Consider the following 72,089-nt stretch of genomic DNA (forward strand, 5'->3'; position numbering starts at 1 on the left):
TTTTCACAGAACCCAATTCACATAGGCCCTCCATGCTCTCTAGTTCTTTCATTGTTTTTTTTTTTTTTTTGTGTGTGTGTGTGTGTGTGATATTCTTCCTGCATGGAATTCCCTCCCCATTCTTTGCCAGTAATCACAGAGGTTAGAAATGGGTCCAGGGAAATTTTCCTGGAGAGGAAACACACCTTTCTAACAAAAGAAGCATGAAATGGAATACCAGACACAAAGTCCTGGGCTCCCAGCCTATGTCAGCCTGAGCTAATAGCCCCTGAAGAATTATGGCTTCAACTGACCCTTTGCACTAACTATCTTGCTCTGAAAACCACCTTTTTATGTCCCCATTTTATTGCCACATTTCTAAATTCCCTGGGGGCAGACCATGTTTTAGGCCATTTCACATTCCTGCTGTCCACCACAGTACAGCACTTTATACATGGTAAATATCTAATAATTTCCCAGTGATGTAACTGGACAACATCTATTAGACATCATCGTTATGAGAAAAAATGTGCTTTTGGATTTGCATAGAAGGCAAGATTTGATGGTTAAGATTTCACATCCTGGCCTGACTTCACATACTTTAACTCATTGTGTCCCCACAGCAACCCTCTGAGATAGGTTTATCATTACCACCTCATGGACCAGGATGCTGATGCACAGAGTGGGCCTGAGGAAGCTCATCAAGAGAAAAGGTAGGCTGTGGAATCAAGTCACCTGACTCCAGAACCTCTGCACTACCCAGTGCTCAAGGGCCTGCCATGCAGGAACCAGGGTAACAGCTGCCACCTGCTAGACACTTGCAATATTACTTGACAGTTTTAGCCTAAATTCCACTAGTTATAAAGCCCTCTAACTCTACCCCCCTCCAAAATATACCTTCATCTCAAAAGAACAACATATATCACAAATGTGCACAATTAAAATTGTTTTATTTAAGTGTAGTTTCTGATGAAGGACTTAAGAATGTATTTATCCTCTTTCACATCTGACTGTCATAGTTACCAACTCTATCATGCAGGGAAGGATATAGAAACATTAAAAGAAAAACATTGATTGAACCCTTCAGTAGATTGTAGGAATAAGCTTTCATTACAGTGAGATTTAGAAGCAACAAAATATTTAATGTCCCATCAGGCTTATAAAAATGAATAGTTTCATATATATGGAAGGATAGTGATTTGAAGAATTTACAATACACAGCCTCCATCTCCTGCACACCCGTGTTCCCCAGGGTGCCTGCTACCAGCCCAGGCAGCTGGGATACTCCAGCTTCATGCCCTCAGAGTCAAGCTGTTACTGCAGAAATGCAAAATGTCACTACTCAGGTTGGTTTTCTTAAATATTTCACACATGGAATATTATACATATAAAATGTCTGTATGAGCCATAAAAGGGTTATAATAAAATAAAGTACAATATGCCCAACTCAAAACTGGTCCAAACTCAGTTTTGAGGTTCAAAATACAATTTTGAATCTTTGGAAGAAACAATGGCCTTGTGAGGAAGGCTTTCAAGCTGTGATTGCATTGTTTGGGTCCTAGCTTAAATAATAACAGAAGCAAGCAATATGGTTATAATAAGTTTGTTGGGAATCCTTCTCGCTCTTCCTTTCCAACTTAGGCCTGGCACCATGGCTCCCACAAAAAAAGGGTGGTGAGAAGAAGGGCTGTTCTGCCATCAAAAGATGGTGACCCAAGACTACACCATCAATGACATTCACAAGCGCATCAGTGAAGTGGGCTTCAAGAAGCATGCCCCTCGGGCACTCCAAGAGAACCAGAAATTTGCCATGAAGGAGATGGACACTCCAGATGTGTCCATTGATGCCAGGCTCAACAAAGCTGTCTGGGCCAAAGAAATAAGGAATATCTGATACCATATCTGTGTTATTGTCTGGAAAACATAATGAGAATGAAGATTCACTAAACAAGCTCTATACGTTGGTTATCTATGTACCTGTTACCACTTTCAAAAATCTACAGCCAATATGAATAAGAACCAGCTGCTGATCATCAAATACATCAAATAAAGTTTTAAAACTACCAAAAAAAAAAGGTTTTTGTCCAGACTCAATAAAAATTCCATAAGACAAAGGAATCCTTGGAGCAGAATTATCAGGGCAGCAAGAATAAGACATAATGACACCTTCTTAGACAGCAACTTTGTTGCTCTGTCCCCATGCCCTTTGCTCCAGTGAGTGCAGTTATAGAATGCCCCAATAAGTTTGCAGGCCCATGAGTTCCTGTGTGGAACCCTGGAAGATGGCACCATTGACTGGGACAAGAAAAAGAGATAGAAGGAAAGCCTCAAGTGTACTGGGTTGTAACCTAAAATTACCATGTTTGCCTGACATTTTCTAAGATTTTATTTTCTATGGTAATGTGGATGGCAAATGGAGATAAGATGAAGTCAGAAAAATAAAGACAGTTTTGAATGTGACTAAGACATTTGCACTTATAACATTTTGAGTAGAAAAAAGACACACTGTTTTTCCTCTGCTCTCACACCACAACAATCATCACAGACAACTTCTGTGACCAAATGTGTGTAGGTTTTTCCACACACACCAAGCAAGCAATCAGTTCTGCAATGGCCACAGCTGGGTATCCTCTAACTGTTCAATTCTGACACTATCTACCTAGAGATAGTGTCAGATCCCACAGGCTGAGGGCTCAGTCCCCAAGACTGCCGCCCGCTTTTTAGATGCCAATCACAAGAGGTTGTTTTATCTGTAATTCTGACCAATTGTCTATAAATTAGAGGTGGCACAACCCTCTCTTTGGATTTATTAATTTGCTAGAGCAGTTGACAGAACCCAGAGAGATACACTTACATTTACCAGTTTATTATAAAGGCTGTTACCAACAATGCTAATGAAGAAATGCATAGGATAAGGTATGGAGCAAGGGGCCTGGAGTTTCCATGTCCTCCTTCGGTGCACTGCCTTCCAGGAACCCCTACATGTTCAGCTGTCCTGGAAGCTCTCCAAAACCTGTCCTTTTGGGTTTTTATGGAGGCTTCATTGCATAGACATAATTGATTACATCACTGGCCATTGGTGATCACGTTAAATTTGAGCCCTTCTCCCCTCCCTGGAGGTTGGGTAGAGGGGCTGAAAGTCCCAAACCTCCATTCCTGCCTTCCTTTCTGTGACTAGAAGCCATCCTGAAGTTACCTAGAGACTGCCAACCATCAGTCAACTTACTAGTATACAAAAATACATCACTTTGGAGATTCTAAGGCTTTTTTAAGACTTGTATATCAGGAAATGGGGACTAAGACCAAATATACATTTTATATTACAAATATAGGTTGGAACATTTTTTTTGAATTTCACTATAGTGGCATATACAAACCACTAGGGAACAGTATATCAAGTAGTATATGTAATGGATCCAGCTAATGGAGCAAATCAATCTAAGTATCTCCACTTTTGTTAATGCAAAGCATTTTTCTGGAAAAGGAGTTAAGAGTTGGTTTGTTAATCGACTTGTGAGCACTATGAATATGGAAAGTTGGGATTATCTACTCTTCAACTTTTGCAAAAACAACTTCTGCAAATAAACTTTTGCAAATAAAAAAATTAGGATAATCTTTGAAGTGTTGCTATCCTCTGCTCAGGAGAGGAATTAAGCATATTGGGTAGATTCTCTGAGGCCAGTCAGTGGTATTTACCCCTGACAGCTATCAGAAGAAAGATGTGAAACCTTCCTCCGTTCCAAACATTGTGGGATCTTTGTTGCCCCTTTTGAACCAATATTATTCTTTCCACTTTGAAGACCATTTAAGATTCCCAACTTCTTACAAAACCATGAAAAACACAAAAGGGGAAGCACAGATGCTAAGCTTTCTAGCCAATCCTCCTCTACACAAAGATCATGCACACAATGTGAAGCTTCAGATACTGAATGGTCAACTATTACATGATTTTGCCCTCCAATAGATGGTTTCTAGAGCCCTCAGATACCAACCAGTTTCTCTTTAAAAAAAGGATGTTATTATGTGCAATTGTGTAGATACTATGTGCCTGTTTAAATGCATTGTCATTACAGATTTCTGAATCTCAGGCCCTCGTGGCTTCACTTTGTAATGCAAGTGTGGCAAAGTACAAAGAGTTTGTGGGTTTTGGAATCAGAGAAATTGGAGCTGAAATCTGAGGAAGCCACTAAATTTCTGTGTTGTCTGGCAGGGAGGTAGGGCTGAGAGTGTCTGTTAATGATTGCTTGTTTTAAGGATGAGAGGCAATGTTTGTAAAGCTCCTATAATGTATTACTATTTAAATTCTATGATTATTCAGTTATTACAGCCCTTGCTTTGAACAAAACACTCTTAATTTTGCTGGTACTTCTCAGTCTTTTCCACACAAAGACTGATAATGGGCGAGGAAAGTAAATATCATCCTCAAGAAACAGGAGAAAGTTTCCATAACAGATTTCTTTGTAATCTTATGGTTGACCTTATATATTTGCATTAATGTGATGATTAACTCCATTCCCTTCTGCTACTGAAGAACACTGAGGTCTACAGAGGCTTGTTAACTTGCTCAAGGTTACATACTACATGATAATCTGATAGGGAAGCCACCCTCACGTATCATCTTACATCTTTTTATTAATATCTGACTCATTTTAATTGAAATAAATTAAAATTTAACAGGAAATTATATATCACAACAATAAAGAAAAACCAGTATCACTTGCCATAAATAGAAGGTAGCCAAAAAATAAATAAACTCTATGAAAAACAAACAATATTATGACATTCTGGGTGGATACAGTTGTCTGTTAAAGACTCTAAGCCCCAAGATCAATTAAAATAAAGCCTTAGCAAAGTTAGGGACACATTAATAACATGTTAGAACCAAGTAAGAATTTCCTCTTGTCATTATCAGAAGAATTGGAAAAAAATTATAAAGAGGAATAACATTCTCATATGCAATTGAATGTAACTGAGTGCTGGGTCCATGTAATACTTAAAATCAATCCCTGCACCAGCTAAAGTTGTCTGCAAACTCTACAGTTTGAGAAAGATACTTCTTTGCTCTCCAATGCTTCAGGACAGGATATACATAGATGACTAAGACCTGGTCATTGCCCTAGAGAAGCTTACGCTTTAGAAAGGATGACAGATGTACAGCACAAATTTCAATACAGTGTTGTGAGTGCTTTGACAGACATAAACACATGATATTATGAGAGCAGAAGCAAAGTTGTTGGGGGTAGGGGGGAGGTGTCAAGAAATAACCCTTGCAGAGATGTCTGAGCCAAGTTTTAAAAGAGAAATAGAAGCCTGCCAGGCAAAGAAAAGCACTCATTAACTGCTCAAAAAGGAAGATCAGTTACTCCATCCACATGGCTACACAAGAAAAATACACATCATCAATCCCTGTGAAACCAGCATGAGAATCAATCCTGAAGGAGCGTGTCTCTGGCGCTTTTGATGAAAAGTGGAGTAGGGATCTCAGGGGGAAAGATGAAAGATCAGAGAGACCTCTAGGTATAAGAACCTTGTCTCTCCACACCATTCATCCACTCAAACTATTTTTATTGGACACAACTGAAAGAAACATTGTTGGCAAATAAAATATCTACCACAACGTTCTGGACTTCGTGCTGCATACATGCTCGATCTTTGACCTGTACAGCACAAATCCATATTTGAGTGGTTAAGGGGCTTTATAAGACGAGCGCTTGTTGTGAATGAAACTTTGGTGATTACATCAGCTGCACTAACCCAGAACAGCTGACAACCACTGCCAATATCATGTGTTCAGCAATCAGCAACATCTTTGGTACAGATGTCAGGGAAACCATAGTGCCAATTATGTTGTAATGAAGAGAGTAGAGAATCTGGCTAGGGAATACTCATTTCATGTCTTCTTTGAAAAAGCAAACCTTAAAAGAGGGCAATATACAATATATACTGTGCATCCTGTCACACTTTTTGGCTTCAGCTGTGCTCCTTTTGACTCCGTGGATTGTTGAACTTTCTGATCTTAGAGTTGGGATGGTATAAGCTAAAGGGTTTTGGCACACACAAAACTCACTACATTCTTGAATGCTCAAGACAGCTTTACAATGTCTTAAGCTACATCTGAGCAAACCTGTTTCTTACTAATACTGTCAGTGTTTTTCAACATTCTCTCTACAAAAGACAAAATTTTTAAAAATCTTTTGTTAAGGCTCAGTTAATCAGAACCCATCTAAACTTAACAGTTGAATGATCTTGTGTTCCACTTTTTACAAAATAATTTAGAAAATAAAGAGTAAAAGACAATCTTTTATAGAAAAATAGGCAATGTATCCCTGGGGTCAATGAAGACTTAAGTCCTTCTCTCTCATTTCTGGAATGGTAGTACTGTGCAATGCATTCATTGTTTTTCCAGTAAATATTTACTGAGCATCTATTGTATGCAAGGAACTATTCCCAATGACAGTCAATGTCCAAAACTGTAAGCCTCGGGCACAATAGCATTCTCAGTCATTAGAGAAAAGTTATATTATGCTTCCTATATTGAAATTAATAAGGTTAAAAAAAAAGTTCCAAAATTTTCATCAACAAGGTAGGAAATAAAATAGATTTATTATCAAGTCTTTATTATTCAGATAATTCCATTACAATCACCTCTCTCCTCCCCCAACTATACCATTTAGTAACCCTTTTGGTAGTTTCAAGGCTTTTTAAAATTTGAATAACTCTATGGATCAAAGGGCATTAGAGTAAGCAAAAAATTTGAGTTTCTGGCCAAAATATATAAGTGCAAAACTATAGAAGAATGAAGAAGAAAGGAATTGCTACCAGGGAGATCTTTGGATCATGAAGGTGATGCACCTTCAAGGGGCTGTGTAAATTTAGACGCCAAGTACACTATTGCTTCCAGAAACTGCTTCCAATAGAAAATTTTATAGGCATTTGAAAGCCTCATGGGTGAGTACCTGAAAATATCACAGTTGGTCAAAAAACATATGTGTTTCAACTTTTTCTAACTTGCTTTGGTGTTAGCTTATAAAAACTCATAGGTGTATATTGGACTCATTAAATTGAGGGACTTGTAAGCACCAGCTCGATCAAGGCAGGGTGCTGACAGGCATTATACATTATGCAAGCTTCCCCACATCACTCTGCCAATATGCTTCCATTTTAATCCGAAACATTCCCAGCTTGTCAAATACTAGGCATCCCTGGAACACATAAAACCAATCATGCCACCTCATGCAGAGGTTCTCTGATGTGGACAGATTTCCACTAGAGACTGTAAGGAACCTCAACCACATTTTCACATGTTACTTCAAATCGATCCAAACTTCTCTCTTCACAGTTAGTATAATCACCATAGTGACTGCAGGAAAAGTAGGTAGAAGAAGAGTCCAAAGCATGCTGGCTTAACAGTTGTCAAATACCAGATTTATCATTGAATAAAATTGTGAATATTCATGAATCGGCTAAAGACATTTCTTTTAAGAATGCATTGGGGGTGAATATATACACATATATACATATATATATACATACATATATACATATATACATATATATATACACATATACATATATACATATATATATATACACATATACACATATATATATACACATATACACTTTTCAAAATTAGAATCTTCTAGGACTGTTAAGATCAGATTTAAGATGAATACAAAAAGATACTTTCAAATATCCAAATTTTCTAAAGGGGCCACAGAGAGGGCTCATATAATATATTTTACAATTTCATATTGACAAATTGGTAAGTCAAGAAACTCGGCATCTTTGTAGCAAGATAGTGGACAGATGCATAGAAGAATCATGACTCTAATTGTTTTACAAAGTCAATAAGACTAAGCCTTTCTAACAGAGCTAATATGTCAAGGAAGAGAGAGATAAGAATTGGAAATCTTATGGAAAATAGCCAGGCAGGAAATACAAAGGGAAGCATGTTAAATTATAATTGAAAATCATATGAGTAAACTTTGTTCTAAAACATATGTGGTGCTGGAAGCAAGACACCCAGGAAGAGTGATTGTGAGCTATAAATAAAAGATTTATGACAACCTGAACTATAAAAGCCTCGTAGGGTGGTGAATTCCTCATGATGGAATGGGAGCTGTATCCAAACCTGGTGAGAAGAAGTCAGGGGAAGAGCTCTGAATTCAGCAGAGGACCCAAAAGAGTGATAAAGCAGAAAAAGTAATCATGTGCTTCCTTCAATAAAAATAAAAGAGAAAAATGCTACAAAAAATAAAATCAATTTGACTAATATCTAGAAGAAGTTCAGGGGGTATTTAATAGTCAAGCTATATCTGAAAATGTACTCATTTATGCCACTTTTTATAGGTGTTTAGTGTAGATGAGTCTTTGGGTTAGGGAGCCTAAGAGATAGATACATTAATGGAAAGTTAAGTAAAATGCTTGGGTTGTCCAGGGGAAGAATTATACAGGTCAGAATTAGTGATATAAGAATCTGAAATCCAAAATGCTCCAAAATCTGAAAGTTTTTAAGCACCAACATGATGCCACAGTGGAAAATTTTACACCTGATGTATAAGTCTGTTCTCACACTGCTAATAAAGACATACTGGAGACTGGGTAATTATAAAGGAAAGAGATTTAATGGACTCACTGTTCCCCATGGCTGGGGAGGCCTCACAATCATGGCAAAAGGCAAAGAAGAAGCAAAGGCACATCTTACATGGCAGCAGTTTACAAATGAAACAGCAACATTCAGAAGTTACCCAATATGCTCTAAAAAGGGGAGAAACCCTCAATTGCCCACCCCTTTCCCAGAAAATTCATAAATAACTCACCCCTTGTTTAACTTATAATCAAGAAATAACTACAAGTATAATCAGCTGAGCAGCCCACGCCACTGCTCTGCCTATAGAGTAACCATTGTTTCATTCCTTCACTTTCTGAATAAACTTGCTTTCAATTTACCCTAAGGACATGCCCAAAATTATTTCTTATGTGAGGTTTAAGAACTTTCTCTTGGGGTCTAGATTGGGACCCCTTTCCAGTAACAATATGATCCATCCATTCTACTTCTTACAGATTTACCCAAGAAAAAGAAAAGCATATGTTCATACAAAGATTTGTAAACAAATGTCTATAGCAACTTTATTCATAACAGCCAAAAACTGTAAACAACCCAACTATCCATTAACAGGTGAATGAATAAAGAAATTGTGGTATATACATACAATGGAACACTATTTAGCAATATAAAAGAGTGAACCATTGATACACAGTACAACTCTGATGAATTGCAAATAATTCTGCTAAGTGAAAGGAGACAGAAAAAAAGGAATTCATATTGAATAATTCCATTTACATAAAATTCTAGGAAATGTAAACTAATCCAAAAAATGACAGCGAGCATATCAGAAGTTGCCTGAGGATTTCACAGTTGGGGGAGTGGGGGCATGAGGAGGATAGGAAGAGGCAGCAGGAGAAAGAGATAAAAAAGGACATGAGGTCCCAGGCATGGTGGTGTCTCATGCCTATAATCCCAACAACTTGGGATGCCAAGGCTAGAGGATTACTTGAACTCAGGGGTTTAAGAAAAGCCTAGGCAACACAGTAAGACCTCATCTCTACAAAATATTAGCTGGGTATGCTAATTTTTGCATACCTGCAGTCTCAGCTACTCAGGAGAATGGCTTGAGCTCAAGGAGGTCGAGGCTGCAGTGAGCCATGATCATGCCACTGCCCTTCAGCCTGAGCAACAGAGCAAGACCCTGTCTCAAAAAAATAAAATAAAATAAAATAAGTAAATAAAAATAAAAGAACATGAGGACACTTTTGGGAGTGGTGGATATGTTCATTATCTTAATTGTGTTTATGGTTTCATTGTTTCATACATATGTTGAAACTTATAAAACACTACATATTAAATATATATAATCCATTATATGTTGATTATACCTCAATAAAACCATAAAAGCACTTGCACAAAATAGAACTTAGGGAGAAAATTACAAATAATGTAAAAAATGGGCATGATAATGGATAGCTTAGTGCATCTATACATCATCTTTATAAAGGCACTGTTAGAAAGGCAACATGATATTGTTGTGCAGGAGCTGGCAAGTATTCTTTCCATTATAACAGTCCTGGTCTTACCTTTATTCAAGTACAGAGGTTAGTCTAGGGTTCATATTTGAAAAATGATATAATGAAATTGAATAGAGAATCTATTCATTACATATGTTGGTATAAGAAGTATAAGCATGGAATCATTTTAATTTTCTAAATAATGGCTACTAATCTCCCCTTTCAAAATCCCTTTCTGCTGGGTAGCCACCTCCCTTAACAAAATCTCAATTTGAGTCCCATTATTTTTTTCATCTTTTTTGGTGATTAAAGCTATCTTATGCCCTGTGCAAAGCTTTCTTTTTCTTTTTTCTTCACCTTTAGCTGAGCTGTTGGTTCAAACTGCCTGGGTTGCAAAGGTGGGGCAAGGTCTGCTGTCCCACTCCGCCCTCTTACTCCCTCCTTTCATTCTTCTTTACCACCCCCGGACAAACACATGCTCCTCACAAATGTATCAGTGGTGAAGCAGTGGGTGCTTCAGTGGCCATAAGTCATGGGTGGCAAGTCCACTATCCCTTTGTCTGTTCTTTGTTGCTGTTCCTCTCCCTGTGGCAGGAACCCAAATACTGCCTGTCTCAAGGGGATACATTTGCTATCTTCCAGAGGATGCTCAGTGTATTAGTCCATTTTCACACTGCTGATAAAGACTTACCTGAGACTGGGCAATTTACAAAACAAAGAGGTTTAATGGACTTACAGTTCTATGTGGCTGGAGAGGCCTCACAATCACAGTGGAAGGTGAAAGGCATGTCTCACATGGCAGAGGACAAGAGAAGAGAGCTTGTGCAAGGAAACTCCCCTTTTTTTTTTTTCTTTTTACCTTTTTATTTTTATTTATTTGTTTATTTATTTATTTTTATTATACTTTAAGTTATAGGGTACATGTGCACAATGTGCAGATTTGTTACATATGTATACATGTGCCATGTTGGTTTCCTGTACCCATTAACTCATCATTTACATTAGATATATCTCCTAATGCTATCTCTCCCCCCTCCCCCAACCTCATGACAGGCCCCGGTGTGTGATGTTCCCCACCCTGTGTCCAAGTGTTCTCATTGTTCAATTCCCACCTATGAGTGAGAACATATGGTGTTTGGTTTTCTGTCCTTGCGATAGTTTGCTGAGAATGGTGGTTTCCAGCTTCATCCATATCCCTACAAAGGACATGAACTCATTCTCATCCTTTGTTATGGCTGCATAGTATTCCATGGTGTATATGTGCCACATTTTCTTAATCCAGTCTATTATTGATGGACATTTGGGTTGGTTCCAAGTCTTTGCTATTGTGAATAGTGCTGCAATAAACATACGTGTGCATGTGTCTTTAGAGCAGCATGATTTATAATCCTTTGGGTATATACCCAGTAATGGGATGGCTGGGTCAAATGGTATCTCTAGTTCTAGATCCTTGAGGAATCGCCACACTGTCTTCCACAATGGTTGAACTAGTTTACAGTCCCACCAGCAGTGTGAAAGTGTTCCTATTTCTCCACATCCTCTCCAGCACCTGTTGTTTCCGGATCCTTTTTAATGATTGCCATTCTAACTGGTGTGAGATGGTATCTCATTGTGGAAACTCCCCTTTTTAAAACCATCAGATCTTATGAGACTTAATATCATGAGAACAGCACGGGAAAGACCTGCCCCCCATGATTCAATTACCTCCCACCCAGTCCCTCCCACAACACGTGGGAATTCAAGATAAGATTTGGGTAGGGACACAGCCAAACCATATCACTCAGGGACCTCTTCCTGCATAGTACCTACCACATGGAAAGCCACTGAGGTTCAGAGGCTCTGCCTCTTCCTCCCCACCCTTATCCACTAAAAACCCTTATCCACTAAAACGATGGCCCATCCACACCTTTTTATGGCTTAGGTCCCCTCACCCAAATAGACATCACACTTGGAGGCTCCTAGCAAGATAACTTAAGCCCTGCCCCCATTGGCAGTCTTCCCTTGACCACAGGGAACACCCTATCCCTTGGTCAAGTCAGACAATGGGAAAGCAGACTGCCTCCTGCCCCACACCAGCACCCTCTTTCTTCCGCCATCTCTCTCTAGCTCCTTCCCCTCATGGGCAGTGCTGCACATTCTGATGGTTTCAGGTTTAGGAGCATAGTAACTTTCAGAGAATAAACTGTGTTTCTAACTATGGAGAGAAAAGACTAAACCCCTCAATCTTGTAGAAAGTAGAAGGAACAAAACAAATACCTTCTCTTCCCCAAGGCAAAAAGAGGAAGAAGATACCATTGCCACTTGACAAACTGCATTTCCCCCAAAGTCAGCTTCTTCCCCCACTCACCCTGGTAGACCTTTTCTTAATAAAGGCCTTAAATTGTTGTGCCACTCTCAATGGGGTAGGGTGGGGGACACACATTGAGAGATAAGTCCTCTTTGGATTTGGCTCTAGAGAATTCCACAGTTGTTCTCAACAGGGTGGGTTCTCCTATAACCCCTGAGCTACAGCAAGACGGCCTCCAGGGTAGATCACCAAAAGGCCCTACACACATCCTGCATGAACCTATTCCTTCCATAGCCCCCTGTGGCATGCTCCAAAGAATTCCTGTGTGGATGGGTGTGCAGTCTGACAGGGAATACCAGACAAGTCACTGAATAACCATAATAGAAAAAAATAGAACAAATTCCATAAGGAAGCCAGAGACAAAGGTCAAAGTTAGATTGCCCTGTACCAAGTGCTGCTCAGTCACCACTTTCTCAAACTCAAAATAGAGGATGAGATTTCCCCAGCTGTGGGATCATGAAAACACTGGCATTTGTTCTGAGCCTTGGAAAGAATGAAGTTTAAACTTGTAGACATAGGTGGGGAGGCAATTAGAAGTGACACATTTTTTTGGAGACAGTAAATCACAAGGGGTAACTTGTTAACTATTGTTAAATACAGTCTTTCTCAACTTCCCTGATTATATAAATCGCTAGGGGTGCTTGTTAAAAATACGGATTCCCAGCTCCACCCTAGATCTCTGGATCAGATCCAGAGTAGACAGGGAATCTGAATTTTTAACACACACCTCCTATCGGATTCTTATAATGAGGTAAGTTCATTAGTAAGAAATACTAATAAAAGATCTAAAGTCTTAGAGTAAGAAATAAAATTGTTACCTATCTCACTGGACAAAAAAAAAAGAAAGAAAAATGGACTATCATTTCTGTAAAAGTTTGGTGTGGAATAAGAAAGACTCTAATTAAAGGTTTCTAAACACTGGAATAGGGTTTTATGAGAGTTGGAATCCCCATCCCTGAAAAGCTTTTAAAATGGAGATCACCATTTGCCCTGGAGGGGCTGGCACTAGGTGGTGAGCAGAGAACTGAACTATTTGGGGATCACTTTGGGAGTGTGAGAAACTGAAACCCACTCAAGCCAGCATGAATAAAACGAGTTCATCATGAAGACACGCACAAGGGAATCTCAAAGAGGCCAAACAGAGGAACCAGAGCTGGCCTTAGGGAACCCAGAAAGTCACCAGGCACCTTTGCCCTTCCTTTCCCCCTCTCTCTGGGACCAAGTGTTCTCTTATGACTGCTTCTCTCTGCACATATATTTCATTCTCTTCTCTCCATAGACCAGCTTCTCAACTTAGTCATTCATATAGTAAGGGCAGCATGATGCCTTAGATACTCAGAGTGAACTGATACAGTCTCCATGCCCTGGTTCTATATTCCTCCAGGTGACAAGATCTGATTGGTCCATCTTGAGTCTCTTGCCCACCCCAATCTAATCACCTGTGGATAGGAGGACTCCTTCCTGGCTGTGTGTGTCTCAGGCACTAAGAAGAGGGTATCACTGGGAGAAAATGAAGAACATCTCATATAAGAATAGATCAAATGATTCTTCTGTTGTCTTAATTTTATATTTTACTTCAAAAACAATGTTTTTTGTTCCAAAATTTATTCTCTTAAGAATTGCCCATCTTGGCTTTGTTTTGAAACTCTTATGAAAGGACCACTTTTTTAATGCCACTGAGAAGGGCTTGTAAACAATGAATGATCAGATGCAGAGTCTTCTGAGTCATCTGAACTCTTACCTAAAGAATTTCTATGCCTACAAACTCAACCCCAGGAGCATTTGCTGAACTTCCTCAAACTTATGATAACTAATCTCTGTCATCTTAAAACCCATGAACTTCAAGATAAATTCAATGTGTGTTTTTGATTAACTATCACTTAGCTTATCTGAATATTGACTAGTTATCTGAAGTCCAGAGAGCTGTTAAAAAGCTATTGCAGTCCTTTATCCTTGAACAAGAAGATTGATTTTTACCCTTGGTACATGGAACTTGATTCTGGTAGCTCCTCCACTTAAGCTTGTCTTGTCAATCTGGGTCCCCCAAGGATTCAACACTAAGTTTATTCATAAAGTCAGTTCTTCTTGGTTTAAGTAGGAAAACTGCTGTCCTTGTTTCCTGAGGATAAGAGACACGAACAAAGAACCAGATTACCAAACTAAAGTACAATCATATCTAGAGATTCTTGTAGCATCATCGATGGAAGCAGGGGAGCAGTGATCCTAAGTATGTCTTGCCTCACCATGCATGCAAATCTCCAGGCTCTAAACACCCATCATCATTCCTTTTCCTCTGCTTCTAATGGGCCTACTTGACTCCCTTCCTGATCATTCTCTCCAACCTCATCTGCTGCCTCCTCTCAGTCATGGGTCTCTTCCTAGTCAGGGGCTCCCACTCCCAGAATATGAATTACAATTGCCCAATGACTACTGGATTTATAGGGTTATCTACTTTTACCAATAGGATCATTTTAGCATCTTCCAATACTTTGAGGCTTTAATTAAACAGAAATAGGCAGGAAGAAAATACTTTCCTTTATTAGAACATTCCACAGAGAAAAATCAGCCAAGGAAATCGCATAAAAGACCAGAAGCAAAGGAGGTATTTAGTTTGTTTGTTTTGGTTTATGTTTTGTTTTGTTTTTGTTTTTGAGACAGAGTCTCACTCTGTTGCCCAGAGTGGAGTGCAGTGGCGCGATCTCGGCTCACTGCAAGCTCCGCCTCCCGGGTTCACGCCATTCTCCCGCCTCAGCCTCCTGAGTAGCTGGGACTACAGGCGTGAGCCACCGCGCCCGGCCAGTTTGTTTGTTTTTTAAAGCTCCACTTGTTGCACTCTGACCTCCAAAGCTTTGAAAAGCTAACAAATTATTCATCTGGAGCTGCCAGTTCCAGAGATTATATCAGTTTTCCAGAGTTCTTCTCACCTGCAATCAGGGTTAGTCTTGAGCATAGATGTACAGATTCTGAAAAGGGTATATTTGTCACTAAGAAAAAAAGGCAAATTGAGAGATGCTGTGGATGTATAAATTTCTGGGGGAGAATATACGAAGATAGGCTAAGTATCAACTGTACCCAGTTCAAGGGCCTGAAACGGATCATTTAGATAGAATGTGAAGAATAAGCCTCTCTGGGCTGGCTTCTAACAGAAGGAAAGGCACGAACCCAAACAAAAATAGGACACCTCTAAAAATCAAACAACATACCTCTTTAAAAAAAAAAAGTTTTTAGATTAAAGTCATGTAACATACAATTAACCATTTTAAAGTACACAATTCAGTGGTATTTAGTGCACTTGTAATGTTATACAACCACTCCCCCTCTCTAGTTTGAGAACTTTTTCATCACCCCAGAAAAACACACCATATCATTCTCCCTTTCCCCCATCCCCCAGGAGCCACTAATCTGCTCTCTGACTCCATAGATTTGCCTATTCCAGATTTATCATATAAAATGAATTACACAGTATGTGACCTTTTGTGTCTGGCTTATTTCATATCTTTTTTAATAATATTTTAATGTGTTACCATCATGTTTTCAAGAGTCATCCAAATTGTAAGATGTATCCCTACTTCACTCCTTTTTTTTTTTTTTCAGTCGGAGTTTTGCTCTTGTTGCCCAGGCTGGAGCGCAATGGTGCGATCTCGGCTCACTGCCACCTCTGCCTCCCAGGTTCAAGCGATTCGCCTACCTCAGCCTCCCGAGTAGCTGGGATTACAGGCATGCGACACCACGCCTGGCTAATTTTGTATTTTAGTAGAAACGGGGTTTCTCCAGTTGGTCAGGCTGGTCTCAAACTCCCGACCTCAGGTGATCCACCTGCCTCGGTCTCTCAAAGTGCTGGGATTACAGGCGTGAGCCACCGTGCCCGGCCCTTCACCCCTTTTTATAACTAGATCATTATTCCATTGTATGTATGTACTAACATTTTATTTATCTATCTATTGATGGACACAAGTTGTTAAATAATGCTGCTATAAACACTGTATACTAGTTTCTGAGAAGAACACCATTTATTGTGATCCTTAAAAGAAAGGAAAACACATTTTTAAGATAGCAACTCAACACCCATTCTTCTACAAGTTGCAGCATGTGCAAAAATACAAACTTAAAAGATGGCCCAAACCAGGAGAGGAGAAAACCTGAATGGTTTCTTAGCCATATACAAAATTAGAAAACTCTAGGAGCTGATATTCACACCTCAACACACTTAAAGGGGAGCCCATTTGCCCAGATAAAATCAATGGGGATGAAACTGACCACACTTCTACCAAGAAGCAGAAAAATGTTGTGACCAGCTTCAGACATGATTGAACAGGGGTATTTCCAATGATTGATGAATTAACACCACTGAGAAGTGAGCTTTTCTGATGATGTGCCCAGAGGCAGGCATAGAGTGTGGGTGGGAAGAGGAATTTAGAACCATTGTCTGTTTTTCTAAGACTTTTTTGTTGTTGTTTTGGGTTGTTTTTTTTTTTCACTGCATAGCTGCAGAAATTGTGTGAGCATTTTGGGACTGTCAAACTCCCATCTAACTTTGTGAAGAATTCTTCTGAGTGGATTTTATTGGTTTCAGCTGGAGAATCCACCCCACACCCCGCCCCCCACCACTAGCAGAAAGCCACATGCCCACCAAGCACTGCCTCTCTCCTCCTGCCCTGAAGTGATCAGAAAGCAAGAGTTCACCACGGGGGAAAACACGTGGAGTCAATTTGTGCCTCAAGTTAGTCCACAGCTTTCCACAATCTACAAGAGATGAGGTGGGGATAGCAACATCCCAATAGGCACAGCAGCCCAGAGCACTTCTCCTTTGCAAAGGGTATTTGTCCCTCTTTTTCTTTGTGGCAGGCAGTGGGTTTGATTTTTCTAAATGTTCAGTAGAAGATTGTTCAGATTTTTCTTTCTAAAACTTTCTGGAGCTTCAGCAGCACTAACGTATTCTATATCAACATGCACAATGGAAAAATATTACTGGCACCAAATAAATAAATAAGGACTATTTAAGGAAAGGGGTGGGGTGGGAGGTTGCTGGGAACATCTGCTCCTGTTCACAACATTCAAGCCGGCCCACCTCGAAGCGCCCCCCAGCCCTGCTAGATCTTGATGCTCTGATGTTCACAAAGCAGCTCAGCTCTCCTCCGAGTCACCATGTCAACACTGGGGATCCAACCCAGTGTTGAAAAGCTATGTGGGGACCTCCTTCAGGCATAGGCTGTGAACAGAGGGAGCAATCACTTCAGCTCTCTTTGCTCAGACACCAAATGTGAGTCTTTGCCAACTCCTTGGCTTTGAGGACAAGCTTTAAGGAAGACAGTTGCTGGATAATATTTCCCTTGTTGGAGATAAACTCTAAATTCTTCCAGGCCATGAAGAAGGAAAAAATCCTGACGATAAATGAATCTAGCCAAACAATCTTCACGTTAGGAACACTGTGACAACTTCCTCGCCATTAAAATGCACTTAAAAGGGGGCATTTCTACAGTGATTCCCCAGAAAACGTGTGTGTGTGTGTGTGTGTGTGTGTGTGTGTGTGTGTTTCTGGAGTAGGGAGTAAGAGTTCATGTAGACCTCAAGATACATATGACTTAAAATTTCAGTGTACCTCTTTGTATTAAGAGTATTTTCACTGAAATGCCAAAAAAAGGAAGTCCACTGGAGTCTGTGACTTTTTAATTGTGGTAAAAATACATAACATAAAATTTACCATCTTAACCATTTTTAAGTAAACAGTGCAATAGTGATAACTATATGCACATTGTTGCTCAACAGATTGCTAGAACTTTTTCATCTTGCAAAACTAAAACTCTACACCCACTGATAACTTTCCTTTCCCACCCCCCCTTCCCAGTCCTGGGGAACCACCATTCTACTTTCTGCTTCTCATGGTTTGGAGTCCCTGACTTTTAAAACTGGAAAGAACTTAAAAGCCATCTAATAAACCTTCCACTCTCAGCTAAGTAACCTGAGCTGTGGAACATTTAAGTGACTGATTCAAGGTTGGCCAGTGAGTCATGGAGCCAGGATTCAGGCCTCTGTTGTCCAAACCCAGCTCTGTCCTCTGTGTAGCATCATATCAGTAATAATATTATGGTTTTAGTTGTCTCCTATCATCCAAATCAATGCTCATTTATATGCAAAGAAATCATTTTGCAGTAATTAATATTATAAACATCAAATTGCAATTCCAGAAATATTCTGTAAATTCAGTAAGACAGTCAAAGAAAATTTATGTCTATCACATAATCCTCCCCACTCTGCTTAGGTTTGAGATAACAGTATAAAATTCTGATAGAGAGTCTGGAATAAGCTCTGTGTTAGAATTTAGATCTAATTTAAATGTTAGGCATTTAGCCTAGATAACTGAAAATTCTGGGGAGAGTTCAAGTACATAAAAGGTGGGAAAGGGTTTTTTCACTTGCAATGGAGTTACAGTAAGTACAAGAGGAAAACAATGTGCTGATCACAGGGTGGTTAAATATAAGAATGGATGACCCAATAATGCCATGAACTCACCTTTTCTGAAGGCCATTAAAATCTGTTTCCAGATTCTTATCAATGTGACATCACTGAAGGAAACCCTGGTATTTCCTTGCCAGGCTTCAATTCTATGATACTAAACCACCAGGGTTTTCATAAGCTATCCTAGAGGTCCAGGGATGGACTGAAAAATAAATCAGAGGGACCATCTGCAGCCTGGTGGGAGCTTTATCTCTTGGGCAAAACAGAGATTCTGAAAATATCCTGTATTGAATTCCACTTTGTCTCAAGATCCTCAAAGTCTACCTGGGTGACATCCCTAGAAGGCAACAGAAGGTTGAGTCCAAAGCTTTGACACCAGGGAGGCTTAACTTGCTTTTGTAAAATCACAAGCTTGAGCTGACACTGGAACTCCAAAAATGAGTCTCCCAGTTCTGCGGGCACAGTAAACGAACACAGGACAGAGGAGCCACTGAGGCATACCAAAGCCATTGAGGGCAGCCATGAGATTCATGATGAGGAGTTTAGACTACAGAGTCTAAACTCTGGTTTTGAGTCTCGCCTTTGGCTTTATGCCTCTGGACAATTCATCAAACCTGTCTCTGACTCAGTTTTCTTTTTTTTTTTTTTAGATTCAGGGGTACATGTGCAGGTTTACAGTATACCTAAATTGCATGTCATGGAGGTCTCAGGTACAGATTGTTTCATCACCCACGTAATAAGTATGGTACCCAATAGGTAGTTTTTCAGTCTTCGCCCTCCTCCCAACCTCCACCCTCATGTAGGCCGTGGTGTCTGTTCTTTGCTCTTTGTGTCCATATGTACACAATGATTAACTGCCACTTATAAGTGAGAATATGTGGTATTTGGTTTTCTCTTCCTGCATTATTTCACTTAGGATAACGGCTCCATCATGTTGCTGCAAAGGACATGATCTTGTTCTTTGTTTATGGCTGCATAGTATTCCATGGTATATATGTACCACAATATTTTTGTCCATTCTACCACTGATGGGTATTTAGGTTGACTCTATGTCTTTGCTATTGTGAATAGTACTGTGATAAACATATGTGTTCATATGTTTTTATGATAAAATGATTTATATCCCTTTGGGTATATAGCCAATAATGAAATTGATGAGTCAAATAGTAATTGTGCTTTGAGTTCTTTGAGAAACCCTCAAACTGCTTTGCATGATGGTTGAACTAATTTACATTCCCGCCAGCAGTATATAAGCATTCTCTTTTCTCTGTAACCTCGCCAATATCTGTCATTTTTTTACTTTTTAATAGTAGCCATTCTGACTGTTGTGAGATGGTATCTCATTGTGGTTTCGATTTGCATTTCTCTGATTAGTAATGTTGAGCATTTTTTCATATGTTTGTTGGCCACGTGTGTGTCTTTTGAGAACTGATCATGTCCTTTGCCCTCTTTTTAATGGGATTGTGTTTTGTTTGTAAATTTGTTTATTTCTTATAGATTCTGGATATTAGATCTTTGTCAGATGCATAGTTTGCAAATATTTTCTCCCATTCTGTATGTTGTCTGTTTACTCTGTTGATAGTTTCTTTCGCTGGGTAGAAGCTCTTTAGTTAGGTCCCACTGGTCCATTTTTGTTTTTGTTGCAATTGTTTCTGGAGTCCTTGTCATGAAATCTTTGCCAGGTCCTGTGTCCAAAATGGTGTTGCCTAGGCTGTCTTCCAGGGTTTTTATAGTTCTATATTTTACATTTAAGTTTTTAATCCATCTTGAGTTGATTTTTGTATATGGTGTAATGAAGGGGTCCAATTTCAATTTTTTGCATAGTCCATCTCAGTTTTCTTACCCATAAAATGAAGATGATAATAGTAACTACCTCACAGGGTTGTGCTGAAAATAAAGTGAATTAATAGATCTAATTCACTTAGCACAGTGCCTGGCCAATCATGAGCACTCAAAAAAAACCACCAGCAGTTATTATTAATAATCTACTCCACAATATGCACTGTGATCTTTTTACTCACTCTTTCTACCACTCTCTCCCTCTTCTTCCTTTCCTTGACACCTTCTTTCCTCTTATCACCTGCCTATGCCCCCACTCATTCCCATGGGCAAGATCAATCTTACTTTTGGCAATTTGAGGGACAGCCAAAAGGACTCTTCTGCCATAACATAAAAGTTCCTCTAAAATATAATTAGACATTCAATCCTCCAAATAAATAATCATTTTTAATGTAAAAGTCATGGCTTTTAATAATATTTAATAGCCATTAAATTATTAGCTTTATTCCTAATCACTCTGGCATATCCACTTATAATTCTATCTGTCTGAAATTATCTTGTTTACTTATTTTTAGTTTAGTACAGTTCTCCCCAAGCTCTCTAAAAACAGGAGCTTTACTATCTTGTTCACCATTATATCTCCAATCCCTACAGAAGAGTCTAGCATATACTAGATGCTCAATAAATATTTGTCAAATGTTGAATGGCTGAACTACTTACTCTCTTCCAAAATTTGCCGTGCTGTTCACCCTCTGGTTCTCTCAATATGCTGTTTCCTCTGCATGGATTTCAAAATTCATTCCAGATATTCAGTGACTGCCTACTGTGTATTTCCCTGGCCCACTCCTGCCAGGTCTCCAGGACTCAACATGAGCATTTTGTCTTCCACAGGGCCTTCTCTGACCTACCCAGGCTGGATCACTGATCTTCCTGCCAGCTGCTGCAGTGCCCTTACCTGTTCTACTCCCAGCTTTGCATTCCTGAAATCTTCATATACCAGCAAAGCCCTGAATATAATAGATTGTCTACTATAAAATTTGTACTGGATTAGATAATAACAAAACTGAGCTCTAACAGGGTTGGTGTGTATGTATAGGGATGGAGGAGGAGTCCGCAGAGCATAGTCACTTCTGTGACCGCCCCCCCACCTCCACCCACCATGCTCTGTCCCTCTGCAAAATTCTAAATGGCTTCGTGTCAGGCCTTGAGGATAACACGAGACGAGTCAAAACCATGAACACCAAAGGTGCGGCTGTATCACTGTCAGGTTTCCGATGGTGATAACTCTTTGAAGAGAGAAACTGTCTTCCTCACTGTTTCCCTACAATTGGCCCAATGTTGAAAAGTGTCAGAGCCTACACTCTGTACATGAATAAATGAATGTGCTAATTTCTATCAATTTAATTACTTTTGACTACAAAATTGTTGTTTTTAGTTTTTTAATCAAATTTTTGAATCATTTTGATGATATGTTTGTCCCATCTCGATAACACAATGTTTAAAAATAAATGAAGATTTATTTCTACATATTCCTTCTCCAAGATAAAATGATGCATTTAAGACACAAAATCCAGAAATTACATGGGCTCAGAATGGAATTCCAGACACTTCATCAGGGCTCAACTCTGACCCCAAATCAAGACACTAGGTGTTGCCACATCACCACTCACACACTTGGGTCAGGCCATTGTCCTGCATTTGACATTAATTGCACCTTCTGGACATATTTGCTGAGGGTTAAAAAGCTCTGAATGTGTGAAAGAGCAACTGGCAAGCACAGGCCAACATCAACATATTTAACCAGGGCAAGAATGGAAAAGATCTGGATGCTGGTTCTGAACTAGCTCCCTGGCCCCAACCCCAATGATAATCCAATAGCTTTGAGCCTTATTTCTCAAGTTAAGTCAGGTCCAGAGGACATTTTGAGAACCTCTATTTGTGGGAATATGCCCTCAGATACCCATGGGAATAGGTAATAAAATGGGGTAAGACAAACATACCCAGTTTTATTTCTAGACTATATCATCAAAACAGAAATAGTCTAAAGTTGACAAATTTTCTCAACTGTACCATAGCAATGATTTATACATCCTGTAGTCTTAATATGGCCTCCAAATGTGTGAAAGAAGAGACTGTACCATTTCAAGACATTCAATTTTTGATGTCAAAATAAGTTACTCTTTGTATCAGTTCCAGACAGTTAGGGACCTCACCCTGATATTTATCTGTACAACACATCCTCTTCCAAAATACTCTATTCCGTTGCTCTAAAAGAAAATACATTGGAATCATTTTGTGACAAATTTAGACATGTTGGGCAACAAAATATGTAGACAGTTGCTTGGTATGCAATTAAAATACCATTGGTGGGAACAACTGGCTCTAGCAATAGTAAAAGGAAATACACTTTTCTCGTCAGGAAAACAATTCCAGTTGACAGTCTCACTGAGCAAAATGAGATGGAGGTCTCAGCATGGCTCCTGATAAGAGATCCACTTGACCCCCATTCTGCACCTAGGGAGTCATAAATACTTCTGGAAAGGAATGAGAGAGAGCTGCACACCCTTCACACTCTGAGTTAACAGACAACGCACAGCAGAACCCCTCAACTCTGCACACTCTGTTGGTGCAGCCCTCTGGGAAACAGTTGCAAGAGCTGACCTCAGATCTGAAATCACAAGCACTCCTCTCAGTGTCCTAGAGGGAACACATTTTAGCAAAAATGAACTAGAAGTCATCAAGAACATGTGACACCTCCAAGAAGACCTATGCTGTAGTTTCTAGGGATACACCTGCCCTCTTCATTGTACTTTGAAAATTCCAAAATATTAGTTAAGCTTCCCATTTAATAATTTTTTAAAAGGTCAGTTTATTCCATGGTTTAACTAGAGTGAAAGAAAATCTTATCTCTCAGTATTCCCCTTTTTTAATAGAAAATGCCAAACATGAGCAAAAATAGGGAGACTAATACAATGAACTTTTCATTTATTACCTAGCTTCAACAATTATCAAATAATGGCCAAACACATTTCATCTCTAACCTTGCACGCTCCCCTCTGCCAATACTGGATTCCTTAAGGCAAATCTCAGACATCACATAATCTTATCTGTAAATATTTCAATCTGTAAATATTTCCATCTGTATCTTTGAAGGATAAGGGCTCTTTTTTAATATGGCCATTAACATATATAAAAACTGAAAAATAATTCTGTAACACCAACAAATATCCAGTCAGTAATCAGACTTCCCTGATTGTCTCATAATAGTTTTCATTGTTTGTTCAAATCAAGATCCATGTATTGCAATTGACATATCTCATATCTCAATCTATAGTGTTCTTTCTTCCCCTGTCTCCACCCACCCACCCCCCACACATACAATTTGTCATTGAAGAAACCAGGCTTTTTTCCTGAATAATTGTTCACACACTGCATTTTGCTGGCTGTATCCTCATGGTGTCATTTAACATGTCCCTCCTCCCCTGTTTTTTCCTGAAAACTATTTGTTATGTATAGAGGCTTGATTACATTCAGGTCTGACTTTCTGACAAGATACTTCATGAGTGGTTAAACATAGGGATCAGGTGGCACTTTATATCTAGTTGTCTCTCTTTTTGTGATGTTAGTAGCCATTGCAGATCATCCTGGATTGTCTCATTAATGGTTGCAAAATGGTGATATTCTCCATCTATCCTTTCTTTGTCTGTTATGAATACTTATTTAAAGAGATATGTTTCATCAGCAGCTATTGGATTATCCTGAGGTATGCCTTGTAAAGAAAAGACGATAAAATTCTCAATTATTTCCCTTTATCACTTTTCAAAATAATGAGTTAGTTCCCTAGCATCCTCAAAAGGATTTTTTGTTTTTATTTCTAAGTATCATTATGAACTCGTGAATTTTAAAGCATTTTGTATAATTTGATTTATTTCAGTTATTAGTTTACTGTTTATTGGTGCTCAAATTGTCCCATTTTTAACCAATGACAATCTCTTCAAGTTGGTTCTTGAGTTCTTTTCTCAGGATCCCATATTCTTTAATTAATCCCTGCTTTATGCTATAATATGTTTCAGGCTCATCTTGTACATTTTCTATTACAGACCTGGAGTTAGATAGTTCTTTAAAGAAACCTAGTTCTTTTCACTGGGAAATGGTATTCAGAACCCACAATGTGGGGGCTAGGGTGCTCCGTGCTACTGGATTGGTCATTTTTTCTTGAGATTCTCGATAGACAAATATAGAAAATATGCTTTTTGAGATAAAGTCTTGCTGTGTCACCCAAGCTGGGATGCAGTGGCATGAATGAGGCTCACTGCAGCCTCCATCTCCTGGCCTCAAGAAATCCTTCTGCCTCAGCCTCCCAAGTAGCTAGAGCTACAGATACATACCACCACATCCCACTATTTTTTTTTTTTTTTTGTAGAGGTGAGATTTCTCCAGTTTTCCCAGGCTGGCCTTGAACCCCACTGGGCTCAAGCAGTCCTCCTGCCTCAGCTTCCCAAAGTGCTAGGATTACAGTCATGAGCCACTGTGCCCAGCCCCTAGAAAATGTTTTTTAAAAAACATATACCATACATTTTTACTGATATTTTTTCTTTTTCCTTTTTTTTTTTTTTTTGAGATAGGGTCTCACCCTGTCACCCAAGTTGGAGTGCAGTGGTGCTATCATGGCTTGCTGCAGCCTCAACATCTCAGGCTCAAGTGATCCTCCTGCCTCAGCCTCCACAGCAGCACCACCCTACTTGGCTAATTTTTTTTTTCTAAATAAAGGTGGGCGGTCACACAATGTTTTCTAGGCTAAATACTGATATTTTCTATTTAAATCTATAATAATAGGGTTTTTACTTAACTTCTTTGATTTTATATCTCTTTTCTCTTATGCTAAAAAATACTAGTTAACCATAAACATTTACATAATTATTCTCTTTGTTCTATAATATACGTGCATAAGAGTTTCAGAATAACAATACTATTATTAAGAACACGATAACAATATATAGCCTAGATTTTGTATAGACCTTTATAGTCTTTAAGTGTATATACCACTAGGGATATGTTGTAAAGTATTGGGTTTTAAAGTCTCTTGGAATAGACCTTCATGTGGTGATATCATCAACTTGATAATTGGATTCATTGGTTTTACTTTTTATTTGCTATTTTATAGATTTATTTTTAAATTTTACTTCATTTCATAACTATATAAAATATGTACATAGTTTCAAAGTCAAATCTACAGATTCAAACATAATTTAAGTGACTTTTTTCATTTTTGAGTATCCTATTCAATATCAGAATTTATATTTATATATATATATTCCTTTCTTTGATCACTTTTCTAATTTTGCTTCTTTCACTTAAAAATATATTAACAATATATCCTAGTGATCATGAAAGTATATAAACATATTCACTTACTTTACCTTTTTATAGTTGTATAGCACTCCTCTTTTATTTGTATAACTACATAGTACTCCACTGAGTGACTGTACCAAAATTTATTCAACCAGTCCTCTGTTATGGACACAGGTTGTTTCTAACCTTTTGGTTACAAACATTACATTAATAAATTGTTTTGTGCCTAACTTGGGAGCTTATTTTTGTCTTCAGGATAGATTTCTAGAGGTGAAATTGCTTGGCCAAAAAATAAGTACATACATAATTTTGCTAGCTATTGTCAAAAGTCTGCAATAGTTTGCATTCCTACTCAAAATGCCTGAGTACTTATTTCTCCACAAACTGACAGAATTTAAAGTAAAATTTTTGAATTATTGCCAATGTGATAGCTGAGAAGTTATATCTTAGTATAGTTTTAATTTACATTTCTTTTATTATAAATAAGACTACCTATCTTTTCACATTTCTAAAGGCTATTTAAACTGCTGTGAGTTATCAATATGTCATTTATTTTTCTGTAGAATTGTTGGTCTTTTTTTGTATTTAGAAGCCATTGAAATAATAGAATATTAATCCTTTATCTGTGCTAGAAGTTGCAAATATTTTGCCAGCTTGCTGTTTTACTTTATTTGGGGGACAGGGGCACAAAAACAATTTTTTGTTCCATGTTTATCAACTCATATTGCTTATGTATTTTGAATCATAAAATTTTTTTTCTCATTCCCAAGTTATAGAGAAATTCATCCATGTTTTTTATCTGATAATTGTATAGCTTCATTTTTATGGTAAATCTCAAATATATTTAGAATTTATCCTGATGTGTACTTTTTCCACATGGCTACCCTGTTATCCTAACACTTGTCTATTTTGGATTTCATCTCCCACCAAAATAAAGTAAAAACTAAATCTAATCATGAGGAAACATCATAGAAACCAAAACTTGAGGGTCAATCTCTAAAATTACTGTCATGGATTTTTTATATTAAAAAAACTTTATTTTTAAGAGCTATTTTATGTTCACAGCAAAATTGAGAGGGAGGTATAGAGATTTTCTTTATACCCTGTGCCCCAACACACGCCTAGCCTCCCCTATTATCAACAGACCCTCTTCCCTCAGAGTGGTACATTGGTTAGAATAGATGAACCAACATTGACACATCATTACCACCCAAAGTCCATATTTTTAGATTAGAGTTCACTCTTGGCATTTGCATTAGTCCATTCTTACACTGCTATAAATAGCTACCTAAGACTAGGTAATTTGTAAAGAAAAGAGGTTTAATTCACTCATAGTTCTGCAGGCTTAACAGGAACCATGACTGGGAGGCCTCAGAAAACTTACAATCATGGCGGAAGGCAAAAGGGAAGCACATACATATTTACAAAGGTGGAGCAGGAGAGAAAGAGAGAGAGTGAGGGGGGATGTGCCACACTTTGAAACCATGAGATCTTAAGAGAACTTTATCACTATCACCAGAACAGCATGGGGGAAGTCTGCCCCACCATGATCCAATCACTTCCCACTAGGTCCCTCCCCTGACACGTGGGGAATTACAAGTCAACATGAGATTTGGGTGTGGACACAGAGCCAAATCTTATCAGTGTTTTATATCCCATAAGCTTGAGCAAATGAACAATGACATGTATTCATCATTGCAGTATCATTCAAAGTAGTACCACTGCTCTAAAAATCCTTTGTGCTCTATTTATCCCTCCCCCATCCCAATCCATGGCAACAACTGATCTTTTTATTGTCTCCATAGTTTTGATTTTCTAGAATGTCATATACTTGGAATCATACAGTATGTACCCTATTCAAATTGGCTTCTTTCACTTAGTAATATGCATTTCAGTTTCCCCCATGTCTTTTCACAGCTTGATAGCTCATTTTTTAGTGTTGAATAACATTCCACCGTCTGGATGTGCCATCTGGCCTGTATTTTCCAAAATATAGCAATACAGCAATGGAAAAAGACAAAGAAAGGCAACTAAAGAGATATGACAACTGAAAGCAATATATGGTTCCAGTTTCCATATTGTACTTGCGGGAGCGGGGGGAAATGCTGTAAAGGACATTATTGGGAGAATTGGCAGAACTGGAATATGGGTTGTATATTAAAGTGCTTTGTTGATATTGAATGTCCCAAAACTGATAATTCACTCTACTGTGAATATATATGAGAATATTCTTGCTCTTAGGAAATATACACTGACATATTAGCAGGTAAAGGAGCATGATGTATACAACTATTCTCAAATGATTCCAAAAATACATAAAATATGTGTGGGGGTGTGTGTGTGTGTGTGTGTGTGTGTAAAGAAAGAGACAGCGAGATAAAATAAATATGACAAAATGTTTAAAATTGGCAAATGTTGCCAAAGATTATTTGAGGGTTCTTTATACTACTCTTGCAAGTTTTTTTTTGGTAAGTTTGAAATTATTTCAAATTAACAAAATAAACAAAATTCTATCTTTTCCCCTACTGAACTCAGATGCTGCTTGTATCATATTCTCCATACCCATTTGCAGTGAGCTTTATTCTGTCTCATTCTCTGTGAGCAAACACTACACTACTTTAATTATGGCAACTTTATAATATGTTTTGTATATTTTAACTAAGTTTTAAATAATATCTGAAAGAATTTATCCTTCTCATTGTTCTTCTTTTTCAGAGTTTTCCTGTATATTCTTCCTTCTTTGTTCCTTTTTACACAACCTTATGATACTTTTATTGGAATAATATTACATTTATAGATTAACTTATAATTGACAACTTTGTGATGTTTAGTCTTTCTATCCAAAAGCTTGATATGCATTCCCATTTGATGAAGTCCACTTTTGTGTTTTTCTGGATGTTTTATAGTTTTTCTTAACTGTGTTTTGACACTTTGCATATTTTGCCATTATAAGTGCAATATTGTTTCCATTATATCTTTTAACAGGTTTCAATATCCCATTTGAGTTCCTGAATAAAAAGTTTTTAAATCATTTTACAATTATTCTAAGGCAGATATTTTCTGGCCTGTTTTTTGTATCTTATTGTTGCTGGTTGTGATGTGAAATTTTCAAAACAAAATATACTATCATTCACTGTAATTACTATTGCAAAGACAGGCTATGGTTAATACATGGGGAGATAGAAAACCCTGAATTCCAAAAGTTAAACGGGTTGAAAGCAACACATGGCAAACGACCTCAGCAATCTGCAGAAGGCTTGTATCTCCACCCCAAAAACCAAAGGAAGAGCACTGGAAAAAATTATTTAGTCTTGATGAAACGTTAACAAAATCTTTAAACTTGTTAGTGGCATCAGCATACCTGAAGAAAACATATGTGAACTAACTCTTTAATTAAATGTTAAGAATTTGTCGAGGTTTGTTCAGTTCTGTCAAGGAGGAAAATAACTGAAATATTTAAATTTTAAAAAAAAAGGAAGTCTGAGGACTGAAGAAAAACCCTCCAAACAAAACAAAATTCTTTATGATTCTGTATCTCGAGTATGTGCTTCCATACCTGCCAAGCAACTTTAAGGGAGTGAAAGCACTTGCCAACTTTCAAGTGTCCAGCCTCTCCCAGGCATATTTCTCACTGAAAACCAACCAATTCACCTGTGATGTACACATCAGTCTGTAGCGAGCCTGAGGGGAATACAGTCATCAGGCCCGGATGATCTGAGTGCAAACCCAGCACTGCAAGCCCAGAGGCCTCCTCAGGTGCTGACTTCTGCGTCTCAAACTGAAGGCAAGCCGTACTGGACACCGGAGGGAGATTAAAAACTATAGAATCAAGTGGGTGAAGGATATGAACAGACGCTTCTGAAAAGAAGGCATTTATGTGGCCAATAAACATATGAAAAAAAGCTAATCATCACTTGTCATTAGAGAAATGCAAATCAAAATCACAATGAGATACCATCTCATGCCAGTTAGAATGGCGATCATTAAAAAGTCAGGAAACAACAGATGCTGGAGAGGATGTGGAGAAATAGGAATGCTTTTACACTGTTGGTGGGAGTGTAAATTAATTCAGCCATTGTGGAAGACAGTGTGGCAATTCCTTAAGGATCTAGAACCAGAAATACCATTTGACCCAGCAATCCCATTACTGGGTATATACCCAAAGGATTATAAATCATTCTACTATAAAGACACATGCACACGTATGTTTATTGCAGCACTATTCACAATAGCAAAGACTTGGAACCACACAAATGCCCATCGATGATAGACTGGATAAAGAAAATGTGGCAAGATCGACGCTGCCTCCCCAACTCAGCTGTTGAGGTTTGGGGGTGGGGCGGGGAGAGGAGAAGGCCGCGACAGAGGAAGAAGGAAGCGGGGGAGGAGGAAGAAGGATGCGGCGGAGGAAGAAGGATGCGGCGGAGGAAGAAGGAAGCAGCGGTGGAAGAAGGAAGCGGTGGTGGAGCGGACACAGCGGACACAGCAGACACAGCAGCTCAGGCGGCGCCAGGTTCCTGGGAATGTCAGTGCGGCACGGTAGTTGGTGCGGATCCCGCGGAGCTTGGAGTTAAATTAAGGAAGAATAAAAGAGATGAACATCTCTTAAAGAGAAGGAATGTACCACATGAAGATATCTGTGAAGAGTCTGATATTGATGGTGATTATAGAGTGCAAAGTAACTCTCTAGAAGCTATTGTTCAAAATGTTTCAAGTGATAATCAACGAATTTAATTAAGTGCAGTTCAAGCTGCCAGGAAGCTTTTATCCAGTGATCGAAATCCACCAATTGATGACTTAATAAAATCTGGAATATTGGCCATTTTAGTCCATTGTCTTGAAAGAGATGACAATCCTTGTTTACAGTTTGAAGCTGCATGGGCTTTGACAAATATTGCATTTGGAACTTCTGAACAAACTCAAGCAGTAGCTCAGTCCAGTCCAATGCTGTGCCACTTTTCCTGAGGCTTCTCCATTCACCCCATCAGAATGTCTGTGAGCAAGCAGTGTGGGCATTGGGAAATAGCATAGGTGATGGGCCCCAGTGTAGAGATTATGTCATAAGTCTGGGAGTTGTGAAACCTTTACTTTCCTTCATAAGTCCAACTATTCCTATAACATTCTTTTATATATATACTTTAAGTTCTAGGCTACATGTGCACAACATGCAGGTTTGTTACATATGTATACATGTGCCATGTTGGTGTGCTGCACCCATTAACTCATCATTTACATTAGGTATATCTCCTAATGCTATCCCTCCCCCCACCCCCACCCCACGACAGGCCCCAGTGTGTGATGTTCCCCTTCCTGTGTCCAAGTGTTCTCATTGTTCAATTCCCACCTATGAGTGAGAACATGCAACATTCTTAAGAAATGTTACTTGGGTTATGGTCAACTTATGTCGCCACAAAGACCCACCACCACCAATGGAAACCATTCAGGAGATTCTTCCAGCCCTTTGTGTTTTAATTCATCACATAGACGTAAATATATTGGTAGATACAGTCTTGATCCTCTCTTACCTTACTGATGCTGGCAATTATCAAATACAGATGGTAACAGACTCTGGAATATTTCCTCATTTGGCTTCCTCAGCCACCACGAAGTTAAAGTTCAGACTGCTGCACTTCGAGCTGTGGGCAACATTATTATGGGAACTGATGAGCAAACACAAGTAGTGTTGAACTGTGATGCCCTTTTACACTTCCCAGCACTCCTGACACATCCCAAAGAGAAAATCAATAAAGAAGCAGTGTGGTTCCTCTCTAATATCACTGCAGGAAGTCAGCAGCAGGTACAGGCAGTAATTGATGCCAATCTTGTACCAGTGACAATACATCTTTTGGATAAGGGGATTTTGGCACTCAGAAAGAAGCTGCTTGGGCCATAAGTAACTTAAAAGTTAGTGGAAGGAAAGATCAAGTGGCTTACCTTATCCAGCAGAATGTTATCCCACCTTTTTGCAACTTGCTGACTGTAAAAGATGCACAAGTGGTCGTCCGCAAAGCCTGAGTCCTGTCCTCTCACTCTCCTCCCCAGACAGCATGAGCTTCAACACTTGCTCCACCTTCTCCACCTGCTCCACCTTCTCCACCAACTACCAGTCCCTGGGGCGCCTGGACAGTCAGCGCGTGGCCAGCATCTATGCAGGTGCTGGGGGCTCTGGTTCCCAGATCTCCCTGTCCCACTCCACCAGCTTACAGGGTGGCATGGGGTCCAGAGGCCTGTCCACAGGGATGGCCGGGGGTCTGGCAGGAATGGGAGGCATCCAGAATGAGAAGGAGACCATGCAAAGCCTGAACGACCTCCTGGCCTCCTACCTGGACAGAGTGAGGAACCTGGAGACCGAGAATTGGTAGCCGGAGAGCAATATCTGGGAGCACCTGGAGAAGAGAGACCCCAGGTCAGAGACTGGAGCCATTACTTCAAGACCATTGAGGAAGATCTGAGGGCTCATCTTCACAAATACTGTGGACAATGCCCACATCGTTCTACAGATCGACAATGCCCGTCTTGCTGCTGATGACTTGAGAGTCAAGTATGAGACAGAGCTGGCCATGTGCCAGTCTGTGGAGAGCGACATCCGTGAGCTCCGCAAGGTCATTGATTACACCAATGTCACTCAGCTGCAGCTGGAGATAGAGATTGAGGCCTCAAGGAGGAGCTGCTCTTCATGAAGAAGAACCATGAAGAGGAAGTAAAAGGCGTACAAGCCCAGATTGCCAGCTCTGGGTTGACTGTGGAGGTAGATGCCCCCAAATCTCAGGACCTCGCCAAGATCATGGCAGAAAACTGGGCCCAATATGGCAAGCTGGCTCGGAAGAACCGAGAGGAGCTGGACAAGTACTGGTCTCAGCAGATTCAGAAGAGCACCACAGTGGTCACCACGCAGCTTGCCGAGGTTGGAGCTGCTGAGATATGCTTATGGAGCTGAGACATACAGTACAGTCCTTGGAGATTGACTGGACTCCATGAGAAATCTGAAGGCCATCTTGGAGAACAGCCTGAGGGAGATGGAGGCCCGCTACACCCTGCAGATGGAGCAGCTCAACAGGATCCGGCCGCACCTGGAGTCAGAGCTGGCACAGACCCAGGCAGAAGGACAGGGCCAGGCCCAGGAGTATGAGGCCCTGCAGAACATCAAGGTCAAGCTGGAGGCTGAGATCACCACCTACCACCGCCTGCTGGAAGATGGTGAGGACTTCAATCTTGGTGATGCCCTGGACAGCAGTAACTCCATGCAAACCATCCAAAAGACCACCACCTGCCAGATAGTGGATGGCAAAGTGGTGTCTGAAAACGAGCAATGACACCAAAGTTCTGAGACATTAAGCCAGCAGAAGCAGGGTACCCTTTGGGGAACAGAAGGCCAATAAAAAGTTCAGAGGTCACACCTTATACAAAAATTAATTCAAGATGGATTAAAGACTTAAATGTTAGACCTAAAACCATAAAAACCCTAGAAGAAAACTTAGGCTCAGGACATAGGCATGGGCAAGGACTTCATGACTAAAATACCAAAAGCTATGGCAACAAAAGCCAAAATTGACAAATGGGATCTAATTAAACTAAAGAGCTCCTGCACAGCAAAAGAAACTATCATCAGAGTGAACAGGCAACCTACAGAATGGGGGAAAATTTTTGCCATCTACCTATCTGACAAAGGGCTAACATTCCAGAATCTGCAAAGAACTCAAACAAATTTACAAGAAAAAAACAAACAACCCCATCAAAAAGTGGGCAAAGGATATGAACAGACACTCCTCAAAAGAAGACATTTATGCAGCCAAAAGACACATGAAAAAATGATCATGATCACTGGTCATCAGAGAAATGCAAATCAGAACCACAATGAGATACCATCTCACACCAATTAGAATGGCGATCATTAAAAAGTCAGGAAACAACAGGTGCTGGAGAGGATGTGGAGAAATAGGAACACTTTTACACTGTTGGTGGGACTGTAAATTAGTTCAACCATTGTGGAAAACAGTGTGGTGATTCCTCAAGGATCTAGAACTAGAAATACCATTTGACCCAGCAATCCCATTACTGGGTATATACCCAAAGTATTATAAATCATGCTACTATAAAGACACATGCACATGTGTGTTTATTGCAGCACTATTCACAATAGCAAAGACTTGGAACCAACCCAAATGTCCATCAATGATAGACTGGATTAAGAAAATGTGGCACATATACACCATGGAATACTATGCAGCCATAAAAAAGGATGAGTTCATGAAGGTGGAAACCATAATTCTCAGCAAACTATCACAAAGACAGAAAACCAAACACCACATGTTCTCACTCATAGGTGGGAATTGAACAACGAGAACACTTGGACACAGGGTGGGGAACATCATACACCGGGGCCTGTTGAGGGGTCGGTGGCTGGGGGAAGGATAGCATTAGGAGAAATACCTAATGTAAATGACAAGTTGATGGGTGCAGCAAACCAACATGGCACATGTATACCTATGTATCAAACCTGCACATTGTGCACTTGTACCCTAGAACTTAAAGTATAATTTTAAAAAAAAATGCAGAGGCAAAAAAAAAAAAAGATGCACAAGTTGTGCAGGCAGTACTCAATGGACTAAGTAATATACTAAAAATGGCCAAAGATAAGGCATAAACCATGGACAATCTTTTTTTTTTTTTTTTTTCAGACGGAATCTCACTCTGTCTCCAAGCTGGAGTGCCATTATGCGATCTTGGCTCACTGCAATCTCTGACTCCCTGGTTCAAGCAATTCTCCTGTCTCAGCCTCCTAAGTAGCTGGGATTACAGGCACATGCCACCATGCCCAGCTAATTTTTGTATTTTTAGAAGAGACGGGGTTTCACCACATTGGCCAGGATGGTCTCGATCTCCTGACCTCGTGATCCGCCTGGCTCGGCCTCCCAAAGTGCTAGGATTACAGGCTTGAGCCGCCGTGCCCCAGCCAGGCAATCTTATAGAAGAAGATGGAGGGCTGGAGAAAATTAAACAACTTCAAAATCATGAAAATGAAGACATCTACAAATTGGCCTATGAGATCATTGATCAGTTCGTCTGTTCAGATGATAATTGATGAAGACCCTAGCCTTGTTCCAGAGGCAATTCAAGGCGGAACATTTGGTTTCAATTCATCTGCCAATGTACCAACAGAAGAGTTCTAGTTTTAGAAAGACGTCATGGAAGTTAGGTACAATGCAGCACTGAGATATATATACACACATGTATACACATATATATACATATATGCATCTATATATATACACACATATACATATATATATATACACACACACACACACACACACCATGGAATACTATGCAGCCATAAAAAAGGATGAGTTCATGAAGCTGGAAACCATAATTCTCAGCAAACTATCACAAAGACAGAAAACCAAACACTGCGTGTTCTCCCTCATAGGTGGGGATTGAACAATGAGAACACTTGGACACAGGGTGGGGAACATCATACACTGGGGCCTGTATGATATATACATGTATGTATATGTGTATACATGTGTGTATATATACAAAGTTTTGATCCATCAAGCTTGGCTCGTGGGATCTGCTGCTGCATTAAATATAAATAGGGAAATAAAATGTGAAGATTTCATTTGAAATCACAGAAAATGCCCAAATGAGGTCAAGATGGAGAATGGGTGCAAGTGAGAATGAGTGGCAAAATGTAATGGAAACTTCACATGAATGCTTATTTACGTTGTTCAAAGTAAAAAGGGCTACAGGTCACAGATCATCAGTGCCTGAGAAAGAACACTGACTTGCTTTATATCAATTGAGGGGAAAGTGCAGTACTGTGATCTTCAACCTTGTAAGCATAAAAGAGAATAGGCTGCCTGTATAAGTCAAAGGAAAATAGGCCAAGGCCTTGTTATGAAGCAATGTGTGAATGGACAATGTTGAATGAATGTCTGGGTCAGTGATGGAGAGCCAGGTTCGTCTTTAAAATCTAGGGCTCGTCACTTATGAAGCAGACTCCTAGTACTGGAGTGACTCTATATGAGAGTGTGGTTGTGGTGCTGTATGTGAACTCATGTAAGCTTGATTCACCTTCAGGGGCTGATAACAAACCTAGTAAATCATCAAAATGAGATAATAAGTGCTAATGTACACTGGACATGAAAACAAAGACTGGTTTAGCAGCAGACATTGGTTTACTCTACAGCTTGTGTTTTCTATTTCCCCCTTTCCCACCTCCTTCCCCCTACCCAACTCCTTTTTTTTTTTTTAGTTTTTATTTACCTAGTGTGCCTTTTTTTAGTTGCTTCTCAAGTCAGGAAACTTTACAGGAAGGATTCCCTGTGCATTTGCACCAGATGAATGTTTGATGCTATGAAAAACTTTCCATAGCATCAAAACTAATTTGTGTAGATTTTTGCATAAAAAAATCATAAATTTCCCTCAAAGTAGACTGTGTTGCAGTACACAAGTTGCCATAATAGTAAAAAACAGTAAAATGTGCTTAAAAGGCCATCTTTTTCATTTTCAGAGATATCATAAAGATGTTTGCATGAGGTAAATCTATAGCATAGTTCATTTTTAGGTTTTGTTGAGTCCTGTAAAGAAGAAGAAAAAAAAGTTTCAGCTGTGGTAGAATACCATGCTGTGTTTAAATGTTACTTGTTTTCAAACTTTCTTTTCTATGAAAATGACATGGAAACTTCTAAAATGGAATTTGGTGTATATGTACTGCTGAATAAAGACCAATGAAGAGGTTTGAGTAGATGTACAAATCAAGTAATGGTTTGAACACCTTTAATAATATGCCTAATCTGTTCCATTGTTTCAGAATCTTTTTATCTTAGATGTAGGCAACCATGAACAATCTATTTTGAGCCCCTTTAGGGAGAAAACTTTGTATTTTTAAAACTTGCATAAAAGTTATGCAAGTGGTTTTTATAAATCAGAATAATACCTCAGTTTTGATGTTATGCACACTAAATTAAATGTGACATAAATTAATTTGTACAAAAAGAACTAGGTGGCTCATTGTAAGAAATCCTGTGCCTTCCCCTTTGAGCACAAGTGTTGCATGAACAACAGTTTGCTATAAGAAACATACCAGATTAGCCACCATTAGCATCTATATCTACTTTGTGTTTAAAAATCAACTGGTAATTCTGAAACACTGTAGAATAGATAAAAATTATTTTGTGATCATAACTCTTTGTTGAACTAGAGTATTTTTGCAACATTCCTTGTCATCAGAATAATGGTTAAAGTTTAAAACTAGAAGCAGCAGAAAACTAGCTTGTAAAATGTATCCAAGTAAAGTGCAGGCTAGGCTGTCTTGGGGAAATAAACATTAAAACTTAAAGCAATGTTAAAAAAAAGAAAAAGAAAGAAAAGAAAATGTGGCACATATACACCATGTAATACTATGCAGCCATGAAAAAGGATGAGTTCATGTCCTTTGCAGGGACATGGATGAAGCTGGAAACCATCATTCTCAGCAAATTAACACAGGAACAGAAAACCAAACACCACATGTTCTCACTCATAAGTGAGAGTTGAACAATGAGAATACACAGACACAGGGAGGGGAACATCACACAATGGGGCCTATCAGAGGGTTGGGGGCTAGAGGAGGGATGGCATTAAGAGAAATACTTAATGTAGATGATGGGTCGACAGGTGCAGCAAACAACCATGGCACGTGTAAGCTATGTAACAAACCTGCACATTCTGTACATGTATCCCAGAACTCAAAGAATAATTTTTAAAAAAATCCTTCAACAAAAAAACACTATAGAATCAATTTAATGTGGTTTCATGTCTGCAATATAGAGTTCAAAAACCCTATATTGCTTCAGCACAGAGATGAGGAAATAGTTGGCTTTTCTAGACCTATAAATGGATTGCTGAGAGAGAAGCTAGGTGGACCTGAGATTCCTTTGACAAGCAAGATTCTCCATCTGGATGGAGTAAACGGAACCTCTACAACAGGGCAGGTTAGAGCCCTGATGCAAGGGATCTAAGTATTGAGCTGCCAAAAAAGAGCATTGATGGCAAGAGCAGATTTTTCTCAAGTCATTCTAACAAATGGTGTTTTTGCTGTGTAACACTGTAAACCTCAGCAATTAGGTAGTGGCTATTCTCCTCTAGTAGAGATTTAGTGGGATCAACAGGAGCTCTACTTCAAAGTCACACTAATTTAAAATTATTCTCCAGAGCAGCCTACCAAGTCCCCTGGCTTATTCTTTTCTATTTAAGGGAGGAAACCCAACAGGATTAGGGAGTTTGACTGCCTGCCTAGAGTTTGACATTTTACACAGCCAAGAAAATAGGTTTGTTACTCTAAAAAGTCTCTCAGACTAAAATTAATTTGAGAACAAAGTTGAAATCTGCCTCCAACTTACTCTTTATTGTTACATTTCCACTGAAAATTTCATCTCCACTTTTTATATGTCCAATATATTTTCTACTTTATTTCTTCTCAAGATTCTTAAGGTCAAAAACCTTAAGAGCTAGATTATAATAAATGATGCTGAAATTATGTTAAACCTATAAAACCAAAGTCTGGCTAAACCTATGGTTTTACTAAAATAAATAAGTGGTTTTGTTAGCAAATTGCACTACATACTTAGAAAGAGTCAAGCCTTCTATTCTATTTAACACGGCTTTCATCTCTATCCCAACTGCCTTTCACTCTATCAACTAGAAAAAAACACCAAGTATACTTCTAGGGCTTTCTTGAGGTTCAGCAGTCATTCTCACAGTCATGAAACAGACTTTTTCCCAGGAGCCCGCGTGTCCTCAGACTTGAAGATGTATCTGTTTTCTTTTCATGCCACTTTTTCGTTCATCTTCACGAAGAGAAATAACAAGGAATAGCTTTAAGATAATAAACTTGCCCTTTTACCTGTAGATTCACTTTGCCAAAATAAGAGACACAGAACAGACTAGCCAGGAAGATCCAACTTCTACTCGTTGCCTTGCTACCATAGGTATTTGATACCCGATGGCTAGGTGGCACTGCACTCAACCAATATTCTAAGATGTTGAATGAGGAAATCAACAGCAGACCCAAGGCCTTCTATTTTTAATTTACTCTTCTTTGGGGCCTGTCTCACAGCTTTATGCATAGCACTCTCCCAGCTATCAGCCCACTCCCACCCTGGAATCATTGAGCTACGAAAGCCTGATGTCAGGCAATTGCTCGACCATCAGTTTTTACTGTGGACCTCCTAGTGAAAGCATTCCTAACCAAAGTGTTAGGACTCTTGTGTTGCTGTTCCTGATAATTCAAGGGTGATATACACATAACCAAAGACACTAAAAAGTATTATAATGTGTACATTTCCCTCCCCAACCCTTAAATTCGTTGGGTGATTTATGTCCTGGGTGTATATGAGTGAATGATATCAATCTCACACATACAGACGTCCATGTATACCTCCATCTGAGAAATGCTTGGTCCTTGCACCAAATACTAAGGAGGGCCCAATTCTTTACATGGTAAAGAGAAACCAGCTTTTCAGATGAAGGAAAACACAGGTGCAGAACATGGAGGTGTAAAATGATATGAGGAACTACAGCATATGTTGGGACATTTTTAAAAAAAAGGTAAAACCAGAGAAGTGGGCAAGGTCCAGATATGAAGCACCTTAAAAGCCATCTAAAGAGCCTGGAATTTATTCTTAGCTGTGAAGACTCAGGGAAGAGGTTAAAGTAATAGAGACATGACTGGATTTCTATCTAGGAAAGAACACTCTAACAGCAGCAAGGAGAATGGATTGGAGACCTGCAAGATTAAAGGAAGAGGTCTCAGAAGCTGCTGCAATAATCCAGGTATGAAATTAGGAAAGCCTAAAGTAAATCAGCAGCAGAAGAGATGAATAGGAGGGGTATAAAGGAGAGATTTTGACTTGTTCTTAAATTAGGTTTTGGGGAAAAAAAGAGAAAGGCAGAGTCACAGAAGACTGTCAGTTTTCCAGTTGCATAAGGCAGTGTTTTATACCAAGGGAGACAATACAATAGGAAGAACATGTTTGGTTTGTGGGGGGAAAAATGAGCTCCATTTTGGACATAACAAATTTGAAGCAACTGTACAAAATACAAGTCAGGATAAACTGAAGGCAGTTAAATAAATCATTTTGGAGACTAGGAATGAAGCCTGGACTGGAGCTATGGATTTGGGTGCCAGATGCTTATCAGTGGCAGTCTGAACCAGAAGAATAAGTAAGATCTCTCGGGAAGCATGGAGAAAATAAGGCAGAGGATACAGCCTGGTCATCTCCCAACATTTTAGGGGCAAGTGTGGGAAGAGAAGCCAAGAAAAGTGACTGAGAAGAACAGAATATTCACCAGCTGAAGGAGGACCAAGGATCTGTGTCATCACAAAAAGACACTCCAAGGCTGGAATAAAACATGGCCAACAGAGCCAAATTCCACCAAGGACATAAGCAAAAGAGAGGATTTCTTTAGATTCAACAGTTTGAACACAGTCCTGAAAAGGGCCAAGAGGATTGGATCAAGTGCATAGGTGGGAAAATCAGTCTGGGGAGAAGAGATGCCTTGTCTTCCAGGATTAGTGATAAGATCAGAGGAGGCTGAGGGCAGAGAAAGGAAGTTTGCAGAGTGGACATAGGAAATTGAGGAAGTTTGTGCCAATGGACTCAGTTTGACTGAAGAGGCAGCTCTGGATACCTGCTGAGGGAAAATTAGGCAATAGTGAGGGAGGACTCTGAAGACAGCCAGTGATATTTGCAGAGGATGCTGTAGGAAATTCTTCCCTCCCCTGACACCACTTCCTTGGCACCCACCTGACCCCATGCCTAACCCCATGAAACAGAAAACTATTTCAATTAATAAATTAAGTTAAATTTTAGATTTATTTATTCTCATTATTGAGTGCCTATGTAGTGCAAGGCAATGTGGTGAACTCAGGAGATGTAAAGATTTCACAATGTTTGAAGAGCTGTAAATCCTCCCCACTGAAATTTTATCAGTTTGATGTCTACTCATCTTCAGGTCTCATCTTAAAATGACACTTCCTCACAGGTACCAGTCCTCACTCCCTATACTAGGTTAGGGCCTCCTCTCCAACATTCTCAGCACGCCATATGCTTTTCCTTGGTAGCTCCTCCAGTAATAACTAAATAATTAGTTATAATCAAATAGGTAATATAAATATTAATTACATTACATATATAGTTTTTAATATCTATCTTCTTTGCCCACTAAATTGTAACCCCCACGAGATCAGTAAGCTAGTTATTGCTGGATGCTCAGCACCAACAAACAACATGATATTTATTAATTCATTCATCCAATAAGTATTCAACCCCCCTATATAAGAGACATAGTGTAAATAACAGACGCCCAGGAAATACTTGTTGAATGAATCAATGAATAAATAAATGAAGTTCTATAGGAAGATTCATTTCTTAAAAATAAAGTCTACTGAGTAATCTATAATCACAATTTGATATGGTACAAACTTAAGGGATTCCAAGTACGGGGCACTCACTTGGTTGAATTTAAATGGGGAAAGCTAACTTTTGACAGAAATGATGATTTGGGGGGGAAAGTATGAATGTAGATTGGATGCTAAGAGGGTAGATGGCCCACAAAAGAAAATCTTATTACTTGAACCATTCTTCATAGGCTGGGCCTCACTGTGTACTACAGCAAAAGGAATAGAATGTCTCTTACCTTAATTGGACCATAAATAATACTTCTGTTCTATTTCTAACCAAAAGTTTATATATGCTAGGTTATGGGATTGCTGGGGACTAGGACTCACAGTACAATTCTGTAAAAAGAAATATCATTATACTTTTGAATCTCTCAGATTTAATTGAAGTTTACAAATGAAAAATAGCTTTGTGTTACTACTCTAAAAAAAAGTATGATAGGAGCCCACCATGAGGAGCAGCAACATAAAAACAGCAAAATGATAAACATTACAGGTCCAGCCAGCTCAAATCTGTCTGTCTTGTAAGATACAGACTCGTGAACATTTTCTTGGCATATCTGGTCTGTTTGAAGTAAATAGAGTGTAAAAAGGCCTTACCCATATTTTTTTTAATTCCATTGACCCTCTTAAAAAGACCAGTGAGTCTTTTAATAACTAAACAGTAAGTCTGGAAATCATACCTAATCCTAGGAAATTTTACACTGTTAGGGTGGCCTACAACAGCAAAGACTTTTTAAAAACCTTTCCTGAAGTACCTTTTTGCAAATAAATCACCCTTGCAAACAACTTTTAAAATCAGGATACCTCCAATAGCAATGCCATTTGCCTTGCAAAAGTTTCCTTGGCTCTGGCATATTCACCCAGTCCAGGGTCTCTCTAAATTTCCATCCTTACCCATATTTCTAGTGTAGAGAAAAAACAAAACCTGTCATCATTTTCATCTCCTGCCCCCAGCTCCTTCCAAAATCAAAATAAACAAACCAAAGCTAATTAAAGGAAAAGTCAGAGCTAGTGCTAACCTAGTATTCACTAAAATGGTTGTACCAGTTGTTAAAAAGTTGAAATATTTCTTCAACTTTCCTTTAAGAGTCCTCTTCCTTTCCAGCAACCCCATAATCTAGCAAATAAAAGGTTAATGATTTGTACCTACAGAGATATCTGTTCTGACAAGTCAATGCCTTTACTGTTTATGATTATAGATAGAGATTGAAACGACAGAGAGCTATACATAGGTATATAATATCATTCTTGGAAATAGGCAAACTACATTCACTCTTTCCAGCACCTACTTCCTTATTCCCTTTAGTTTCATCACAGTTCTCTCCTGTTCTTAAGCAAACAGGTGAATTTCATAATTAAAGAAAGTAAGAAGCCAATGTATAAATAACCCTGTACTTCCACAGAGATGTATTAGAGCAGAGCTGGTACAAAAGATGACTATTGTAAAGAAAACCCAACTTTTAATTTTCACTACGAAATTGAAGAAAATCTTCTAATAAACTTTGCTGTAGAGTTAAAAATCATGAGACAAAAGATTTTTAGACCCATGTGTGCTCAACACCTGAGGTGCGTGGACCTGTTTTCGACTTGCAGTGTTAATTCTCCTGATACTGTGAGGTTGCCTGACAGCTCACCTTCCTTTGTCAGTCCTTCCCAGGGTGTGTCTTCCACCCAGACTCCACCCTGTCACTCCTTAAACATGTCTCTCATGCTCTGTTAAAAGTTCCCAGATATTTATTTTCCTCTTCCTTTTATCTAGGTGTTTACAGTTTCTAAATGTGCCAGGGTATTTATCAAGAACAACCTATGAAAATGCTGGGAATTTGAGGCTGAATGTTAATAAATGAATGAGTTCCCTTCAAGCAAAGAGCATGCCACTGTTCATGAACCACTGCTCACTTTTACACTACTCATCAACTGATAATTATTATGCAGTTGTAGCTGGATGGTCCTTGTGGAGCCTAAACTGACATGGGGCTGGATGTGGAGCCAGAGGTATTCCCTCACCCAGTGTCATATGGATGAGCTCATTGACATAGGGACACAGGGATCCCATGAGAAGACAGTCATCTTACGTTAAGAATATGGAAGAGAGACAGAGAAGACGAGGATAATGTAAGGAAGGACATAGCATCCACTCCAGCCCCACCTGAGAGGCTCCACTGGACCCTGAGGAGGGAAGGACCTTCCTTCTCTAAGGGAGCTCTGGAGCTGCAGTGAATGGCAGGGGGACCCTGTGATCCTTTGGGGTGGACACATCAGCAGAAGGGCAAGGGCAAGATCCCTCCCTTAACTACCCTGTGAGCAGTGGACACCAACAGAGTCTCTGGAGAAGAAAAATATGAGACACTTGGGTCCCACAAGCATAGAGAGAAACACATTAGGGCCTCCCAGAAATAACTAAAAAGGGATAAGAGAGGCCCTGTGGTCCCTCATGAGTAGGTGCAAGTAGGAACCAGAAGACACAGATTCTGGCTGTTCCTGTGACCTCTGTACACCAGGAGCTAGTGAGGCCTGGCAACATCATTCTGGGTTTCACTCAGTCACCTGCTAAAAGGAAAACCTTAGACAAATTACATTTAACATGGTTTAATTGAGCAAAAAAAACATTCAGGAATTGGGCAGTCCCCAAACCAGAATACATTCAGAGAGATTCCAGCACTGCCACATGGTTGAAGAAAATTTATGGACAGAAAAAGGAAAGTGACATACAGAAAATGGAAGTGAGGTACAGAAACAGCCAGACTGGTTACAGCTTGGTGTGTGCTTTAGTTAGTGTGTGCTTATTTGGACACGGTTTAAACAGTTGGCCGTCTTTGATTGGTCGAAACTCATTGACTGGCGCAAGAGTAGGTTATAGCCTGTTTACACATCCAGTTAGATTACAGTTCATTTTATACAGAGAAAACTTTAGGCTGAATTTAAAATATATAAGAAGGCAGCTGTAGGCTAAACTTAATTTAACAACCTCCAGGTTAAGAAGCACCGTCATCATTTCTAACAATCTTCTGGGATGCAGGGAGGTGGAAAGGCATAGCACATACTTTTTATTTTTTACAAAAAGGCCCTAAGTGAAGACCCCATTCCAAGTCATTGGTCCACACATACACAGAACATCACTGGGGCTGCCAGGAAGGAAACAGCAGTGCTGTTCAGGAGAGTCTGATGATGTCCCTGCCATGGGCCTCTGCTATTCTGGATATGAACTCGGAAAGAACATTCCACACAATGGAAATGTCTGGACTTGTTCAGATGGTGTTGTCAGGGATAATTTTCCCCTTTATTTAAAGTAATGTATCTAAACTTTTTCTTCTCATTATTCCTCCCTCACCAGCTTTTCTTAAGCTTTTTTTTCTTATGCCCTCCCCAATGAAATGAAATTTTAATACCACAGATTTGCAGTACGTTTATGTACTGTATGTATAGTCGTACTTCATATACTAAAAGCAAAAGTAAAAATTTTTTTGCCCACCAACAACAAATATTTACCACCTTGGGGGTGAGAATTCAAGATTTAGATTTATTTTACTTTCACAGCATCTTGGGACCTAGGCCTGCAATCTTGTCCCATCTGAGACCCAGCTCATCCCCCACTGAAGCCAGCAGCACATACACCCCCGGGAGCCTGAAACTTTCCATCATGCACGCAGCATTGTTACCCACGTGTGCCCAAACACCATGTGGCTTGTGGTTATTACATCCCCAAACCAGCCAGCTGCTGGTTGGCAGGTATTTCCAAGCAATATCCACTTTTGTTTTACTGCTAAATCACATGTGCCTCTCAAATGCAATCTACTACTACTTATTAATATAGTTAGATACATCCTGAGCTTTTCCAGGACACCACAGTCTAATTACTTTACCCCCATGATTTGGAAAATCTAATTCCCCTTTTCACACCAAGGATACTTTTAAACTACATAGGCTCTCTGAAGTATCCCTTTATATAAAATTATTTAAAACTTACCAAATTCCAAACTCTCCGTTTTTCATAATCTACATGAACTGTCAAATCATTGGTGAAGGCGGCAAAAATGGCAAAAATAGTTTTGCTTATCTCCCCACTCACCACTCAAAGAAAGTAAACTTCTACCTTTTCACCATAGGCTCTAACAGTTCTCAAAAAGTAAATTTTTAAATGGAAAAGGTGTTTTCCCATTATATTAAGCAGGGGGAATCATTAAACAGGTACCTACTACTCTAGGGGAAAGTCCACACATTCAATTCCAGTCATCATAAAACAGAAATATCCTAAACAGAAACTTTATGCTACACCATGGCACCTTCAGCCTTCATTTAGTGGTCTCACCTTCTCAGTAAGTCCACTCCAAGGCTGCTGATGGCATCCAATTAATCAAGCAAGTATTAGACTTTGCGATGGAGAGCAATGAAGTGCTAATGAGGACCACGTGCAGTTGTGAATGGCCTCCATCCATGTGACCAGCCACGCCACCAAATGGAGAGGAATTGCTCAGGATGGAGCTATTAGGAATCTTAGAGAGCAACCCCAAGTAGTTACACTGTGTGTGTTTGATGGTGCCGTGGGCCTCCGAGAGATTCCAAATGAGCCACTGGTGGTTTCTGTCAATTCAATTTCAACACATGTTATTTTCAAAATCTTTTAAGGGGGTTTATAATTCACTTATGGTGATTGTGGGCCCATTACACTTTGACACATAACAATCTAATAGTTCAATATATTAGGAAGAATGCATACATTAGAAAAGTAAACATATCCAAATTAGTCACACTTGGGCCTTCCCACTTCAACTAATCATGGTCATTTGTGAACATGTCTGAAATATGCTTTGAAAGACTTGAATTCAAGGCCAACGTCAGCTTTTAATCAGTCCTTAAGATTCACACCTTTTCATTTTCATCAATAATTTATCAGCCTGACATCAATGGCATGTTGATATTCATGGCTTTTGTAGAATTTCTAACTCAATGTTTCTCAGTCAGGGGCATGCCTTTGAGTGGCCTTAGAGATTCTGAACATTGACACACTGATACCTACACCAGGACAAACTGAGTGAGCATGGTCTGAGAGTGGGCTCTGGAATCCTTATATATATATATGAGTGTGTATATATATATGTGTATATATTTTTTTATACATTAAGTTGTAGGGTACATGTGCACAACGTGCAGGTTTGTTACACAGGTATACATGTGCCATGTTGGTTTGCTGCACCCATCAACTTGTCATTTACATTAGGTATTTCTCCTAATGCTATCCCTCCACCAGGCCCCAACCCCGTGATAAGCCCCAGTGTGTGATGTTCCCCGCCCTGTGTCCAAGTGTTCTCATTGTTCAATTCCCACCTATGAGTGAGAATATGTGCTATTTGGTTTTCTGACCTTGTGATAGTTTGCTCAGAATGATGGTTTACAGCTTCATCCATGTCCCTGCAAAGGACATGAACTCATCCTTTTTTATGGACGCATAGTGTTTCATGGTGTATATGTGCCACATTTTCTTAATCCAGGCTATCACTGATGGACATGTGGGTTGGTTCCAAGTCTTTGCTATTGTGAATAGTGCCGCAATAAACATATATGTGCAAGTGTCTTTATAGTAGCATGATTTATAATACTTTGGGTATATACCCAGTAATGGGATTGCTGAGTCAAATACTATCTCTAGTTCTAGATCCTTAAGGAATTGCCACCCTGTCTTCCACAATGGTTGAACTAATTTACCACCAACAGTGTAAAAGTGTTCCTATTTCTCCACATCCTCTCCAGCATCTGTTGTTTCCTGACTTTTTAATGATCGCCATTCAAACTGGCATGACATGGTATCTCATTGTGGTTTTGATTTGCATTTCTCTGATAACGAGTGATGATGATCATTTTTTCATATATCTGTTGGCTGCATAAATGTCTTCTTTTCAGAAGTGTCTGTTCATATCCTTTGCCCACTTTTTGATGGGATTGTTTGTTTTTTTTTTGTAAATTTGTTTAAGTTCTTTGTAGATTCTGGATATTAGTCCTTTGTCAGATGGGTAGGTTGCAAAACTTTTCTCCCATTCTGTAGGTTGCCTGTTCACTCTGATGATAGTTTCTTTTGCTGTGCAGGAGCTCTTTAGTTTAATTAGATCCTATTTGCCTATTTTGGCTTTTGTTGTCATTGCTTTTGGTGTTTTGGTCATGAAGTCCTTCCCCATGCCTATGTCCTGAATGGTATTGCCTAGGTTTTCTTCTAGGGTTTGTATGATTATATCTCTAACATTTAAGTCTTTAATCCATCTTGAATTAATTTTTGTATAAGGTGTAAGAAAGGGATCCAGTTTCAGCTTTCTACATATGGCTAGCCAGTTTTCCCAGCACCATTTATTAAATAGGGAATCTTTTCCCCATTTCTTGTTTTTATCAAGTTTGTCAAAAATCAGATGGTTGCAGATGTGTGGTGTTATTTCTGAGGCCTCTGTTCTGTTCCATTGGTCTATATATCTGTTTTGGTACCAGTACCATGCTGTTTTGGTTACGTAGCTTTGTAGTACAGTTGGAAGTCAGGGAGCGTGATGTCTCCAGCTTTGTTCTTTTTGCTTAGGATTCTCTTGGCAATGTGCGCCCTTTTTTGGTTCCATAGGAACTTTAAAGTAGTTTTTTTCCAATTCTGTGAAGAAAGTCATTGGTAGCTTGATGGGGATGGCATTGAATCTATAAATTACCTTGGGCAATATGTCCATTTTCACAATATTGATTCTTCCTATCCATGAGCATGGAATGTTCTTCCACTTGTTTCTGTCCTCTTTTATTTCATTGAGCAGTTGTTTGTAGTTCTCCTAGAAGAGGTTCTTCACATCCCTTGTAAGTCGGATTCCTAGGTATTTTATTCCTTTAAAGCAATTGTAAATGGGAGTTCACTCATGATTTGGCTCTCTGTCTGTTATTGGTGTATAGGAATGCTTGTAATTTTTGCAGTTTGATTTTGTATCCTGAGACTTTGCTGAAGTTGCTTATCAGCTTAAGGAGATTTGGGGCTGAGACAATGGGTTTTTCTAAATATACAATCATGTCATCTGCAAACAGGGACAATTCGACTTCCTCTTTTCCTAACTGAATACGCTTTATTTCTTTCTCTTGCCTGATTGCCCTGGCCAGAACTTCCAACACTATGTTGAATAGGAGTGATGAGAGAGGGCACACTTGTGTTGTGCTGGTTTTCAAAGGGAATGCTTCCAGTTTTTGCCCATTCAGTATGATATTGGCTGTGGGTTTGTCATAAACAGCTCTTATTATTTTGAGATATGTTCCATTGGTACCTAGTTTATTGAGAGTTTTTAGTGTGAAGGCATGTTGAATTTTGTCAAAAGCTTTTTCTGCATCTATTGAGATAATCATGTGTTTTTTGTCATTGGTACTGTTTATGTGATGGATTACATTTATTGTTTTGTGTATGTTGAACAAGCCTTGCATCCCAGGAATGAAGCTGACTTCATCTTGGTGGATAAGCTTTTGGATGTGCTGCTGGATTTGGTTTGCCAGTATTTTATTGAGGATTTTTGCATGGATGTTCATCAAGGATATTGGTCTAAAATTCTCTTTTGTGTGTGTGTGTGTCTCTGCCAGGCTTTGGTATCAGGATGATGCTGGCCTCATAAAATGAGTTAGCGAGGATTCCCTCTTTTTCTATTGATTGGAATAGTTTCAGAAGGAATGGTACCAGCTCCTATTTGTACCTCTGGTAGAATTCGGCGGTGAATCCATCTGGTCCTGGACTTTTTTTGGTTGGTAGGCTACTAATTATTGCCTCAATATCAGACCCTGCTATTGGTCTATTCAGAGATTCAACTTCTTCCTGGTTTAGTCCTGGGAGGGTCTATGTGTCCAGAAATTTATCTATTTCTTCTACATTTTCTAGTTTATTTGCATAGAGGTGTTTATAGTATTCTCTGATGGTAGTTTGCATTACTGTGGAATCAGTGGTGATATCCCCTTTATCATTTTTTATTGCATCTATTTGATTCTTCTCTTTTCTTCTTTATTAATCTTGCTAGCGGTCTATCAATTTTGTTGATCTTTTCAAAAACCAGCTCCTGGATATGTTGATTTTTTGAAGGGTTTTTTGTGTCTCTATCTCCTTCAGTTCTGCTCTGATCTTAGTTATTTCTTGCCTTCTGCTAACTTTTGAATTTGTTTGCTCTTGCTTTTCTAGTTCTTTTAATTGTGATGTCAAGGTGTCAATTTTAGATCTTTTCTGCTTTCTCTTGTGGGCATTTAGTGCTATAAATTTCCCTTTACACACTGCTTTCAATGCTTCCCAGAGATTCTGGTATGTTGTGTCTTTGTTCTCATTGGTTTCAAAGAACATCTTTATTTCTGCCTTCATTTCGTTATTTATCCAATAGTCATTCAGGAGCAGGTTGTTCAGATTCCATGTAGTTGTGCAGTTTTCAGTGAGTTTCTTAATCCTGAGTTCTAATTTGATTGCACTGTGATCTGAGAGACAGTTTGTTATTATTTCTCTTCTTTTACATTTTCTGAGGAGTGCTTTACTTCCAATTATGTGGTCAATTTTAGAGTAAGTGCAATGTGGTGCTGAGAAGAATGGATATTCTGTTGATTTGGGGTGCAGAATTCTGTAGATATCTATTAGGCCCTCTGGGTGCAGAGCTGAGTTCAAGTCCTGGATATCCTTGTTAACCTTCTGTCTCGTTGATCTGTCTAATATTGACAGTGGGGTATTAAAGTCTCCCATTATTATTGTGTGAGAGTCTAAGTCTCTTTGTAGGTCTCTAAGGACTGCTTTATGAATCTGAGTGCTCCTTTATTAGGTGCATATATATTTAGGATAGTTAGCTCTTCTTATTGAATTGATCGCTTTACCATTATGTAATGGCCTTCTTTGTCTCTTTTGATCTTTGTTGGTTTAAAGTCTGTTTTATCAGAGACTCAGAGACTAGGACCTCTGCTTATTTTTTTATTTTTTTGCTTTATATTTGCTTGTTAGTTCTTTCTCCATCCCTTTATTTTGAGTCTATGTGTGTCTCTGCACAAGAGATGGGTCTCCTGAATACAGCACACTGATGGGTCTTGACTCTATCCAATTTGCCAGTCTGTGTCTTTTAATTGGGGCATTTAGCCCATTTACATTTAAGGTTAATATTGTTATGTGTGAATTTGATCCTGTCATTATAATGTTAGCTGGTTATTTTGCCCATTAATTCATGCATTTTCTTCATAGCATCAGTGGTCTTTATAATTTTGTATGTTTTTGCAGTGGTTGGTACCAGTTGTTCCTTTCCATGCTTAGTGCTTCCTTCAGGAGCTCTTTTAGGGCAGGCCTAGTGGTGACAAAGTCTCTCAGCATTTGCTTGTCTGCAAAGTATTTTATTTCTCCTTCACTTATGAAGCTTAGTTTGGCTGGCTATGAAATTCTGGGTTGAAAATTCTTTTCTTTAAGAATGTTGAATATCGGCCCCCACTCTCTTCTGGCTTGTAGAGTTTCTGCCGAGAGATCTGCTGTTAGTCTGATGGGCTTCCCTTTGTGAGTAAGCCAACCTTTCTCTCTGGCTGTGCTTAACATTTTTTCCTTCATTTCAACCTTGGTAAATCTGACAATTATGTGTCTTGTGGTTGCTGTTCTCTAGGAGTATCTTTGTGGTGTTCTCTGTATTTCCTGAATTTGAATGTTGGCCTGCCTTGCTAGGTTGGGGAAGTTCTTCAGGATAATATCCTGAAAAGTGTTTTTGAACTTGGTTCCATTCTCCCTGTCACTTTCAGGTACACCAAACAAATGTAGATTTGGTCTTTTCACATAGTCCCATATTTCTTGGAGGCTTTGTTCATTTCTTTTTACTCTTTTTTCTCTAAACTTGTCTTCTCATTTTATTTCATTAATTTCATCTTCAGTCACTGATGCCCTTTCTTCCACTTGATCAAATTGGCTATTGAAGCTTGTGCATGCGGTGGCAGCCAAGATAGCCGAATAGGAACAGCTCCTGTCTACAGCTCCCAGTGTGAGCGACACAGAAGGTGGGTGATTTCTGCATTTCCATCTGAGGTACCAGTTTCATCTCACTAGGGAGTGCCAGAGAGTGGGCACAGGACAGTGGGTGCAGCACACCGTGCGTGAGCCAAAGCCGAGTGAGGCATTGCCTCCCTCGGGAAGTGAAAGGGGTCAGGGAGTTCCCTTTCCTAGCCAAAGAAAGGGGTGACAGACGGCACCTGGAAAATTGGGTCACTCCCACCTGAATACTGAGCTTTTCTGACGGGCTTAAAAAACAGCGCACCAGGAGATTATATCCTGCACCTGGCTCAGAGGGTCCTATGCCTACGGAGTCTCACTGATTGCTAGCACAGCAGTCTGAGATCAAACTGCAAGGCGGCGGCGAGGCTGGGGGAGGGGCGCCCACCATCGCCCAGGCTTGCTTAGGTAAACAAAGAAGCCTGGAAGCTCAAACTGGGTGGAGCCCACCACAGCTCAAGGAGGCCTGCCTGCCTCTGTAGGCTCCACCTCTGGGGCAGGGCACAGACAAACAAAAAGACAGCAGTAACCTCTGCAGAAATAAATGTCCCTGTCTGACAGCTTGGAAGAGAGCAGTGGTTCTCCCAGCATGCAGCTGGAGATCTGAGAACGGGCAGACTGCCTCCTCAAGTGGGTCCCTGACCCCTGACCCCTGAGCAGCCTAACTGGGAGGCACCGCCCAGTAGGGGCAGACTGACACCTCACACAGCTGGGTACTCCTCTGAGACAAAACTTCCAGAGGAATGATCAGACGGCAGCATTCGCGGTTCACGAAAATCCACTGTTCTGCAGCCACCACTGCTGATACTCAGGCAAAGAGGGTCTGGAGTGGACCTCTAGCAAACTCCAACAGACCTGCAGCTGAGGGTCCTGTCTGTTAGAAGGAAAACTAACAAACAGAAAGGACATCCACACCAAAAACCATCTGTACATCACCATCATCAAAGACCAAAAGTAGATAAAACCACAAAGATGGGGAAAAAACAGAGCAGAAAAACTGGAAACTCTAAAAAGCAGAGGACCTCACCTCCTCTGAAGGAATGCAGTTCCTCACCAGCAATGGAACAAAGCTGGACAGAGAATGACTTTGACGAGTTCAGAGAAGAAGGCTTCAGACAATCCAACTACTCCGAGCTACAGGAGGAAATTCAAACCAAAGGCAAAGAAGTTAAAAACTTTGAAAAAAATTTAGACGAATGTATAACTAGAATAACCAATACAGAGAAGTGCTTAAAGGAGCTGATGGAGCTGAAAGCCAAGGCTCGAGAACTACGTGAAGAATGCAGAAGCCTCAGGAGCTGATGCGATCAACTGGAAGAAAGGGTATCAGTGATGGAAGATGAAATGAATGAAATGAAGCAAGAAGGGAAGTTAAGAGAAAAAAGAATAAAAAGAAATGAACAAAGCCTCCAAGAAATATGAGACTATGTGAAAAGACCAAATCTATGTCTGATTGGTGTACCTGAAAGTGACGGGAAGAATGGAACCAAGTTGGAAAACACTCTGCAGGATATTATCCAGGAGAACTTCACCAATCTAGCAAGGCAGGCCAACATTCAGATTCAGGAAATACAGAGAACGCCATAAAGATACTCCTCGAGAAGAGCAACTCCAAGACACATAATTGTCAGATTCACCAAAGTTGAAATGAAGGAAAAAATGTTAAGGGCAGCCAGAGAGAAAGGTCGGGTTACCCACAAAGGGAAGCCCGTTAGACTAACAGCAGATCTCTCGGCAGAAACTCTACAAGCCAGAAGAGAGTGGGGGCCAATATTCAACATTCTTAAAGAAAAGAATTTTCAACCCAGAATTTCATATCCAACCAAATTAAGCTTCATAAGTGAAGGAGAAATAAAATCCTTTACAGACAAGCAAATGCCGAGAGATTTTGTCACCACCAGGCCTCCCCTAAAAGAGCTCCTGAAGGAAGCACTAAACATGGAAAGGAACAACTGGTACCAGCAACTGCAAAATCATACCAAATTGTAAAGACCATCGAGGCTAGGAAGAAACTGCATCAACTAACAAGCAAAATAACCAGCTAACATCATAATGACAGGATCAAATTCACACATTACAATATTAACTTTAAATGTAAATGGGCTAAATGCTTCAATTAAAAGACACAGACTGGCAAATTGGATAAAGAGTCAAGACCCATCATTGTGCTGTATTCAGGAAACCCATCTCACGTGCAGAGACACACATAGGCTCAAAATAAAAGGATGGAGGAAGATCTACCAAGCAAATGGAAAACAAAACAAGGCAGGGGTTGCAATCCTAGTCTCTGATAAAACAGACTTTAAACCAACAAAGATACAAAGATCAAAAGAGACAAAGAAGGCCATTATATAATGGTAAAGGGATCAATTTAACAAGAAGAGCTAACTATCGTAAATACAAATGCACCCAATACAGGAGCACCCAGATTCATAAAGAAAGTCCTGAGTGACCTACAAAGAGACTTAGACTCCCACACAATTATAATGGCAGACTGTAACACCCCACTGTCAAAATTAGACAGATCAATGAGACAGAAAGTTAACAAGGATACCCAGGAATTGAACTCAGCTCTGCACCAAGCAGACCTAATAGACATCTACAGAACTCTCCACCCCAAATCAACAGAATATACATTTTTTCCAGCATGACACCACACCTATTCCAAAATTGACCACATAGTTGGAAGTAAAGCTCTTCTTAACAAACGTAAAAGAACAGAAATTACAACAAACTGTCTCTCAGACCACAGTGCAATCAAATTACAGCTCAGGATTAAGAAACTCACACAAAACCGCACAACTACATGGAATCTGAACAACCTGCTCCTGAATGACTACTGGGTACATAACGAAATGAAGGCAGAAATAAAGATGTTCTTTGAGACCAATGAGAACAAAGACACAACATACCAGAATCTCTGGGATGCATTCAAAGCAGTGTGTAGAGGGAAATTTATAGCACTAAATGCCCACAAGAGAAAGCAGGAAAGATCTAAAATTGACACCCTAACATCACAATTAAAAGAACTAGAAAAGCAAGAGCAAACACATTCAAAAGCTAGCAGAAGGCAAGAAATAACTAAAATCAGAGCAGAACTGAAGGAAATAGAGACATAAAAAACCCTTCAAAAAATTAATGAATCCAGGAGCTGGTTTTTTGAAATGATCAACAAAATTGATAGACCACTAGCAAGCCTAATAATGAGGAAAAGAGAGAAGAATCAAATAGATGCAATAAAAAATGATAAAGGGGATATCACCATCGATCCCACAGAAATACAAACTACCATCAGAGAATACTACAAACACCTCTATGCAAATAAACTAGAAAATCTAGAAGAAATGGATAAATTCCTGGACACATACACCATCCCAAGACTAAACCAGGAAGAAGTTGAATCTCTGAATAGACCAATAACAGGAGCTGAAATTGTGGCAATAATCAATAGCTTACCAACCAAAAAGAGTCCAGAACCAGATGGATTCACAGCCGAATTCTACCAGAGGTACAAGGAGGAACTGGTACCATTCCTTCTGAAACTATTCTAATCAATAGAAAAAGAGGGAATCCTCCCTAACTCATTTTATGAGGCCAGCATCATCCTGATACCAAAGCCGGGCAGAGACACAACCAAAAAAGAGAATTTTAGACCAATATCCTTGATGAACATAGATGCAAAGATCCTCAATAAAATACTGGCAAATCGAATCCAGCAGCACATCAAAAAGCTTATCCACCATGATCAAGTGGGCTTCATCCCTGGGATGCAAGGCTGGTTTAATATACACAAATCAATAAATGTAATCCAGCATATAAACAGAACCAAAGACAAAAACCACATGATTATCTCAATAGATGCAGAAAAGGCCTTTGACAAAATTTAACAACCCTTCGTGCTAAAAACTCTCAATAAATTAGGTATTGATGGGACGTATCTCAAAATAATAACAGCTATCTATGACAAACCCACAGCCAATATCATACTGAATGGGCAAAAACTGGAAGCATTCCCTTTGAAAATTGGCACAAGACAGGGATGCCCTCTCTCACCACTCCTATTCAACATAGTGTTGGAAGTTCTGGCCAGGGCAATTAGGCAGGAGAAGGGAATAAAGGGTATTCAGTTAGGAAAAGAGGAAGTCAAATTGTCCCTGTTTGAAGATGACATGATTGTATATCTAGAAAACCCCATTGTCTCAGCCCAAAATCTCCTTAAGCTGATAAGCAACTTCAGCAAGTCTCAGGATACAAAATAAATATACAAAAATCACAAGCATTCTTATACACCAATAACAGACAAACAGAGAGCCAAATCATGAGTGAAATCCCATTCACAATTGCTTCAAAGAGAATAAAATACCTAGGAATCCAACTTACAAGGGACGTGAAGGACCTCTTCAAGGAGAACTACAAGCCACTGATCAACGAAATAAAAGAGGATACAAACAAATGGAAGAACATTCCATGCTCATGGGTAGGAAGAATCAATATCGTGAAAATGGCCATACTGCCCAAGGTAATTTATAGATTCAATGCCATCCCCATCAAGCTACCAATGACTTTCTTCACAGAATTGGAAAAAACTATTTTAAAATTCATATGGAACCAAAAAAGAGCCCGCATCGCCAAGTCAATCCTAAGCCAAAAGAACAAAGCTGGAGGCATCATGCTACCTGACTTCAAACTATACTACAAGGCTACAGTAATTAAAATAGCATGGTACTGGTACCAAAACAGAGATATAGATCAATGGAACAGAACAGAGCCCTGAGAAATAATGCCGCATATCTACAACTATCTGATCTTTGACAAACCTGAGAAAAACAACCAATGGGGAAAGGATTCCCTATTTAATAAATGGTGCTGGGAAAACTGGCTAGCCATATGTAGAAAGCTGAAACTGGATCCCTTCCTTACACCTTATACAAAAATTAATTCAAGATGGATTAAAGACGTAAACATTAGACCTAAAACCATAAAAACCCTAGAAGAAAACCTAGGCATTACCATTCAGGACATAGGCATGGGCAAGGACTTCATGTTTAAAACACCAAAAGCAATGGCAACAAAAGCCAAAATTGACAAATGGGATCTAATTAAACTAAAGAGCTACTGCACAGCAAAAGAAACTACCAACAGAGTGAACAGGCAATCTACAAAATGGGAGAAAATTTTCGCAACCTACTCATCTTACAAAGGGCTAATATCCAGAATCTACAATGAACTCAAACAAATTCACAAGAAAAAAACAAAAAAACCCATCAAAAAGTGGACAAAGGACATGAACAGACACTTCTCAAAAGAGGACATTTATGCAGCCACAAAACACATGAAAAAATGCTCACCGTCACTGGCCATCAGAGAAATGCAAATCAAAACCACAGTGAGATACCATCTCATACCAGTTAGAATGGCAATCATTAAAAAGTCAGGAAACCACAGGTGCTGGAGAGGATGTGGAGAAATAGGAACACTTTTACACTGTTGGTGGGACTGTAAACTAGTTCAACCATTGTGGAAGTCAGTGTGGCGATTCCTCAGGGATCTAGAACTAGAAATACCATGTGACCCAGCCATCCCATTACTGGGTATATACCCAAAGGACTATAAATCATGCTGCTATAAAGACGTGCACACATATGTTTATTGCGGCACTATTCACAATAGCAAAGACTTGGAGCCAACCCAAATGTTCAACAATGATAGACTGGATTAAGAAAATGTGGCACATATACACCATGGAATACTATGCAGCCATAAAAAATGATGAGTTCATGTCCTTTGTAGGGACATGGATGAAATTGGAAATCATCATTCTCAGTAGACTATCACAAGGACAAAAAGCAAACACTGCATGTTCTCACTCATAGATGGGAATTGAACAATGAGAACGCATGGACATAGGAAGGGGAACATCACACTCTGGGGACTGTTGTGGGGTGGGGGGAGGGGGGAGGGATAGCATTAGGAGATATACCTAATGCTAAATGACGAGTTAATGGGTGCAGCACACCAGCATGGCACATGTATACATATGTAACTAACCTGCACATTGTGCACATGTACCCTAAAACTTAAAGTATAATAATAATAAAATAAAAAAAAAGAATAAGATCCAGTCATCTGCAACAACATAGATGGAACTGGAGATCATTATGTTAAATGAAATAAGTCAGGCACAGATAAGACAAATATTGCATGTTTTCACTTATATGTGGGATCTAAAAATCAAAACAACTCAACTCATGCACATAAAGAGTAGGATGGTTACCAAAGGCTGAGAAGGAGAGTGGGAGGGTGAGGGGTAGGTAGGGATGGTTAATGGGTACAAAAAAAGTGGTTAAAAAGAATGAATAAGACCTACTGTTTGATAGTACAAGAGGGTAGCTGTAACTTAATTGTATATTTTGAAATCACCTAAAAAGTGCATTGGATTGTTCATAACTCAAAGTGTAAATGCATAATCTCCATAATGTGCTTATTTAATGCCTGTATTAAAACACCTCATGTACCCCATAAATATATACACCTATTATGTATCCACAAAAATTAAAAATATAAAAAGATGGTTATACATAATTATACACATCCAGTAATGCTGTTTGTGTGAAATTATCTTAATAAAATAATCACAATAGCTCCAGGCACAAAGATAAAAAAAAAAAAAAAAAAAAGAAGCTTGTGCATGCATCTCAAAGTTCTCATGCCATGGTTTTCAGCTCCATCAGGTCATTTAAGGTCTTCTCTACACTGTTTATTCTAGTTAGCCATTCATCTAACCTTTTTTCAAGGTTTTTGCTTCCTTGCAATGGGTTAGTACATGCTCTTTAGCTCGGAGAAGTTTGTTATTACCGACCTCCTGAAGCCTACTTCTGTCAACTCATCAAAGTCATTCTCCGTCCAGCTTTGTTCTGTTGCTGGCGAGGAGCTGCAATCCTTTGGAAGAGAAGAGGTGCTCTGGTTTTTAGAATTTTCAGCTTTTCTGCTCTGGTTTCTCGCCATCTTTGTGGTTTTATCTACCTTTGGTCTTTGATATTGGTGACCTACAGATGGGGTTTGGTGTGGATGTCCTTTCTGTTGATGTTGATGCTATTCCTTTGTTTTCTTTCTAACACTCAGGTCTCTCAGCTGCAGGTCTGTTGGAGTTTGCTGGAGGTCCACTCCAGATGCTGTTTGCCTGGGTATCAACAGCAGAGGCTGCAGAACAGCAAATATTGCAGAACAGCAAACATTGCTGCCTGATCTTTCCTCTGGAAGCTTCATCCCAGAGGGGCACCCCCCTGTATGAGGTGTCTGTCCATCCCTACTGGGAGGTGTCTCCCAGTTAGGCTACACGGGGGTCAGGACCCCCCTTGAGGAGGCAGTCTGTCCATTCTCAGAGCTCAGTCGTCATGCTGGGAGAACCACTGCTCTCTTCAGAGCTGTCAGACAGGGACATTTAAGTCTGCAGAATTTTCTGCTGCCTTTTCTTCAGCTATGCCCTGCCCACAGAGGTAGAGTCTATAGAGGCAGTAGGCTTTGCTGAGCAGTCGTGGGCTCCGCCCAGTTTGAGCTTCCTGGCCACTTTGTTTACTGACTCAAGCCTCAGCAATGGTGGACACCCCTCCCCACACCAGGCTTCAGCCTTGCAGGTTGATCTCAGACTGCTGCACTAGCAGTGAGCAAGGCTCAGTGGGCGTGGGACCCGCCAAGCCAGGCATGGGAGTGTCCCATTTTTCCAAGTCTGTCACGGCTTCCCTTGGCTAGGAAAGGGAAATCCCTCGACCCCTTGTACTACTTGGGTGAGGCAATGCCCCGCCCTGCTTCTTCTCACCCTCCATGGGCTGCACCCACTGTCCAACCAGTCCCAGTGAGATGAACCAGGTACCTCAGTTGGAAATGCCGGAATCACCAGTCTTCTGCGTCAATCATGCTGGGAACTGCAGACCAGAGCTCTTCCTATTCGGTTATCTTGGAACAGACACCTCTGGAATCCTTATTTTTAAATAGCTTCCCAGAGTTTGGTTTGCATATAGGTTTAGGAATAAATGCACTAATCCCTTACAGCATGATTCAGTTAACATTTTCGTTCATACACAACTAAATATGTCGTGTGTATCTTTATTTACGTACAACTTTAAATTTGTCTGTGTGTGGAGTGAGGTAAAAATGCTCAGAAAATGGGGTGGTCTTTTTCTGAGGTGGACACTTGTGGTTGCCTTCTGTTCTGACTAATATTACTACATAACAAACCACCCAAAAATTAGGGGTGTAAAGCAACATTTGTTTCTGCTCACAGATTCTAGCAGCAGTTCACACAAGGGACAGCAGGGATGCTTATCTTTTCTCCATGTCTGTGGCCTCAGTTAGGGCAACTCACAAGCTAGGGATAACCTGACAGCAGGGGGAGGAATCATCTGGAAGCCCCCTTATTCACATGCCTGGCAGTTGTGCTGGGATGCAGCACTCAGCTGGGACTGTCAACCAGAGCACCTCACACAGCTTCTCTAATGGCTTGGGCTTCCTCACAGCATGGCAGACTCAGGATTGTCAAATTTCTTACTCACTCCAGTGTGAGTGCTCCACATGACAATGTAGAAACTTCACTGCCTTTATGATAAAAACCTTACATCACTTCTGCTTGATTGCCCAAATTTAAAAAGCAAAAACCAAACAAACCTCATGGAGGAATTTCAGACACTATCCATAGTCTTATAAGGACTAAATATGGAAATGGGGGGCACAACTTATAGTGTTTCACCATCTCTGCCTTGCTTTGGCTTAAAGCAGGCTCTAAGTAGAGATGTCCCCTTCACATTCCTGACACAAGTAAAAAGGAAAACACAAACAGACATAGAAATTTTGCACCATCTATCAACCTTTGGAGGGCATGTGGTCAGCTATCCCACCGAGCTGGAAATGAGACAGCAAGTCATGTGCCTGTGAGTATGAGAAAAATGCTTTTTTTATACCTGCAAACAATTTTCACCCTCCTACATAGTGATCTCTTAGGTAAGTGATTCTATTAAGAATAAAGATTCTATTAACATTCTGTATGTTTCCATGGTGCTTCATAGTTTTCAGAGAGCTTTCCCATTCACTTTCTTATTTAGAATTCACAGATAGAAATTCCTGTAGTGGGTTTTAAAATCTCCATTTTTCAGGGTTGAAGACATGGAGCAGTGTGCTTGCAGTTACACTGCTACTGTGTGGCAAAGCCAGGGCTCTTGTGCATCACCCCACACTTCATTCCACAGGAGTTCATCTAATTATCCTCACGAATTACACCATGGAAAGTCTTCCCTTGCACACCTCAGCCATTCTACTAAAAGCTTCTGAGTTATAAATCCAAAAGGGTTGTTCATTTATATATCATTAGCTTACATTAATTGAGCGCTTACTATATTATATGTCTGGTATGCTCGTATTTTTCATGTATTGTCTCTTCTCATTACAAGGTGATATTGTTTGAATATATGTCCCCACCAAATCTCACGTTGAATTGTAATCTCCAATGTTGGAGGTGGGACCTGGTGGGAGATGTTTGGATCATAAGGGTGGGTCCCGGCCGGGCGCGGTGGCTCACGCCTGTAATCCCAGCACTTTGGGAGGCCGAGGCGGGCGGATCACGAGGTCAGGAGATCGAGACCATCCCGGCTAAAACGGTGAAACCCCGTCTCTACTAAAAATACAAAAAAAAATTAGCCGGGCGTAGTGGCGGGCGCCTGTAGTCCCAGCTACTTGGGAGGCTGAGGCAGGAGAATGGCGTGAACCCGGGAGGCGGAGCTTGCAGTGAGCCGAGATTGCGCCACTGCACTCCAGCCTGGGCGACAGAGCGAGACTCCGTCTCAAAAAAAAAAAAAAAAAAAAGGGTGGGTCCCTCATGGATGGCTTGAGCCATCCCTTGGTGATAAGTGAGCTCTCTCTCAGAGTTCACACAAGATATGGTGGTTTAAAAGTGTGTGGCACCTTCCCCCACAACTATCTCTCCCTTGCTCCTGCTGTCATCATGTGATGTGCCTGCTTTCACAACACCTTCTACCATGACTGTAAGCTTCCTGGGGCCTCTCTAGAAGTTGAGTAGATGCCAGCATCATACTCCCTATACAGCCTACAGAACCATGGGCCAATTAAATATCATTTCTTATAAATTACTCCGTCTCAGGTTTCTATTTATAGCAGTGCAATAATGGCCTAATGCAGAAAATTGGTACCAAGGAATGGGACATTGCTATAAAAAAAAAACCTGAAAATGTGAAAGCAGCTTTGGAACTGGGTAACAGGAAGAGGCTGAAAGAGTTTGGAGGGCTCAGAAAACGACAGGAAGATGAGGGACAGTTCATAACTTCCTAGAAACTGGTTAAACAATTGTGACCAAAATGCTGATAGTGATATGGACAGTGAAGTCCAGGCTATTGAGGTCTCACATGGAGATGAGGAACTTGTTGGGAACTGGAACAAAGGTCATTTGTGTTATGCCTTAGCAAAGAGCTTGCCTGCACTCTGTTTATGTCCTAGGGATCAGTGGAAGTTTTAACTTCAGAGTGATGATGCAGGGCATCTAGCAGAAGAAATTTCTAAGCAGCAAAGCATTCAAGATGTGGCCTGGCTCCTTCTAACAGCCTATGTTCAGATGTGGGAGCCAAGAAATGACTTAAAGTTGAGATTTTTATATTTAAAAGGGAAGCAGAGCATAAAAGTTTGGAAAATTTGCAGCCTGTCCATGCAACAGAGAAAGGAAACACTTTTTTCAAGAGAGGAATTAAGGCAGGTTGTGGGGCAACAACTTGCTAGAGAAATATGCATAACTAAAAGGGAGCCAAGCACTAATAGCCAAGACCATGGAGAAAATGTCTCAAAAGCATTTGAGAAACCTTCCCAGCAGCCCCTCGTATCATAAACCCAGAGGCCTAGGAGAGAAGAATGGTTTTGTGGGCCAGGCCCAGGGCCCCTACTACCTTATACAGCCTCAGGACACTGCTTCCCACATCTCAGCTGCTCCAGCTCCAACTGTGGCTTAAAGGACCCCGAATATAGCTTAGGCCACAGCTCCAGAGGGTGTAAGCCATAAGCCTTGGTGGCTTCCATGTTGTGTTAAGCCTGAAGCCACATAGAACGCAAGCACAAAGGCCTGGCACCCTCTACCTAGATTTCAGAGAATGTATAAAAAAGCCCGTTTGTCCAGGCAGAAGCTTTCTGCAGGGGTGAAGCCCTCACAGAGAACCTCTATATGGAAGTGCAGGGGGGCAGGAAATGTAGGATTGAGGGCCCCACACAAAGTCCCCACTGGAGCACTGACTAGTAGAGCTGTTAGAAGGGGGCCACCCTCCACCAGACCCCAGAATGGTACATCCACCAGTGGCTTGTGCCCTGTGCCTGAAAAAGCCAGAGGCACACAATTCTAATTTGTGATAGCAGCCCTGGGGGCTGAACCTTGCAAAGTCACAGCAGTGAAGCTGCCCAATACCTTGGAACCCTTGCCTTGCACCAATGTGCCCTGGATGTGAGACATGAAGTCAAAGGAGACTATTTTGAAGCTTTAAGATTTAATGACTGCCCTGCTGGGTTTTGAACTTGCATCAGGCCTCTAGCCCCTTTCTTTTGGAAAGTTTCTCCCTTTTGGAATGAAAATGTTTACCCAATGCCTACACCCTCATTGTATCTTAGAAGTAAATAACTTGTTTTGATTTTATGGCTTCAAAGGTGGAAGTAACTCATCTCCAGATAAAAATTAGGACTTTGGACTTTTGAATTAATGCTGGAATTAGTTAAGACTTTGGGAAACTGTTGGGAAGGAATTATTGTATTTTGCAATATGAGAAGGATATGAAATTTGGGGGACAAGAGGGGACCAGACAAGAGGTATTTAGATCATGGGGATGTATGTCTTCATGTATGTCTTGGGCCCCATGGTGATAAGTGAGCTTTCACTCAGTTCACACACGATCTGTTGGTTTAAAAGTATATGTTACCTCCCCCTGGCCAGCCATTCTTTCTCCCTTGCTCCTGCTTTCACCATGTGAAGTGCTGCTTCCACTTTGTCTTTTGCCATGATTTCAAACTTCATGAGGCTTCCTTAGAAACCAAGCAGATGCCAGCACCATGCTTCCTGTATAGCCTGCAAAACTGTGAGCCAATTAAATCTCTTTTCTTATAAATTACCCAGTCTCAGGTATCTATTTATAGCGGTGCAAGAATGGCCTAATACAAAAGATAGGCCATTACATTCTCTGTACTGTGCATATTCATTCATATGATGTAGATAAATCAGGGATACAGTCCCCAAGACACAAAATCATGATAGCTCATATGCAATGTTTTACAAGGTGACTATGATTTACACCACCTAGCAGCACCAAGTAAATGAAGAAATGCCGACCCCTTGAATGCAATGACCATGGGAGAAACACAAACACACCTCCTCATCTTTTCTCCCTTACCCCACTTGACCTGCAGGCTTTGCCCTATGAGTGTGTATACAGTGCTGTCCTCTCAAACTTTCTTGCTAAAAATATTTACTCCAACATCCCAAACAGGAATAAGCATCCTGAGCAGATGAATCCAAGTAGCAAATGAGAAGGGAATGCCTTAAGTCTTGAGAAGAAGCTTAAAACAACAAAACATTTTTTGGAACACTGAAACATTTACAAATACACAAGAGAACTTGTGATAGCACAAGAACAAGAGATCTAACAGAATCCATATTGTGTGCCATCAGTGACAATACATCTCAAATAAAAGAAAGCTATTCAGCAGGAACAACTATGAGAGCTGCAACATCTCTTGATTAAGCCTGAGGAAGGTATAAATAATGTTGATGATGATGTAGACCATGATAACAAAAGTCCAGTAACTGTCACCAGAGGGAAATATGCCACTATAATTGGGCTGATGTGCACCCACAGGTATTGAAAACAATTACCCCACTGAGCAAAGCACCCACTGCCTAGCAGTCTCCCATATCACTTGAGGCCATATATGCAGCTTCTTAAAGAAAGGAGAAAATGGCCTAACAACAACTTCTGCATTTCTATTTTAAATTAATGTAAAAGGTAAACAGGACAAACCATAGCACCTTTAGTGCAATAGCATTTTGTCCTACTATTTTCCTCCTTCTCCATAACTCAGAAGCCCCCACTGTGCACTTACGACTCACCAAGCAAACCTTGTGCTTTCTGTAAGGTGAAGCACTTATGTACCATGGTATTTTTTAAATTTTATAAGGGACTTGAGATTTTTAAAGCTTTTATTAGGGTTTTAGAAGAGTATTCCTTACTAGACTATACAGGTGTTGTGTTTCACCCAATTAAATTTTTCCCAGAAGGCTCATCATTTTTATTGCATGAAATTCTACATTACATTTATTTTTTAGAAAGATGTATATGGCACTGTAGGAGAAACAACTATATTATCTCATTTAATCCTCATCTTACCCCACTTTACAAGAGAAAACATTGGGTATGGTTTTCATTGAACATCAAAATCTCATATCTTGTACATATTCTCCCAAACTGTGTTCCCCGTCTTTCTTCTAATGTAATGTTAGCTGAGTTTCTCCACCATTCAAAAGCCTTTTCCTAGAACATCGTGATGAGAGAAATCACAAAGCGGTAGCTCCCAGCCCTGCTAAAAGGAGGAAACGTGCTTGGCATCCAAATGGAAACTGGTTTCTAGTACTTAGGTCAAAAGTTCATGTACACACACACACACACACACACACACACACACAGAGCGTTCTCAAGAGAAGTTCTTAAGGCCAAAAGAAAAAACAGAGAGACTACCAACACATAGATCCTAGAGTGAAAAAATCCAACTGGCAATCTGAACTAATGTAGGCAGTTTCCCCAAAGCGACTGATAACTATTGAGTTACTTTCCCCAGGGTCAGCTGCAGAGAAGGAATTAGAAAGACCAAGTTGGGGCCCTTCTCTACTCCTTTTAAATACCGCGTTTCTGTTGCTTGGAACTTTCATATTTCTGCATCAGACTGTTCTCCTTGCTATATTTCACACTCCCTCTGGCTTCACATCAGAAGAACAAGGTCAGTATTTGTTTGTAATGGAATAGGGGTGTGATGGTGAATAATACAGATGTATATTTTACTTGGAACAAATGCAGTTCACCTTTCTTCTCTGAGTAAACTGAGATCTTGAGAGAGGCTGCACTGCATAAGCCTTCAAAAGGAGGCCCTCCTTGGGTATTCCAAACATTTTATCAAGCCACAAGATCCTCTTGTTTCAAGCAAGAAGCACCTACAAAGAAAAAGACAGTTTCTGTAAGACACTTGGATTTTGGGTTTGTTAGTTCTTTTGGGGTGAATTTTTAATGTTAACAGAAAAACCAAACTACCTTGGTGGAATTGGGTGCCAGGAGGCATTAAATAAATGGATTCAAGTAAGTACATTTGCAATACCCTAGAATGGTACATTCTCTCAGGTCCTTTGCTTTGGGTTTTTCAGAGAGATTCAGAATACGTTTCTACGTTTATTTAAAGTAGAATGTTAAGGCCAAGATGAAGAGAATCAATTCTAATCAGCTTTTGAAGTAGAAACAGGACAGGATCAATCTTGCAGCACTCAACAGACTATCTCCCATTTGGAACTAAAGATGCAGAACATAAAACATTCCATTAGATCCCTATTTTATTTCATTTGTGGCCACATGAGTCTGTCTAATCCTGACCACAGAATCAGAATGTTGAAAAGACTTTGAAGGTTCATCGAATCCACACCCACGCCTATGGGAAGATCTCCCACTAACCCTCCAGACACATGGGGACTTACCCTGTTTCTAAAGACCTCCACGAAGTCCTACAAAAAGTGTTAAAACACCAGCTCTCCTGCCAGTGGTCTGCTGGGATTGTTGAATTTGCGTCGGCCCCACCTCCATTAATCAATCCCACTCCAGCTCCTCAGAATCATCCCCTTTTCTCTACTCTTTAATACTCAACATCTGCCCACAGCTCACATGTGTTGCATTGCCAAGTTCTGGCCCCTAAGCCAGCTGAGGCCTGTTCTAGTCTATTGAAGCCAAGGCACAGGTGTGGCTGTCAGGCAGCCCAAGCCCCTCCTGTTGTTCCCCATGCAACCATTGGCAGTGCTTCAGCTGCTGAGCAGCTAGTGAGAGGAAAGGCAAATTCCTAAACACTCAGGAGTTTTGGAGTGTTTCATTCTTTGCAAGGAAAAAAGATTCATAGATCTTTTATTAGGGAGGCTGCAAGTGATGCTTGATATAAAATATTTGCCTTTTGTTTAACATAGTAAATTGATCATTATTTGGCTACCCCAACTCAAACTTCTGATCAAGCCTCAAAATTTGCAGCACCAACCTCTACCAGAATTCCTACTCTGTTGGCTTAAAATAGCAGAGGAGTAAACTTTTTTCCTTCATTAATATGAAAGAATTTGAAGCATTAGAAATAGCCCTGCACTAAAGAAACAGGTACTAAGAATGATGTTTCCCAGGAAATGCGTGTGGCCAGAAACCTAAGTCAGGAATGAAGAATCCTCAATGAGCATTGGAGAGGACTGTCTACTTTCCTTGACTCTCATATCATTCCTGGCTCCAGACTGGCTCCTGGAAAACGCTTTTTCTCCATTTCCCAGACAATGTCTTGTGCACTCCCCCATTGCCTGAGAGAGACTTAGGGAGGGTTATCTGTAGTACCAATCAAGGCAGCTTGGATGCTCCCCTCCAGCCTTCAGCAGACAGACCCTCCTGGAGATGTGGGAAGGGCCATCACCCCACTGTAAGGAGCTGAGGCCCTGTTGATCAGCTTTTTCAGTTTCAGCAACAGAAGCAGACAGGCCTTGAGCTGTATGGAGTGGAGCCTGCAGTTACTGGTGTGACCATCCACTGCAGTCAGAGGCAAAACCCTGAGAGAAGCCCAAAATCCAGCTGAAGAATGGGAATGCACAGGGTCATACTCCTCAGGTGGTGCCAATTTTCAAAACCCCAGACCCCTCAAATCAAGGACTGTATCCCAGAGAACTGGATAAACCAGCTATGTCCCTACAGATAAAGACACATGCTACCCTTTAACTTCCTGCTGGCTAAATGCTTTCTCTGAAGGCCTCGCCTGAGCTAAAATCAGATTTTCACATTTAGTATAATAATTCTCAAAAGCCCCACCCCCCGATCATAATCATCTTTTGACCTCCCTTCTCAGTGTTTCTACATTCACTGAGAAGTCTTAGCCAAGCTCCTACGACTCCTAATAGCTCAGATGACCCTAAACAGATGCATGCATTTGGATCATGTTAAGTTCATGTTCCAGCACTCCTGTCAGCCTTTCTTTCAGAAAGGTGATTTTTTCTCAGACTCAGGACAATTTTATATGGTAAACAGATTGCTTAAACAAACAAGCTTTGTTAACTTTTAAAGAAAGCACATAAATTATACCATCATAAAGCTTTCCCTTTTCAGGTTTGTAACTGGAGTGTCATAAACATCAGACTTGATGATCTTTGGTCCACATTTCAGATGTCTCTATCTTCAGGTGAGCCCCAAATGATTCTTACAAAGGGTAGCAGCGCCCTCTACTGGTTGGCTTTGCAGGCTAAGCTTTTACAAGGTGGAAGTCTGAGTATGAATCCCTTTGATGCTGAAATCCCTTGTAGTTAAGAAGGGAAATGAGGTTTTGAATGCGACGTTCTTCATTTCCTCAGCAACGCACATTGCAGCAAGGAGAGTCTCACATTTCTTCCATTATTATTTCTAGCATTTAATATAGCCAGCCACATTAGAACTGATGACACCTCGACAGCATTTTTCCCCATTACTAACGGTGTGAGGCAAATCGATGAGGGGTGGGGGGTTCCATTCTTCCCACCCTTTTTAGTACTCCGCCCCGCCCAAATAATAGAGCAGCACCACTGGCCATCTCTGAGATGTTCCCTTAAGAGCCACAGGAGGACAAACACAACCCACATGAGATGATAAGCCTGATTCTGTGCCACCTGGACTGGAAATCGACTAAGAGCTTGAGTGTACAATAAGACTCTCACAACCATCCACACACAGCATAGAATTTCAATCTTGATCTGAAAGCAGCTGTCAAGCTCAACCACCTCAACCACTTACTTCCAAAGGAATCTCTATGAATTCAGGAAACCAGGAGACCCTTTAGGTGGCTGGGGTACATTCAACAAAAAATATTTCACTATATTCAACAAATATTTAGTAAGCACTTACACTGTTCTGGTGCTGTGTAGGCACCAAGGAAACAGTGTTAAGAAAAAGCAACACCTGCTCTTAGTGGAACTTGTTGTCTAAGTGAGAAGACAAATAATCCCCAAAATTAATTACAAACAAGGACAAAAGACATGAAGGAAAGGTACACGATGTCATGTGGATATATAGTCTAGGGGAGTGGAGGGAGTTTCCCTGAGGAACTAACATTATCACTGAGAGCAAAAGGGCAAATAGTAGTTACTGAGGGTGGGAGTGGGCATGGGTTCCAGGCAGAGAGATAAGCATGTGAAAGACAGCTGCCAGGCAGGGAGGGGCAAGATCCTGGATGTGACCCTTGCCATAGGCATCCATGTCTTTATGACATTATTTCTATAAAATTGACTAAATAAATAAATACAAATAAATCCTTCCCAGCAATTGACCAAATTCCTCCAGTAAACCGAGTTGTCAATTTCTGTGCTGGGAAATGAGAGGAGTGGCCAAGTCTTCTACAAAGTGGGCATTTTTCTGGTTTTCGTCCACCTGCTGGAAGTTATGGATTCCAGTGAGCTCTTTGCTTCATCTTTGCATCATTTTAGCATGTTGCACCATGTACCCAATGCCAGAGCCTTCTTTTATATGGGCAGTATCTACTTACCTATATCTCTTCTGGTACTTAACAGACACCAGGCATTTTTCTTGTGCTTGATAGTGACTCTACATTAAACATTCCTAGAATTTTATCCCAGAATTCTTGGACAATGCCTCAGCAAGGTGATCTGCAACATTATTTTACTTATTTATTTCTGCTATTTTAACAAATGGTTATTTAGAGCTCACTACATGCCAGGCAAATTCTAACTGCTTAACAAATAGTAACTCATTTCATCTTAATGATAATCTTATGAGGTGGTTACTAATATTATCCCCATGTTGCAAATGAAGAAATTGAGGCACTAAGAGGATACGAAACTTTCCTGAGGTCACTCAGCTACAAGTGACCAAGCCACAGTTTGAGCCCAGTCAGTCCCCAGAAATAAAGCTGGAAAGCATTGCTCCACGCAGCTTCCTCTTAGCAAAATTAAAGAGGTACTCAACCAATAACGCTTTTTTATCTAGTTTAACATATGTCCCAGATGGGTAGAATCCTGTCAATTCTACCATTTGACAGCATTCTCCAATCCTACTTCTCATCCGGCTCTCTTTGGCTTCTGTACAAGCGCTGCCCCTTCATCCCCTCTCTCGGTATGGCAGCACCCACCACATGGAGCTGCTCTCGAGGCTCCAGATCTCCTCCCCTTTTTACCTCCATCCCACACCACGTCACAGCACTCTAGAAAAAAATGGTCTCTTCTATTTTTAAACTTCACTATCCCACCACTGCCTAAATATTGCAATTAACCCTCATACCGGGTCCTCCATGACCTTGTCCCAGTTCACCTTTGTAATCTCATTTCCAAAAGCTCCTTACCCCCAGCCCAAACTTGCCCCTCCAGCAAACCTGGCCCACTTGCCTTCTTGGCATGGCTCCATACCCTTTCATGGTGAGAGGTGACAGCGTGCTGGCAGTCCTCAGAGCCCTCGCTTGCTCTCGGCGCCTCCTCTGCCTGGGTTCCCACTTTGGCGGCACTTGAGGAGCCCTTCGGCCCGCTGCTGCACTGTGAGAGCCCCTTTCTGGGCTGGCCAAGGCCAGAGCCGGCTCCCTCAGCTTGCAGGGAGGTGTGGAGGGAGAGGCGCCAGCGGGAACCGGGGCTGCGCGCAGCGCTTGCGGGCTAGCTGGAGTTCCGGGTGGGCGTGGGCTTGGCGGGCCCTGCACTCGGAGCGGCCGGCCGGCCCAGGCAGTGAGGGGCCTAGCACCCGGGCCAGCGGCTGCGGAGGGTGTACTGGGTCCCCCAGCAGTGCTAGGCCACCGGCGCTGTGCTCGATTTATCGCCCGGCCTTAGCTGCCTTCCCACGGGGCAGGCCTCAGGACTGCAGCCCGCCATGCCTGAGCCTTCCCCCAGCTCCGTGGGTTCCTGTGCAGCCGGAGCCTCCCTGACGAATGCCGCCCCCTGCTCCAGGGCACCCAGTCCCATCGACAGCCCAAGGGCTGAGGAGTGCGAGCGCATGGCACAGGACTGGCAGGCAGCTCCACCTGCAGCCCTGGTGCGGGATCCACTGGGTGAAGCCAGCTGGGCTCCTGAGTCTGGTGGGGACTGGAGAGTCTTTATCTCTAGCTCAGGGATTGTAAACACACCAATCAGCACCCTGTGTCTAGCTCAGGGTTTGTGAGTGCACCAATGGACACTCTGTATCTAGCTGCTCTAGTGGGGCCTTGAAGAACCTTAATGTCTAGCTCAGGGACTGTAAACACACCAATCAGCACCCTGTGTCTAGCACAGGGTTTGTGAATGCACCAATCGACACTGTATCTAGCTGCTCTGGTGGGGCCTTGGAGAACCTTTATGTCTAGCTCAGGGATTGTAAATACACCAATCGGCACTCTGTATCTAGCTCAAGGTTTGTAAACACACCAATCAGCACCCTGTGTTTAGCTCAAGGTTTGTGAATGCACCAATCGACACTCTGTATCTAGCTGCTCTGGTGGGGCCTTGGAGAACCTGTGTGTAGAAACTCTGTATCTAACTAATCTGATGGGGAGGTGGAGAACCTTTGTATCTAGCTCAGGGATTGTAAACGCACCAATCATCGCCCTGTCAAAACAGGCCACCTGGCTCTACCAATCAGCAGGATGTGGGTGGGGCCAGATAAGAGAATAAAAGCAGGCTGCCCCATCCAGCAGTGGCAACCCGCTGGGGTCCCCTTCCACGCTGTGGAAGCTTCGTTCTTTCACTCTTTGCAATAAATCTTGCTGCTGCTCACTCTTTGGGTCCACACTGCGTTTATGAGCTGTAACACTCACCGCGAAAGTCTGCAGCTTCACACCTGAAGCCAGCGAGACCACGAGCCCACCCGGAAGAACCAACAACTCCAGACGCGCCGCCTTAAGAGCTGTAACACTCACCGTGAAGGTCTGCAGCTTCACTCCTAAGCCAGCAAGACCACGAACCCACCAGAAGGAAGAAACTCCGAACACATCCGAACATCAGAAGGAACAAACTCCAGACGCGCCACTTTAAGAGCTGTAACACTCACCGCGAGGGTCCGAGGCTTCATTCTTGAAGTCAGTGAGACCAAGAACCCACCAATTCTGGACACAATGGGACACCAGCTCCCATGGTCCGCATTTGCTAGTCCTTCTGCTGGGAATGTCTTCCATCCACCCACCTCTAGCTTCAAGACTGAGCTCAGTTAATACCACCTTGCCAGGTCTACCCTGACACCTGCATTTCCCTCCCTCTCTCACAAGGTCTTTCTTTTCTTTGTACTGCCTCTCAACCTCCTGCATAACCGGCTGATGCCAGAGTGGGGATTGGAGTGAGGAAAATGGGGCACTTAAAGCAGAAGCCAGTAAGAGGGTGCCAAAACATTCAGTAATCAAGATAAATCATATTTATATTTATATTTATATTGTGGGAAAATATATATAATGCT

The 72,089-nt window shown here is 40.5% G+C and overlaps 4 pseudogenes, besides 1 other annotated feature; all 4 read left to right on the forward strand.

The window, feature by feature from the left end:
• RPL31P32 (ribosomal protein L31 pseudogene 32) lies at positions 1,591-1,988 on the forward strand (annotated as a pseudogene).
• KRT18P30 (keratin 18 pseudogene 30) lies at positions 21,728-29,963 on the forward strand (annotated as a pseudogene).
• Positions 27,471-27,706: a silencer, noted in NCBI's record as "fragment chr6:85992886-85993121 (GRCh37/hg19 assembly coordinates)". NCBI's record gives its function as "represses an EF-1alpha promoter that drives an FKBP-Casp9 reporter gene in an ReSE screen in HepG2 liver carcinoma cells {active_cell/tissue: HepG2}" and the evidence as "EXISTENCE:reporter gene assay evidence [ECO:0000049][PMID:32094911]".
• Positions 30,642-35,056, forward strand: LOC100421093 (karyopherin subunit alpha 3 pseudogene; annotated as a pseudogene).
• Positions 31,979-33,375, forward strand: KRT18P64 (keratin 18 pseudogene 64; annotated as a pseudogene).

The sequence above is a fragment of the Homo sapiens genome, chromosome 6 (genome assembly GCF_000001405.40).
Source record: "Homo sapiens chromosome 6, GRCh38.p14 Primary Assembly".
Classification (NCBI taxonomy): Eukaryota; Metazoa; Chordata; class Mammalia; order Primates; family Hominidae; genus Homo; species Homo sapiens.